General features: G+C 34.1%; 4 protein-coding genes and 1 long non-coding RNA gene across 7 annotated transcripts; 4 read left to right on the top strand and 1 right to left on the bottom strand.

Annotated features, from left to right (window-relative positions):
* Positions 1-8,388: 8,388 nt before the first annotated feature.
* LOC127143918 (uncharacterized) lies at positions 8,389-13,303 on the top strand. Its single transcript, XM_051079219.1, has 5 exons — positions 8,389-8,438; positions 9,677-9,800; positions 10,550-10,700; positions 10,819-11,044; positions 12,707-13,303. The coding sequence occupies exons 1-5, from the start codon at positions 8,389-8,391 to the stop codon at positions 12,747-12,749; spliced, it is 594 nt and encodes a 197-aa protein (XP_050935176.1). The 3' UTR covers positions 12,750-13,303.
* A 6,897-nt stretch (positions 13,304-20,200) lies between these two features.
* On the top strand, positions 20,201-21,822 carry LOC103496029 (F-box protein At3g07870). Its single transcript, XM_008457744.3, has one exon. The coding sequence runs from the start codon at positions 20,295-20,297 to the stop codon at positions 21,486-21,488; it is 1,194 nt and encodes a 397-aa protein (XP_008455966.2). The 5' UTR covers positions 20,201-20,294; the 3' UTR covers positions 21,489-21,822.
* A 2,723-nt stretch (positions 21,823-24,545) lies between these two features.
* LOC103496028 (uncharacterized) lies at positions 24,546-26,186 on the top strand. 2 transcript variants are annotated; one of them, XM_008457742.3, is made up of 4 exons: positions 24,546-24,874; positions 25,051-25,132; positions 25,717-25,875; positions 25,982-26,186. In XM_008457742.3, exons 1-4 carry the CDS (start codon positions 24,677-24,679, stop codon positions 26,050-26,052), a joined length of 510 nt encoding a protein of 169 aa, XP_008455964.2. In that variant the 5' UTR covers positions 24,546-24,676; the 3' UTR covers positions 26,053-26,186. The 2 variants fall into 2 exon arrangements, with proteins under 2 accessions (XP_008455964.2, XP_050935561.1); XM_051079604.1 differs by lacking the exon at positions 25,982-26,186 and having other exon boundaries at positions 24,555-24,874; positions 25,697-25,879.
* Positions 26,187-54,141: 27,955 nt separating this feature from the next.
* Positions 54,142-55,226, bottom strand: LOC103496027 (uncharacterized). Its single transcript, XM_008457741.3, has 2 exons — positions 55,068-55,226; positions 54,142-54,861 (listed from the first exon to the last, which is right to left on the bottom strand). Exons 1-2 carry the CDS (start codon positions 55,080-55,082, stop codon positions 54,409-54,411), a joined length of 468 nt encoding a protein of 155 aa, XP_008455963.1. The 5' UTR covers positions 55,083-55,226; the 3' UTR covers positions 54,142-54,408.
* Positions 55,227-66,931: 11,705 nt separating this feature from the next.
* LOC127144058 (uncharacterized) lies at positions 66,932-71,412 on the top strand. Of its 2 annotated transcripts, none has more exons than XR_007815675.1 (5): positions 66,932-67,263; positions 67,371-67,438; positions 67,533-67,582; positions 68,512-68,596; positions 71,167-71,412. It is a non-coding gene; the product is annotated as an uncharacterized LOC127144058 (long non-coding RNA). The 2 variants fall into 2 exon arrangements; XR_007815674.1 differs by having other exon boundaries at positions 66,932-67,275.
* The last annotated feature ends 677 nt before the right edge of the window (positions 71,413-72,089 follow it).

The following is a 72,089-nucleotide window of genomic DNA, read 5'->3' as shown; positions in this document are numbered from 1 at the left end:
AGCCACCTAAGCCTTCCTTCCTCCGCTCCGGGTCACGGTGAGTCTTCGGTAAGGATTGTTTTCGATGAATTCCTTAATGTTGCTACATCCGATTAGAGTTTGAATATTGGAATAAGATATGGCCCTACTTTTCCCCACTTGAAGGTAGTACAGAGTTGACGTTTGAGTTCTCGGGTCTCGCAGTAGGCTTGTTTGGAGGTAGTTTGCCTTTCCTTGGGTAAGTCAACGGATGTCGCTTCTGACCTTTTTAAAACGACTTCTACTAAAGTCATCAACTAAAACCTTGTGTTTTCGTTTAGGTTGATCTGTTGAGCGTGGATTCGATCGAGGAGCATAACCAAGTTTCAGGTAAGGGTTTTCCTACTACTGGACCCGAGTCCAGGCTGAAAACGTAGTAATCCACAGGGGATTACGCGTTAGTGACTGTACTGAATAACTGTATGCGTGTTGACTGTTAAGTACTGTTATTATATTTGTCTGATGTAAATATACTGTGACTGCGAGTTGTGGATTGAGATTTTATGTTGATGAACCTTGAAGTTACGGTTCAGTATGTAGTAAAACACTGGTCTGGATGTGGTTCATGGAATTTGGACGGGGATGGACAGTGAGTTCGGTTTTGGTTGGTTAGTCGATTGGACCTAGGGTTTTCCCTATTGGTGTGCGAATCGGTAATGCATATAGCAACTGAGGGTGTAGATGTTTAAACCTATACTATCTGACTGACAAAGCCTATGGCGGGACTGTGATATGAATGCCGTTGGGATGTGACTGATGTAGACAGTTTAGTTTGGACTGAGGGGTAACGGTTAGCTTCATCTATGGGGTAGTGTGCCTTACAGATATGTGCGTCCTTCGGGAGCACTAGACTGATATGTGCGTCCTTCGGGAGCACCAGACTGATATGTGCGTCCTTCGGGAGCACTAGACTGATATGTGCGTCCTTCGGGAGCACTAGACTGATATGTGCGTCCTTCGGGAGCACCAGACTGATATGTGCGTCCTTCGGGAGCACTAGACTGATACGTGCATCCTTCGGGAGCACTAGACTGATACGTGCATCCTTCGGGAGCACTAGACTGATACGTGCATCCTTCGGGAGCACTAGACTGATACGTGCATCCTTCGGGAGCACTAGGCTGATATGTGCATCCTTCGGGAGCACTAGACTGTTATGTAGGGTACCCCCGAATAGGAAGTTAACTGTTGTCCCCTAACGGGCCCAGTAGTGGGTCCCTTACTGGGTATGTTTATACTCACCCTTTCTCTTCTTTAACTTTTCAGGTAGGGGTACAGCGAGGGGCAGACCGACGAGAGGCAGGAAGGATGCGTGAAGGCCATATGGACGCGTCTGGTTTTCTTATCGCTTCCGCTATGTATTTTGTCAGAATATTTTGACTTGTGATTTTGAACTGGTGACTTGATATTTTATTTTGTGACTCTACATGTATAACTCTACATGCATTACCTTACCTAAGTTAAAATTCAAATTCAATTACCATTTATGACTAAAAGGAATCGTTGGTGGTTGTTAGGGAAATGCCACCAAGGAGAGGTGCACGTAGGGGTGGCCGAAGAGGCCGAGGAAGGGGAGCAGGACGCGTTCAGCCTGAGGTGCAGCCTGTAGCCCAAGCCCCCGACCCGACTGCGCCAGTTACTCATGCGGACCTGGCCGCTATGGAGCAGAGGTTTAGAGATTTGATTATGCAGATGCGGGAGCAGCAGAAGCCTGCCTCGCCAACTCCGGCGCCAGCGCCAACTCCGGCGCCAGCTCCAGCGCCAGCTCCAGCACCAGTACCTGCTCCAGCTCCGGCTCCGGTACCAGTTGCACCCCAGTTTGTGCCGGATCAGTTGTCAGCAGAGGCTAAGCATCTGAGGGATTTCAGGAAGTATAATCCCACGACGTTCGATGGGTCCTTGGAGGACCCCACCAGGGCTCAGATGTGGTTATCTTCCTTGGAGACCATATTCCGTTACATGAAATGCCCTGAGGATCAGAAGGTTCAGTGTGCTGTTTTTATGTTGACTGACAGAGGTACTGCATGGTGGGAGACTACAGAGAGAATGCAGGTGGTGATGTGAGTCAGATCACGTGGCAGCAGTTCAAGGAGTGTTTCTATGCGAAATTCTTCTCTGCCAGTTTGAGAGATGCAAAGCGGCAGGAGTTCCTGAACTTAGAGCAGGGTAACATGACAGTGGAGCAGTATGATGCGGAGTTTGACATGTTATCCCGCTTCGCTCCCGAGATGATAGCGACCGAGGCGGCCAGAGCTGATAAGTTTGTTAGAGGCCTCCGACTGGACATTCAGGGTTTGGTCCGAGCTTTCAGACCCGCTACTCATGCCGATGCACTGCGCCTGGCAGTGGATCTCAGTTTACAGGAGAGGGCTAACTCGTCTAAGACCGCTGGTAGAGGTTCGACTTCGGGACAGAAGAGGAAGGCTGAGCAGCAGCCTATTCCAGTGCCACAGCGGAATTTCAGACCAGGTGGTGAGTTTCGCAGCTTCCAGCAGAAACCTTTTGAGGCAGGGGAGGCTGCCAGAGTGAAGCCGTTGTGTACCACTTGTGGGAAGCACCATTTGAGCCGTTGCTTATTCGGGACCAGGACCTGCTTTAAATGCAGGCAAGAGGGTCATACAGCTGATAGATGCCCGTTGAGACTCACGGGGATCGCACAGAATCAGGGAGCAGGTGCTCCACACCAGGGTAGAGTCTTTGCAACCAACAAGACTGAGGCTGAGAAGGCAGGCACAGTAGTGGCAGGTACGCTCCCAGTGTTGGGGCATTACGCCCTAGTTTTGTTTGATTCGGGTTCGTCGCATTCTTTTATCTCGTCCGCATTTGTGTCGCATGCCCGCTTAGAGGTAGAACCCTTACACCATCTTCTATCAGTATCTACTCCTTCCGGGGAATGTATGTTGTCGAGGGAAAAGGTGAAAGGTGGGTGAGCAAAGATTGATGGGTCCTGAGTTAGTTCGGTCTACTAACGAAGCGATACAGAAGATTAGATCATGCATGCATACCGCTCAGAGTAGGCAGAAGAGTTATGCAGATGTGAGGCGGAAGGACCTTGAGTTTGAGGTAGGGGATAAGGTGTTCTTAAAGGTAGCACCTATGAGAGGTGTCGTGCGTTTTGAAAAGAGGGGAAAGCTGAGTCCCCGTTTTGTTGGGCCGTTTGAGATTCTGGAGCGGATTGGCCCCGTAGCCTATCGCTTGGCGTTGCCACCATCACTCTCGACAGTTCATGATGTGTTCCATGTTTCTATGTTGAGGAAGTACGTGCCAGATCCATCCCATGTAGTGGATTACGAGCCACTGGAGATTGATGAAAACTTGAGTTATACTGAACGACCTGTTGAGGTGCTTGCTAAAGAGGTGAAAACGTTGAGGAATAAAGAAATTCCTTTGGTTAAAGTCTTATGGCGGAATCACCGGGTGGAAGAGGCTACATGGGAGCGAGAAGACGACATGAGATCCAGTTATCCCGAGCTGTTCGAGGAATAAAACTTTCGAGGACGAAAGTTTCCTAAGGAGGGGAGAATGTAACGCCCCAAATTTTCGAGGTAAACTTTTACCGTATTATGTAATTTTTCGGGAATTTTAAATTTTGGATTTATTTCTGAAATTCTGAAATTAATATTTGTAAATTTATATAATAATAATATAATAGTAATTATATTATTATTATCATTAATGTTATTATAATCTTTATATATAATTTGATATTAATATTTTCTTTTATTATTATTATTATAATTTACTATTGTTATTATTACTATTAATTAATATTATTATTATTGTTATTTAACATTATTATTACATTAGTATTAATTAACATTATTATTTATTATATTATTATTATTATCATTATTATTATTATTATTATTATTATTATTATTATTATTAAATATTATTATTATTATTTATTTAACTTAATATATATATATATATATATTAAAAAAAAGGGAGAAACCCTACTTACCGCGCGCCGCCCGCCCCCCCCCCCCCCCCCCCCGATTTTCTTTCCTTTCTTCTTCTTCTCCTTCCTTTCCGACGCCACCATTCCTTCTCCTTCTTCTTCATCTCTTCTCCATCCGACAACGCCACCACTGTCCTCTTCAACCTTCTCCTTACTCTCCGACAGTGCCAGCACTGCCGCCTTCGTCTCCGTCGTCGAGATCTCACCGTCGCGGCACCCGTCCGTTTCGATCTCCTCTCGGGTTCACAACGCCAGCCACCGGCGTACGCCCTCCGTCAATCGTTCGCCGCGTGGGAGCAAGGCCGGTCGTCGAACGCCTTCCAGCTGCCATTCGTCACGATCGTCGGACGCCGGAGAGCCGTCGTTCGTGTTGCCGTTTTGCGCTGCAAAACCCGACCCGGTTCCAAGCTGACCCGACCCGAGACCCATTTGCAGCCGAGCCACGAGCCACAAGCAAACCCAGCAAAGCGGCGAGCCACCAGCAGATCCAGCCGAGCCACGAACCGCGAGCCGAGCCGCGAGCCGAGCCGCGAGCCGAGTGAGCCGAGCCGCGAGCCGAGTGAGCCGAGCCGCGAGCCGAGTGAGCCGAGCCGCGAGCCGAGTGAGCCGAGCCGCGAGCCGAGTGAGCCGAACCGCGAGCCGAGGCGAGCCGAGGCCAAGCCGAGTCAAGCCGAGCCGAGCCGAGGTCAAGCCGAGCCGAGCCGAGGTGTAGCCGAGCCGAGCCGAGCCGAGCCGAACGCCTTCAAGCCGAGCCGAGCTCTTTGTTTCACCAAGCCACCTAAGCCTTCCTTCCTCCGCTCCGGGTCACGGTGAGTCTTCGGTAAGGATTGTTTTCGATGAATTCCTTAATGTTGCTACATCCGATTAGAGTTTGAATATTGGAATAAGATATGGCCCTACTTTTCCCCACTTGAAGGTAGTACAGAGTTGACGTTTGAGTTCTCGGGTCTCGCAGTAGGCTTGTTTGGAGGTAGTTTGCCTTTCCTTGGGTAAGTCAACGGATGTCGCTTCTGACCTTTTTAAAACGACTTCTACTAAAGTCATCAACTAAAACCTTGTGTTTTCGTTTAGGTTGATCTGTTGAGCGTGGATTCGATCGAGGAGCATAACCAAGTTTCAGGTAAGGGTTTTCCTACTACTGGACCCGAGTCCAGGCTGAAAACGTAGTAATCCACAGGGGATTACGCGTTAGTGACTGTACTGAATAACTGTATGCGTGTTGACTGTTAAGTACTGTTATTATATTTGTCTGATGTAAATATACTGTGACTGCGAGTTGTGGATTGAGATTTTATGTTGATGAACCTTGAAGTTACGGTTCAGTATGTAGTAAAACACTGGTCTGGATGTGGTTCATGGAATTTGGACGGGGATGGACAGTGAGTTCGGTTTTGGTTGGTTAGTCGATTGGACCTAGGGTTTTCCCTATTGGTGTGCGAATCGGTAATGCATATAGCAACTGAGGGTGTAGATGTTTAAACCTATACTATCTGACTGACAAAGCCTATGGCGGGACTGTGATATGAATGCCGTTGGGATGTGACTGATGTAGACAGTTTAGTTTGGACTGAGGGGTAACGGTTAGCTTCATCTATGGGGTAGTGTGCCTTACAGATATGTGCGTCCTTCGGGAGCACTAAACTGATATGTGCGTCCTTCGGGAGCACCAGACTGATATGTGCATCCTTCGGGAGCACTAGACTGATATGTGCGTCCTTCGGGAGCACCAGACTGATAGGTGCGTCCTTCGGGAGCACTAGACTGATACGTGCATCCTTCGGGAGCACTAGACTGATACGTGCATCCTTCGGGAGCACTAGACTGATACGTGCATCCTTCGGGAGCACTAGACTGATACGTGCATCCTTCGGGAGCACTAGGCTGATATGTGCATCCTTCGGGAGCACTAGACTGTTATGTAGGGTACCCTCGAATAGGAAGTTAACTGTTGTCCCCTAACGGGCCCAGTAGTGGGTCCCTTACTGGGTATGTTTATACTCACCCTTTCTCTTCTTTAACTTTTCAGGTAGGGGTACAGCGAGGGGCAGACCGACGAGAGGCAGGAAGGATGCGTGAAGGCCATATGGACGCGTCTGGTTTTCTTATCGCTTCCGCTATGTATTTTGTCAGAATATTTTGACTTGTGATTTTGAACTGGTGACTTGATATTTTATTTTGTGACTTTTTGATTATTTAAAATAGGGCCCGAAACTGTCTTTTGTAAGATTTTTAATGTTTTAATGAATCGTAACTGGTCCGTTTTAAACTTTATGTTGAATGGTCGAGTTTTGGAGTTTGGTAGTGACCTCAGCTTAGTCCGGAAAGTTGAGTCGTTACACATTGTGATGTGAAATTTGAGAATCCAATGTATCACTAATATTGATTACGAATTAGTTAAGAGGCATAGGGTGAAAACAAAGAAGACACCAGAGAACATATGTCCTAATGTTAGTTTCATGAGTGTGGAGTTTATTGATGTTTATAGTTTATGGTGTTGGGTTATTTTAATTTGGAGTCAATAGCGGGAAACGTTATTAGTGCCCTAAATTGAGGATCAAGTTTTTTTTTTCTGTTAATTACCTATATGAGGTAGAAGTTTACAATCACTAGTAATTTCAATATTAATATAAAGAAGGCATTTGTTGCGATAAAGGACTATAACGTAAGAAAGGTGTTGTTAAGGATACATTAGTTTAAAGTTTGTTTTGGCGATCAAATGCTTTCTCAAATTGCAACTATAAAAGAAGTTGTATGTTTTCCTGATAAAAATGAAGATTGCACCAAAGATATATTGGATCTTTATAGATATCAAATACTATAGTTAAGTGACTTATTGGTTGACATGATCATCACAATTTTTGCTTGAGGTGTGCATTGTGTTTGGTGCATTATTGTTAAGAAATGTTGTTAGAAACTCTTTGCACAAATTGATCTAAAATAAACTATTGAAAATAGAGTTTTTCATAAAATGAAATTGTTAAGGTTACGGTTTACCTACAGTGTTGAAAGATCATAGAGCAACTAAGTGACTTAATAATGAACTTGGGAAAAATAATTCAAAATTAAAGCTAGTTTTGTAGAGTTGTGAATAAGCAACCTTTCGAGGACACAAGTTTTTAAGGTGGGGAGATTATAACACACAAATATAATTATTTTCATCTGTTGATGTTTTATTTTAGGCTTGTTACCATACACGAATTATGAGTTGTAAAGTATCCTCAATTTAGGCTAGATTTATTATTTCCTTATTTGTTTTAATATTTATGTATATTTACCCTTGTCATACATTAATGAATCTTTGACTTGGACATGCTTCTACAATTGTCATCCATCTCTTTTGTAACCCAGGTTTGTGTAAAGGGCAATTATAGAAGATTTGGTGTTTGTAACATCTACAGAATGGACAAATCATGGATGATGAAAAATAGGATGTCTAGAGAATATGATGTAGGAGTTAAAAGTTTTATTTAATTTGGTTTATCTCATGCCAAAGGTTCTAATTCGATAAGATGTCCATGTCTGAAATGTGGGAATCGTTTACTTAAGGATGTCTCAACAGTTCGGTATCATTTGTATGCCAATGGAATTGATAAAAGTTACAAGATATGGTTCTGGCATGGTGAAGATTTGAACTCAGATGCCGTTACCACTAAAATGGAAAATACAATCGATGAAAAATATGAACACGACGATTTGTTTAATACAATAAACATGTTTCAATCCGCTCATGACGAATCTTGTAATACATCCAACACATTTGATACTATGTTTGATGATGCAAAGAAACCCTTATATCCAGGATGTAAGAAATTCACGAAGTTGTCAGCCCTCGTGAGACTATACAACTTAAAGGTTGATATGGTTGGAGTAACACTAGCTTCTCTGAATTGTTGTCCATAATAAGTGATCTCCTACCTGACAACAACGAAATACCAATTTCTTTATACGAAGCGAAGAAAACACTAGGTGTTTTAGGACTGAGTTACCAAAAAATTGATGCATGTCGTAATAATTGTTGTTTATATAGAAAAGAGTATGCAAACTCGACAAAGTGTCCTAAGTGTGGTTTATCAAGGTGGAAGATCAATAAAAACTCAACAAAGGAAAACAGTGGAGTGACTGCCAAGCAGATGTTTTCCAATAGTTCCAATATTTATAAGAATGTTTAAGAACTTAAGGAATGCTAAGAACTTGCATTGGCATGCGATGGATAGAAAAGTCGATGGTATTATGAGACATCTGGCTGACACTCCATCATGGAGGTTGATAGATCACATGTGGCTAACATTTGGGTCAAAACCAAGAAATCTTCATTTAGGTTTATCGACTGATGGAATTAACCCATTTGGAGATTTATCGTTGAACTATAGTTGTTGGCCAGTTATTACTACAATATACAATCTTCCACCATGGTTGTGTATGAGAAGGAAATATTTGATGTTGACAATGTTAATATCAGGTTCGAAGCAACCGGGATATGATATCAACACTTATTTAGCACCCTTAATTGATGATCTCAAAATTTTATGGGAAGAAGGGGTTCGGTGTTTTGATGCGTATAAATAAGAATATTTCACTTTGCGAGCCGTCTTATTGTGGACTATCAATGATTTCCCTGCATACGATAATTTATGTGGGTGTAGTGTCAAAGGTTTTAAGGCTTGTCCAATATGTGGAGAAGAGACTAATTCAATCAGTCTACAACATGGAAAAAAATGTATACATGGGACAGAAAATATTTGTCAAGACATCATCCTTATAGATTACAGAAAAAGAATTTTGATGGTAAGCAATAGCATGGAAATCCTCCACAACCCTTGTCAGAAGAGGCCATCTACTTTAAACTCAAAGAAATGATATTTTCTTATGGGAAGAAGTGTGGCAAGAATAATAACGAAGGTGGCAATGACTATTGGAAAAGAAGATCCACTAGAAGAAATATGGCCTTTAATGTCAGTTGGAAAAAATGAATATGGAGGTTTAATGTCGGTTTTAAAAACACGGATGTTTAATGTCGGTTTAAAACCGACATTAATCCTTTCTCTTTGATGTCGGTTTAAAACCGACATTAAAGCTAACCTTTATTTTTTTTTATTTTTATAAATTAATATTTTCCTTTTAGTTTAGGGTTTGCGTTGCTTTTGTTTTAGCAGCCGCCTTCGTCGCCCTTCCCTCTATATCTCTCATCTCGCATCTTCTCTTCCTTAATAATCAATCTTTAGTCTCCTCTTCTTCCATCTTTACGATCTTCTCCGCTGCGTCAATCGGCCGCTCGTCTTCTTCTTCCACCTTTTCTTCCATCTTTCATCTTCTCTTCTTTCATCTCCATTTTTCTTTCGATTTTTATTTATGTATGGAGAGATGAACATCTGAATCATCCTAATTCTCATAATAATGGCTTTGCGCCACAACGAAAGAAAAAGGGGTACAGCGGACGATCGATCCAAGGATTTCAGTGTGACTACTACCACATCATCTTCGAATTCAGAAAGAAGAAAAAGAAGGACTGCTGGACCCCGCTTGGGCTTGTCCCGAGACCTCTGACTAAAGACGGCAAACTTCCTGTCTTCTGTCTGACCAGCGCTTTGACCGCGTAGAAGGAACCTCTTTTGGCTGATTATTCGACGAAGGTTCATTCCTTGAATTTCCGGTTTTCGGTTTGCATTTCAAAATACGGAGATGTGATTTATGGACTAGAATATTACGAAAAATAATAGAGGGCTCACTTCTCATAAAGGGATTTGAATCAGGTGGATGGAAGTGGGAACCTCTTTTCAGCCATTCAACGAAGCTTGAGCCAATTGAAGAAGTCACCATAAAGGTAAGATTTATGTATATCTTCAAATAGGATTGATATAATTTGGCTTAACACATACTGCAAAGAAGAAAAGGGTTAACTATCAACAATAATATGATGTACCTAAAAAATTGAATTGTATCCTTGGTTGGTAACTCTGTTATTTTTTAAAAAATTAGAAATTACATTTGTTTGTTTTCATTTTTTTTCTTTTTTTGTGAAAAACACATCCTCTTGATGGTTATGATCTTTGCATTCCGTCACACTGATCAACTTTTTTCATCTGCTATTTATCAAGGGCTTAATTGGTTGTAGAAGTGTGTTTAGCAGTGATACACGTGGAACTGGTTTTATGCATCTGACATTCTTAAGTATGTATTTTCAGCTAGAATTTCTTTTACTTTTCTGTTATTGCGGGGACTATGCTTATGAGCTTTCGTTGATGTTTTATGCTTATGAGCTTTCGTTGATATTTTAGGTTCTTTTAGCAGTGATGTTGGAATGTATTCGTTAAGCTATGGCGGGGACTATATAACCCATGGTAGCAATACACGCCATGGTTTTTCATTCTCTTTTGGTTGTGTTGTGAATGTTTTCATTTTTTTTCAAATTGATAATGAAGTTCCTTGTTTTCGATAGGACATGTTAGTCTATAAATATCGATAGGACATGTTCCTTGTTTTCAACTTAAAATTGATAGGCCTAATTCTTCTATTTGATCTTTAGCCTATATTATTGACTTATTAGCTACAAACTGTTCTTTATGTTTGCAGTGTGATTTGTTGGACATGCCTGCTGTAGGGCAACTGGAGAAGGATGCCAAATATTCATTGGTTTATCAGCTTCTGAAGATTTTTTTGACCCAGAGATTGGATGCTTACATGGAATTTCAAGCTGCAAATTCTTCTTTATTGAAAAGCTATGGTAAAATTCTCCACTTTAGTAATAACTTTAATAATTTCTAATTAGAGCTAAATTCTCCACTTTAGTAATAACTTTAATAATTTCTATTGAAAAGCTGCAAATTCCTGGATCTGTGTAGGTCTCGTCCATGAAGATTGCATTGCAAAGATGAGGTTATTATCATTGGTAGATCTTGGCTCAAATGAATCTGCCCGTATTCCATATGCTCTCATCAAGGGTGTTACTTGTGTGTTACTTGTGCTTCAGATCAATGATGATGAGGTCGAACTGTGGGTCGTGAAGGCCATTACGTCCAAATTGATTGACTGCAAAATGGACCAGATGAACGAAGTTGTGATTGTGAGGTTTGTGCTATTCTCCATCTAGACCGCCACATTACACTTCTTTGGTTAGGCATAGCTTATTCTGTACTAATATAATAACTCTTTTGATGTTCATGTGCAGCCGGTACTGACCGTGTTTTTGGGCAGCATCAGTGGGAAACACTTAGGACAAAGCTAACTACATGGAGGGTAAATTATCTATTTTGTTTCTCATAATACAAAGCTAATATATCATTAGTTGTTAAGCTTCCTCTGCATGTTTAACATTTCCTGTTTAGTAGGCTACTACAAAATTCAGTCATTAATCCCAAGATTGGATATCAATTATCATAATACAAAGCTAATATTGCGAATGTCATTGGCACGATTCGAGCAAACAAAATAGTTGAGGATGGATCACAGGCTATGCAAGGTTTGGCAATTCGTTGAAGAGTGGATTTTTGTTTATCTGAAAGTTAAAAAGCCTACCTACCTTTCTGGATAAATTATAGGATGTCTCATTTTTCTACTCAATCCTCTAAATTTGTTCAAATTTTGACTTGGGGAAACTACATTCGAATTGGAGTAGTTGGTTTTATATTAATGGATTGTTGTGTCATCGTCTATACTCCTAGACCTCTCAATCGGCTCTCTGATCTTAATTTCTTTGAGTAGTGCTATTCTTTTTTAATCCCCCTTTGGATTCAATTCGTTCCCTAGATTTAACATCTTTGTTAATAACTATAAATATCGTGGTTTCGTTTTCCTTTACTTTTGTGTTTATTTTATTTGTGATTAAAAACCATTAAAAAGTCTATCAAGCTCGCATCAAAGAAATTGTTGCCTCTGCAGTTCGTGGATTCAATGATGATGTTTTGGATTCATTCATGTGCTAGTAATATTTGGCTTAGTGCTTGAAAGTCGCTCTTTTATGCTTTACTTTTGAAAAACTTTTATGTTTTGGATATCTGCCAAGTTTGAAGAAGATGGTGGTGTTGATCTGATAGTAGTGTACAATTCGGGGCGGTTTCGCATGGCTGGAAGGGGTTCTTTAGTAGGTTTGCTGCCTTTTGCCGATGCTAATGCCATAGTGCTTGAAATGGCCAATGAAGTATTGCCTGTAAGTTCTATCTTCTATGTACCTGCTGATTCACAAAGTTAATTCTAGGAATTGTATCTACAAATTTTGGATCGACGCTTTGCAAGCATACAATTTTGAAGAATAAATTATATAAATATAGTTCTGTATGTATAAATATTGGAAGTAAATAAATTGTATAAATATAGTTCTGTATGTATAAATAATATTTGGAAGTCTAGTTTGTACATTTGAAGTGTACTTTTATGAAGAGAATTATTTTATTTTAAGTAGCTTCATGATAAGATCTGTAAGTTCACTGCCAAATAGGATTTATACAGGATTTATACATGCTTCATAATGCATGTTGACTTGTTGAATTGTTTTATGTATTATTGAAAAGATAAATATATTTTTTGTGAAAGAAATAAGTTTGTTGTTTTCTAAATCATTTCAACTCGAACATGTTACCTGTACTCTCTCAAAAAATATTTTCTGTCTTATCAGTGAATGAAAAAAAAACCATGAGGGTCAGTAATCCCATCCTATCCCCCCAATTGGAGATAACTTGATCATTAACAGGTTTCTTTATTTTCTATCTTAATTTTTTATGGTTGTTCGCATAGGGAGTCTTGGACATCACCACCACAGAGGTCGCAGACTACTTAATTGGAGGTGTCATGACTTGAAGTGGATATTTTTATGGTTCTCTTCCCTTGAACAATATTTTAAATCTCTATGTTTCTCTCATCTCACAGGGTTCTCCTTTTTGCAAACTTGTTCGTGAAGTGCTTGTAGAGTTGGAGTTACCACATTTAGTACGTTGGTAAAGTCTCTTATACCGTTCATTTTTCAAGGCACACTATTATTAATTACATACACTCACTTATTAATATCGTCTAGGATCTTTGCATATAAATCTTTGTCAATATGGCAATGGCCTTTTAGGTGGTGTAAGCGGTAGAAGGAAAAAAGATTACTGAGTGTGAATATTGAGTATTAGTAAGAAAATATAGGCCTATACGAAAATGTTGCCATTTATATCTTATAGATGTACATTATCACTTCTTATTTTTTCTTAGTTCACTCTTAAGGCAATCGGACCACATATTCTCAACAGTTTGAGGAATTGTATTAAGTTTTTTTGGGATTTTTGAAGTTTGAGGAATTTTCTTAGTTTTTTTGAGGAATTTTCTTAGTTTTTTTGAAGTTTAGCATTTGAATTCGCAGGCTTTAAAAGGAATTGTATTAAGTTTTCTACGAGATTCATTTCCACTCTGTTTGGGATTTTTGGATGCTGTCGATTGGGTTTGCGGGATTGTTAGCTACTGGCTTTGCAGATTTGGAGGAATATATATTGGATGGGAGAAGAAGCATTTTCGAGACCTTTAAAATGTCGTGATCTTTGAATTTATATAATTCTGTTTGGTTGCAGTTAATTTTACAAGCGTGTTTTCATTGTTGGTGGAATCAGACTTGAATAATATGGGATTTATGTGCTTTAAGATATGAATGGGATTTATTGTTGCTTTAAGATATGAATGGGATTTATGTGCAAGTGCTAATAGCATTTTCATTGTTGGTGGAATCAGACTTGAATAATATGGTTTCCTACGTAATGTGACTTGTAGTTTCAAGTTTGTAGTTAATTTCACTTGTTGGATTCAATGTTGGTTTATAAAAAATTGACAATAATACAACAATTAAATAAATATAAATTTCTAAAAATGGACAAAAACAAGCCTTTGATGTCGGTTTTAAACTGACATTATTGGCCTCTTTAATGTCGGTTTTAAAACGACATCATAGCCCAATCGACATTAAAGGGCTTCAATAACACTATCAAAGATGTCGGTTTAAAACCGACATTAAAGCCAAACCGACATTAAAGGGCTTCAATAACACTATCAAAGATGTCGGTTGAAAACCGACATTAAAGGCCTTTAATGTCGCTTTTAAACCGACATTAAAGAGGCCTTTAATGTCGTTTTTAAACCGACATTAAAGTCCAACCGACATTAAAGGCCTTTAATAACGCTCGCAAAGATGTCGGTTGTCAAGTGACATTAAAGCCCTTTAATGTCGGTTTTAAACCGACATTAAAGGTCAAATTTCTTGTAGTGATCAGACTTCTTCGAACTACCGTATTGGAAGAACTTGTATGTACGACATTGTCTAGACGTAATGCATATTGAGAAGAATGTATGCATGAATATAGTAGGAACATTTCTTGATATACCAGGCAAAAGTAGAGATGGAATGAATAGTAGACTTGATCTAGTGGAGATGAATATAAAACCAGAATTGGCACCAATGGTTACAGGTAATAGAACTTACATACCTGCAGCATGTTATACATTGTTAAGAGAAGAGAAGTATCGGTTTTGTAAGAATTTATCTGAAAATAAAGTTCCAGAAGAATATTCATCAAATATTAGAAGTTTTGTCTCTTTGGATGACTTAAAACTTAATGGCCTTAAATCGCATGATTGTCACGTTTTAATGCAACAATTGCTTCCAATTACAATACGTTCAATCCTACCGCAGAATGTGAGATACATTATAAGTAGACTGTGTTTTTTCTTCAATGCGATTTGTGCTAAAAGTTTCTCTATATTAGAGCTTGATGCATTGCAAGAAGATATAGTTATGACTTTATGTAATCTTGAAAAGTATTTTCCACCCTCTTTTTTCACAATTATGGTTCATCTCGTTGTTCATCTAGTGAGAGAAGTAAAACTTTGTGGTCCTCTATATTTGCGGTGGATGTACCCATTTGAAAGATACATGAAAGTGTTGAAAAGTTTTGTTCGTAATAGAAATCGACCTGAAGGATGCATTGCAGAAGCACAAGTATGTGAAGAGGTTGTTCAATTTTGTTTGGACTTCCTTTTTGGATTAGATCCAATTGGTCTTGGATCATTAAATTCAAAGGAAGACAAACAAATCGATAGGCCGCTGTCAGCGGGAACCTATGTCCGCCCTGATATGCAACAATTGAAGCAAGCACATCTTCACATTTTACAGAACACTGAAAAAGTACATCCTTATATAGAGTATGATTTCTTATCATTATACACTAACACCATTAAATTACCCTTCACAACACATAATTTATATTTATTACCTATTTTGTAGAGAACATATGAACCATCTCAAAATTGAAAACCCAAGAAGAGCAAAAAATGAACAGTGGCTACAAGTTGAACATAATCGATCATTCGGTGCATGGATACGAGATAAGGTGAATGAATACTTCAAATCATCCATGTTGCTTTATTATTATTGTTTTATTATTTTTTTTTGTTTTACTTTAAATCAAATTATCTCCATTGATTTAGTATCTGTAACTTGAATACACTTTTTGCTAAGATGAGACACTGTTTTACTTACCATATGCTAAAAGTTGTTCTCAGCCTTCTACTTCAAATCCCAGCACTTCATAATCCATTTTCATTCAATAGGTTGGTTTTCTCTCCTTTTGTATTTTGTGCTAGTGCATCGTTCGATCAATTTTCTTACTTTTAGCCATTGATGTGTGCTGTTGATCTTGAAGTGTGTATGTAATTTAACTAAGTATGTGCTCTATGTTGTTGAAGTGTGTTGTTGATGTGTGTTGTTGATCATGAAGTGTTGTTGAAGTGTATTGTTGATAAAAAAGTGTTGTTGAAGTGTGTTGTTGATAAAAAAGTGTTGTTGAAGTGTGTTGTTGATAAAAAAGTGTTGTTGAAGTGTGTTGTTCATCATGAAGTGTTGTTGATCATGAAGTGTTCTTCAAGTGTGTACGTAATTTACCTAAGTTTGTGGGCTTAATTTAGCTAAGCTTAGAAGTTATTATTCTTGAAGTGTGTATGTAATTTAGCTAAGTATGTGCTCTATGTTGTTGAAGAGTGTTGTTGATGTGTGTTGTTGATCATGAAGTGTTGTTGAAGTGTGTTGTTGATAAAAAAGTGTTGTTGAAGTGTGTTGTTGATGTGTGTTGTTGATCTTGAAGTGTGTATGTAATTTAGCTAAGTATGTGCTCTATGTTGTTGAAGTGTGTTGTTGATCATGAAGTGTTGTTGAAGTGTGTTCTTGATAAAAAAGTGTTGTTGAAGTGTGTTGTTGATCTTGAAGTGTGTATCTAATTTAGCTAAGTATGTGCTCTATGTTGTTGAAGTGTGTTGTTGATGTGTGCTGTTGATCATGAAGTGTTGTTGATAAAATAGTGTTGTTGAAGTGTGTTGTTGATAAAAAAAGTGTTGTTGAAGTGTGTTGTTGATTATGAAGTGTTGTTAAAGTGTTTTGTTGATCATGAAGTGTTGTTGAAGTGTGTATGTAATTTATCTTAGTTTGTGGGATGAATTTAAGCTTAGAAGTTATTATTCTTGAAGTGTATATGTGCTCTATGTTGTTGAAGTGTGTTGTTCGTCATGAAGTGAATGCGATGTGTTTATTTGGGTGAATGTGTTGTCTTATTGAATCATTTTTTTTTCCTTCTCTTATCTTATTAGGTTTTGCCATAATCCATTGGAGCAATGAAGTCATATTTACGCCAATTCATTGATGTATAGGCTTTTTTGTAGGTTTGGTAGGAAATTGTTTTTGTTTAAATGTAGTTATTTAAATAGTTTGTTCGTACCAAAACACATTTGTACCAACAATTAAAGCAATATTACAAAGTGTGTTGGGCCTATAAAAGCGTTCGCCGTTTTTTCATATGTGATTGTATTGGTCTGTAATAGTATGTGTAATGGCAGGGCGACAAGAAATACAGAATTCAAAAAGAAAGAGGGCTGTTGAGAACAGTGACTAAAAACATAAATATGACATTTAAATTGAAAAATAAAACTGTCATCGAAAAAGTTTTATTGATCGAAAAAGTTCTATTGACATTTAATTAAAGTCATGGTAAATAAAATGATAAAAAGTGTCATAAATGATAAATAATGACATCTCATAGAATCTTAACAATAACAGTTATCCTCCGTCATAAAATGTCAACTGTGACAGTTATAAGCTATCATAAAAAATAAACAATGATAGTTATTAACTGTCATAAAAAATGAATAATGACAGTTACACTATGTCATAGAATTTAAACTGTGATAGTTATAAACTGAAATCGAAACTAAATAACGACAGTTATAATCTGTCATAAAATGTTTCATTCGTGACATTTATTATATGTCATGAAAACCACATTTCGTGACAGTTTTTTACAACTGTCATAAAATACTTTCCATGACTACCGCATCAATGGCTCCAAAAAACTATCACGAAAACCTTTAATGACAGCATTTATCTGTCATTATAGACCATTTTTCTACTAGTGGATCCACCTTCATTGTATTCTTACATAATTGATACACATGTTTGGCAAGAGTTTGTCAGGTCAAGACTGTCTCCAGAATTTCAGGTATTAACCTTTTTTCTTGTAGTAAAATCAATTATAATACAAACCATGTTTGTTATTTTAATCTTTTTACATAAAATTTGGGTAGAAAGTGAGAAGGGAACAAAAGGATTGAAGAAAAGATGACCAAATATAGTCATAATATGTTAAAAAGAGGTTATGTGAATCTTGCCGAGGCTATGGTAATTAAGAATGTTATAGTATTTTATAGATATTCTTAAATTTAACTATGATGTGCTTAATGATATGAAGAAAAAGGATCCTTCCAACGAACAGGATTTTGGATGAGCTAATATGTGGAAAAAAGTTCGAACAAAAAAAATGGAGGATACATGAACGAAGATGTACAAAAAGTTGCAAAGATTCTCAATCTTACATTTGCATCAAATCACATGAATATACTTTTTACATATTACTCATCATATTTAACTCCTTTTAGAATGAGATTTCAAATAACAATGCATATCCACTATCAAGAAAGATGAATCACCTAATGATGCATTGACTCAAGCTTTGGGTATTCGAGAATATGATGGCCGAGTACGTGGTATGGGTGGTTTCATTACACCTATTGTTTATTTTTCACAAAGCAAAACCAAGAAAGTCAAAAAAAGGTGGATACAATCCAAAAAAATCATTAATGAAAATGAAGCACTCTGTAAACACATTCAGGAATTGGAAGAGAAAGTTCAAAACATGCCAACATCCGAGCGTGGTAGATGCTCCAAGAATAAAGTCCAATAAAAGGTACAATGTTTGTTTATAAAGTAAAATTACAATATTAATTGTTTATCAAAGTGAAGTTATCATTTAGTTGTGCTTTGAAAATTTGGAAGGTTTTAGAAGAAAGTTTTAAAGAAGATGGCTAGTGATACAAATTTAGAAAACATGGTAAAGAAGAAGAAAGGGATTACTACTAGTGTACCACTGATATCACTTACGTAAAAAAAGAAGGTGGTAGAAGAGAAGTAAGTGATTGCTACTAGGCCACCGATATCAAAGAATGAGGTAAATTTGAAGGTGGATTACGTATATGAGCTCTTAGATTGTTACTTAATTGTGTTAGGTCAAAGCTTCAACTCTGATGACAAAGGAGATGGAAGTTACTAGTGAACCATCCAATCTACCAATATAATTGAAGTATATTCTTAGGTATGCTGAAAGGGTAATGGTTGATGGGTTTAGTTTTTTCTTTCAACTACCTCCTGAGCTATTTGGTATACCTCAAAAGAGTTGCGTCTTGCGAGAAGATTTCATTGATTTTAGCAACATGAAAAAAGTGAAGACTTTATCAACGGTGGCTTATATCACGTAAGTAAATGTTACTTCTTTATGATATATATATTCACACCTTTTAATCAGTATTAAGTTGATGTGTGCAATTGATTTATTGTAGGTACTTATGCTCACTCATTATTGAGTTGAAGAAGGTTTCGAAGTACGCTTTTGTAGATCCATCTTTGATTTCAATTGGCCATATAGTACTCGAGAGATTGGAGCTTGATACATTTGTAGTAGATGAATGACTTCCGAACAAGATCAATTGGTTATTGCTCCTTATATCGAATGGTTTATTTTGCTAGTATCTCGTAATGCAATCATGTAGATTGACTTTCGCGATGGCCCGTTAAAGTTGCTTTTTTGAAAAATATCAAGTGAAAGGTAAGAATTGAAATAAAAAGTAATTGGTGATTTAATAAATAGTGAATTTGTGAGATCAAACCTTAGACTTAGAACGTGGTACTGTTAATATGTTAACGTGGTAAGTGAGAATTTAAAAGGTAGATTTAATATATATATATATACTTATTTTGAAGTGGTTTTTTCTCGAAAATATAACAAAGCGACAAAATATTTACACTGTATAGAACAATTCTGAAAATGAAAAAAGCTCACAAGCCAACAATGGAAAATAACAAACATGCTCTGTCAACAACGCGCGTAATATATTTGGCCTAATATATTTGGTACACGATCGTTTAAATTTGGCTATTGTTTGGTACACGATCATTTAGATTTGGTCGTTTAGATTCGGATACATGATCGTTTAGATTCGGCTACTCCAAATCTAAACGATTTATTTTTTCAATTCTATCATTTAATTTGGCTACACGATCGTTTATATTCCGCTACCTCAAATCTAAACAATTTTTTTTTCAAAATTTGGTACACGATCATTTGGATTTGGCGAAACAAATTTTTTCAAGATTCTTTTGGTGCATGATCGTTTATTTTTTCAAGATTCTTTGGTACACTATCGCTTTGTTTTGGCTAAACGATTTTTTTTAATTCTTTTGGTATACGATCGTTTATTTTTTCTACACGATCGTTTAGATGTGACTATTTCAATCTAACGATCTTTTAAATTTAGTTACCTTAATCTAAACGACCTAAAAACGAAGAGAAAAAGAAGAAAGAAGATGGAAAGAAATCCAAATGAAAAAAAAAAGAAGAGAAAAAGAAGAAAAACTATAGAAAAAATTATAGCGAAGAGGAGAGGAAAGACAAGAGAGTCCTAAACATTTAAAAAATGAAAAATGGGTTTGAGAAGTTATATTTATGTAAATTTTATAATTTTGAATTACATGTATGAAACGGTGATTAAAGGGAATAATATTATGATATATGATGAAAATTATTCAACAAAAGAGTGGATCCCACAACCCACAACCCACAACAAACACTCCTTCCTTGTAATTTCCGTCTTCATTTTATTATTATTGTTTTAATCGCACCAAAGTCCACTTTCTTCATCCATCCATCCTATCTTTTCACCTCACCCTCTGTTTTTCCTTTTCTCCTTTATCATTTCCATCATCATGCCTTCAAACTCCGTATTTCTCCTTCACAACAAGAAACCTAATCTCTCCCAAAATTCTCACCAAATGGATAATCTTCCTCACGACGTTCTTTTCCAAATCCTTTCTCGTCTACCCATTTCATCTCTCATTCAATTTCACTCTGTTTGCAGATCATGGCGTTTTCTCGCTCAATACACTCAACATTTTGACCATAAACACGATAATTTCCGTTGCTTAATCTTCCACTCTGATTTCCCCATCAGAAACCATCTTTATTTCGTCGATTTCCCCTCTCTCACACAACATAAATTCTCTGTCAAAAGAATTTTCACTCCTTTCGCCGCTACAATGCCTGAATACGACGTTGTAGGTTCTTGCAATGGCTTCCTCTGTTTATCTGATTCTCTTTATAACGAAAAGCTCTTTATTTACAACCCCTTTACTCGAGACTACCTAGAATTGCCCAAATCCAAAGAATTTCCAAACCCAGATGTGGTTTATGGAATTGGATTTCACCCACAAACCAAACACTTGAAAATCCTTAAAATTGTTTACTCCAAAGGCTTCCGCCGAATCCAGAGACGGTTTCATCACTCCGAAGTTCAAGTCTTTACTTTAGGAAGTTCTAATTGGAGAAGCATAGGCAGAATTTTCCACCATCTAGCTCAAGGTCAGTCGCCGGCCGCCATCAACGGCAGACTCCACTGGGTTTCTCTGCCTCGCCGCCACTATCTCGGTCGAACCATCGTGTCATTCGACGTAGCCAGTGAGGAATTCATTGACATTCCAAAGCCGGATTATGGGAGCTTGAGTCGTTGCAATTTCCAATTAATGATTCTAAATGATTGTCTGTCAGCAGTTGTGTACTGTAGCTATGGAAAAATGGAGATATGGGTTATGGAGCAGTATGGGGTTAAGGATTCATGGGTGAAAAGCTTCAACATTGGGAGCTATATGCCCAAAGGATTGAAACAAGAAGGAACAGAGATGTGTTTTAAGGTATCGAAGATTGTTGTAAAGGGCAGAATTGTAAGAGTTGTTTGTGTTCTAAAAAGTGGAGAGATTTTGTTGGAGTATAGAAACAGAGCTCTTGTTGTGTTCAATCCAAGTAGTGGGAAATTCAAAGATGTAAGTTTTGAGGGAATGCCTAATTGGTTTCAAACTATTGTTCATTTTGGGAGCTTGAATCGAATCGATGCGCTGTTGGAATAGAAACAGAGTTGATTGCCTGTTTGAATTGAAACTCCAAATGGAGGAATTGTTGAAATGCTTAAGAATGGGATTCTGAATTACATACTCAATTTCATAATCTACATATATATATATATATGTATATAGATGAACTTTATAGAATTAATGATTGTAGTGATTGTGTATGAAGGGTTAGTGTTGCAGGCGTTGTAGTGGGAAGCTTTAATTCTCATGTGAATAAGAAGATTTAATAAACTATATGAGTTTGTTAGTATATGTTAGACTTTTATGGTTATAATGATCTTGTATGTTAACATAAATGGTTTGTGTTATGTATACAGTACAAAATTATTGAGATTTTTCTTTTTAATATTTTTCTTTAAAGCAGTTTATGAATATAAATGGTGAGTTGTTGTGAATAGAAAAGAAAAACGTGTATAATATTTGAGGAGTGTTTATTTAAAGAAAGTGAAAAAAGAAAAAGAAATAAAGAAAATACATGTCTGAGCAATAAATAGGAAAAATAAATAAATCTGGAAACATGGCTCGGCATCAACTAGGCAAGGCAAGCAAAAATTTAACTTTGTTTATTTAATATCTCTCTACTTCTAAACTTAAGAAGTGGAGAGATTTTATGAGGAAAAAAGTAAATGTTACCCTTGAATTTGTTTTCTTGAATCAATTTTCATCATCTACTTTCAAAATGCTACACAAACTTTAACTCAAATTTCAAATGCAGTTAGTAAAATTGATGAAAAGTCATTGAAAACGATTTCATTTACCTTCAACAAATGGGTGGTGCAATATAAATTGAATTGATAGATATTCAAACAAGAACCATATAATATAAATTGAATTGATATATAGAATTTCTTTTTTTAAATAATGTAGTTTATAAAAATATTTTCAAAAATAGGGTCAATCGAAAAGAATTGTCAAAAATGGGGTAGTGAAGTCGTGTACGGGTACACGACTTCACCAAAATCGTGGGTCGCGTACACGATTTGGGTCGGCGTCGTGAACCGGGGCCACGACAAATGACTGGAGTCGTGTACGCGGTACACGACTTCTGACTGGAGTCGTATTCCACATACACGTTTTCCTGACACGTGGCAGTCAACAGTCAGGTTGACTGCCAGTTTGTCGGCTAGCAGGAAAATCGTGTACCACGTACACGATTTCCGTACTGCAGACTGACAAATGGCAGTCAACAGTAACGTTGACTGCCAATTTGTCTGGTAGTGCGGAAGTCGTGTACACCGTACACGACTTCCATCACGTGAACTTCCACGTGTCGTTCATGCAGGAAGTCGTGTCTCACTTACACGACTTCCCCGCCTATAAAACCCCCCCACCCGATTTCATTTCTTCATCCTTCAATCCATTTCTCAACAAATTTCCCTCTCCTCTCTTCCTTTTCTTCACTATTTTCCGAAACTTTGCTCCATTTTCCTCTTCTCCTTTACTCCTCAACTATCTTCTCTACCTTTCTTCTCCATCCAACTCCATGGAGGTAAGTTTTATTATGTTTTATATATTTATTTATTAGTTATATATTATTTTTAGATATTTATATATTTGTATTTATTAGTTATATATTGATTTTAGGTTGTTGTATATTTTTAGAATATTATTGGAATAATTATTATTAATTATGTATTGTTATTAGGTTGTTATATATATATTTTTCTTTATTAGTTGTATATTATTTTTAGGTTGTTATATATTTTAGGAATATTATTGAAATAGTTATGTAATGTTTTTAGTTTGTTATATATTAAATAGTTATTATTATGTTGTTTTTATATTGTTATAATAATAATAATAGTAATATATTAATAATAATAATAATAACAACAATAATTAGAATGATGATGATAATAATAATAATAATAATAATAATAATAATAATAATAATAATAATAATAATAATAATAATAATAATAATAATAATAATAATTACAGTAGTTGTAGTAATAATAATAATATATACTAATAATAATAATACTTTTCAATAATAATAATAATATAAATAATAATAATAATAATAATGTATAATAATAATCATAATAATAATATATATAATTATAATAATAATTATTATTATTATTACGGTAATAGTAATAATAATAATATTAATAAAAATAAATAATAATAATAATAATAATAATAATAATATATAATATATAATAATAAAAATAAATAATAATAATAATATATAATAATAATAATAATGATGATAATGATAATAATAATAATGATAATAATAATAAATATAATAAAAATAATAAAAATAAATAATAATAATAATATATAATAATAATGATAATGATAATAATAATAATAATCATAATTGTAATAATAATAATAAATACAAATCGAAGCAACTTCAATAATAAATACAAATCGAAGCAACTAAAAGATTTGGTGTTTAGGGCAGGTAATCAACACCAAAGGCGCACATTTATAAGAAACATGAATTCTAATAATAATAATAATATTGATAAAAATAATAATAACATAATGATACTATAATAATAATAATAACAATAATAATAATAATAATAATAATAATAATAATAATTACAATAATAATAATAATAATATATACTAATAATGATAATAATAATAATAATAACAACACTAAACATAATAATAGTAATAATAATAATAATAATAACAATAATAATAATAATAATAATAATAAAAATAACAACATAATATTAAATTAAAACAAAGAAGTCGTGTACCCGGTACACGACTTCTTGCCACGTTGGACGGGACTTGGACGGTCAACAAGTCCAAGCTGATGTGGAAGTCGTGTACCCCGTACACGACTTCCATGCAAGTCGTATATGAGGTACACGAATTCATGGTAAATCGTGTACCTCATACACGATTTCCTTCCAAATTTCCAGATTCACTCTATTTTTGACAATATTTTGCTCCATCACCCTATTTTTGCAATTTCTTTTCACCCCACTCTATTTTTGTCAATAATTTCAAAAAAAACCATATTTCTTAAAATAACCCTGTATATTCCTATTTTATGAGAAGAAAATCTCCCACGTGGCTGTTTTTATTTTTTCAACCCAAAGTCTCTCTAATTGGGGCGGACCTGGTGTAGGAGGATTAAGCAAAACTTGTTTGCTGCTTTCATCTCTCTCAATTCTGAGGTCCAAAACGATTTCAATTCTACGTTGCAAAAAATGGCCACTCTCTTCACAAAATCGGCACCGGCAGTGACAAGAAGCGGTGACGGCGTGTATGTGGCGGCCGTGCCATTAAGAGCAACAAAAGGCCCTGCCCAACTGCTTGCTTCTGCAGCTTACTCTTTCAACATCTGGGATTTCCAGCATTTCATGGTTATCATCGCACCACCCTCCTCCCCATCTTCTCACTCTCAGGTTCTTTTCTTTTCCAATTTCGTTCTCCTTTTTCTTTTTTTACCCACCTTTAATTTATGGGGTTCATACAAGGGTTTTTGCCTACACACACCTTGGGGCATGTCCAATTTCTTACCAAATTTACTGCTTAATTGGGTGGATTGATTGCCATTTCTTGTTGTTAGAGATGATTTCAGGCATTAGTTTTTGATTTTCAACCTAAGGATCCGGAAGATATACAAGTGGCACTGGCTGCTCTTTCTGGAAAACCAGTTCCAGGTCCGGCGTACTACTCTTTTAACTTACGCTCATCGGATGGATTTCATTTAAATCTAAATGATGGGTTTTAATTTTCCTTCTTAAATTTGACATATGTTTGTGAAGAGAGTAAGAAATTGACAATTAAAGATAAACAGTTACAAACAACACAAATACTATGAGGCCCGTGTTTGGTCATTAGGAGCGGGAATTCCAACAAGATGTATGAAATAGTACATATTTGCATTTATCTTTTTGGGAAGTTTAAGGTGACGTGCAATCGGGATTACTATTCATTCTCCATTTTATTTTGAAAAGGAAGTGAAATTATTTTAAATAATGAATGCATTGTTAATCGTAAACAGACTAAAAGAAGCTGCCAAACGGTGGCTAATTGGTTAGAGTTTTTACAACATGGCTAAATTATTTCATGAGTCTGAGATTGTGCAAATTAAATCTTCATTCTAACTTTTCTCCAAGCTCTGATACTCTTTTTACTAGTATTACACTACTGATTTATTGAAAGCTCATTTTTTCCATTCTCATGTTTCTGGGACTGAAAACTAATTTCTGCACGTTTAACAGATTTAGTGATTTGGTGTTAGGAGTTGTTCGTGAGAGGAAGTTATCAAGGCTGCCAAGGAACAAATGTTCATATGTCGGACACTCAAATGCGAGTGTAGTAGAAGTAGCACGTAAATTCAACGAAACTTGGGATACTAATTTGAGGATTGGTCATCATGACTGCAGAGACTATACAAATGGTTGGTAACATAGCAGCAGTTCTTTTTGTCAATCTTCATTCATTCTGAATCATCTTGAAATTGAAATTTGAATATTTGTTGTTGCTTTTCTGTGTTGTTTGGGAAGGCTTGGTTGAGGTTCTGCTTGGTGAAGAAAATGTATTGGAGCGGCTAAGGCAGAATTCATTAAACATTTAATTCATGAATCTATGAGTTCAATGTCAGTTGGTGTACTCAGGATTGTTGCTTTTCTGGGACAATATGTAACGTTATCACTCCTCTGAATTTGCAAATTCTTCTAATAGTAAAAATAGTAACAGAATTTTTTTCTCCATTGGTCTACCTATTTGGAAAGGGGAAGAAAAAAGATATAAAACTTGAGTGAATCATGGTCATAGCGGGGTCACTTTTAGGGCTTTTATTTTCCTTCATGTCAAGAAAATGCATTTGAGACCAGTCTTAAATTTTCTAGAGACATCAATTTATATGGTTAAACTTCGACAACTTTCATTTAATTTTTGCTAATGCAGAAAGCTTGACGAGCATACTAATTTTCGTTAATACCAAGTTTTAGCTTGATTAATGCACAAATTAAGCATTACGTAGTTTTATTAAAAACGGTTCAATTTTAGGCGAAAAGAAATCTTATATGGTTCTTGTTTGAATATATATCAGGGTTATTTTAAGAAATATGGTTTTTTTGAAATTATTGACAAAAATAGGGTGAGGTGAAAAGAAATTGCAAAAATAGGGTGATAGGACAAAATATTGTCAAAAATAGAGTGAATCTGGAAATTTGGAAGGAAATCGTGTATGAGGTACACGATTTACCATGAATTCGTGTACCTCATACACGACTTGCATGGAAGTCGTGTACGGGGTACACAACTTCCACATCAGCTTGGACTTGTTGACCGTCCAAGTCCCGTCCAATGTGGCAAGAAGTCGTGTACCGGGTACACGACTTCTTTGTTTTAATTTAATATTATGTTGTTATTTTTATTATTATTATTATTATTATTATTATTATTATTATTATTATTATTATTATTATTATTATGTTTAGTGTTGTTATTATTATTATTATTATCATTATTAGTATATATTATTATTATTATTATTGTAATTATTATTATTATTATTATTATTGTTATTATTATTATTATTAGTATTATTATGTTATTATTATTTTTATCAATATTATTATTATTATTATTAGAATTCATGTTTCTTATAAATTTGTGCCTTTGGTGTTGATTACCTGCCCTAAACACCAAATCTTTTAGTTGCTTCGATTTGTATTTATTATTGAAGTTGCTTCGATTTGTATTTATTATTATTATTATAATTATGATTATTATCATTATTATTATTATTATTATTATTATTATTATCATTATCATTATTATTATTATCATTATCATTATTATTATTATTATATATTATTATTATTATTATTTATTATTATTATTTTTATTATATTTATTATTATTATTATTATAATTATGATTATTATAATAATAATAATAATAATAATAATAATAATAATAATAATTATTATTATTATTATTATCATTATTATTATTATTTATTTTTATTATTATATATTATATATTATTATTATTATTATTATTATTTATTTTTATTAATATTATTATTATTACTATTACCGTAATAATAATAATAATTATTATTATAATTATATATATTATTATTATGATTATTATTATACATTATTATTATTATTATTATTATTATTATTATTATTATTATTATTATTATTTATATTATTATTATTATTAGTATATATTATTATTATTACTACAACTACTGTAATTATTATTATTATTATTATTATTATTATTATTATTATTATGATCATCATCATCATCATTCTAATTATTGTTGTTATTATTATTATTATTAATATATTACTATTATTATTATTATAACAATATAAAAACAACATAATAATAACTATTTAATATATAACAAACTAAAAACATTACATAACTATTTCAATAATATTCCTAAAATATATAACAACCTAAAAATAATATACAACTAATAAAGAAAAATATATATATAACAACCAAATAACAATACATAATTAATAATAATTATTCCAATAATATTCTAAAAATATACAACAACCTAAAATCAATATATAACTAATAAATACAAATATATAAATATCTAAAAATAATATATAACTAATAAATAAATATATAAAACATAATAAAACTTACCTCACACTTTAGTGGAGTTGGATGGAGAAGAAAGGTAGAGAAGATAGTTGAGGAGTAAAGGAGAAGAGGAAAATGGAGCAAAGTTTCGGAAAATAGTGAAGAAAAGGAAGAGAGGAGAGGGAAATTTGTTGAGAAATGGATTGAAGGATGAAGAAATGAAATCGGGTGGGGGGGTTTTATAGGCGGGGAAGTCGTGTAAGTGAGACACGACTTCCTGCATGAACGACACGTGGAAGTTCACGTGATGGAAGTCGTGTACGGTGTACACGACTTCCGCACTACCAGACAAATTGGCAGTCAACGTTACTGTTGACTGCCATTTGTCAGTCTGCAGTACGGAAATCGTGTACGTGGTACACGATTTCCCTGCTAGCCGACAAACTGGCAGTCAACTTGACTGTTGACTGCCACGTGTCAGGAAAACGTGTATGTGGAATACGACTCCAGTCAGAAGTCGTGTACCGCGTACACCACTCCAGTCATTTGTCGTGGCCCCGGTTCACGACGCCGACCCAAATCGTGTACGCGACCCACGATTTTGGTGAAGTCGTGTACCCGGTACACGACTTCACTACCCCATTTTTGACAATTCTTTTCGATTGGCCCTATTTTTGAAAATATTTTTATAAACTACTTTATTTAAAAAAAAATTCGAATATCCAAGTCGTAATTATTGTAGCTTTGAAAGTGAGTTTTAACATAAAATACCGAAAAAGTAATTTTCAAAAAGAAGCATGAGACTTAGGTGCAACCATGTTTTTGCTAGTTGGGGATGGGTTGTAACCATTTTTTTATGATCAAGCTGTTGGGAGAAACTAATTTTAAAATAATATGAAGTGAATGCACACCAGCAAACTGATTATACTTCCATTTGAAACAAATACATTATTTTGATCACTCAAATTTAAGTTAGGTGAAGTAGGCTTAGATGTGAAAACAATCAAAGATTCGAAATAACCGAAAATAACTTTGTATTTTCAAACCATACTTGAGGCACACTTCGAATAAATGTTGTCCTAAACACAATTATTCGCTCTGTACGAGCTTCCAAGCAAACTACAGTGATTGTCTCAATAGGATAGAATGACTAACTATGATAAAACTCCAGTTTTAAACTACACAAAACCAAAGGAAAAAATGGAGAGAACTGTTCAATTTTGAAATGAATGAAACAAATGAAGGAACTGATTGCTATTTATAGGCTAGTAACTTAGTAACTCATCAAAATACAAAATAAAATCAATTAATAAAAAGTTGAAATAATTATCAATTTATACTCAATTTAGTTGTTATTACCAAAATCAAACATAACTCATTCAAATTGGAGAAACAACAAACTTAAATTTCATACATGTTACATTTGTACATGAAACATCCTAATTTGATGATTTCAATCCGTTTTGAAGTTTTTAACAAATGAATTTAATTTACACAATTAAATTCAATTTTTGTATGTTTCAAAATTCACCTAAGTTTTAAGTTTTTTTACTATAAATATCCCACAATCCTCCACAAGAAAGAAAGAGAAAAAATCAAACAAAACTATTGAGAGCAAACAGACAAGTTATGCACCGGAAGAGGTGTCTCCTACACTTGAACCTTCCTTAGTGAATATCCATTGAATACCAAGGAAATAGTGATGAACTATCCTTCTCATTGGTTAATTGAGACAATAGATATCACACACAAACTTATCTTGTATTTTTTAGCTATTAATGGCACGACTGCCATATAAAAGTCGTCACTGCTTCCTGCCATTGTTGGTGTCGATTTTGTGAACAGAATGATCATTTATGTAATAAGAACACTGATAGATTTTGTTATATTTGCAATTTTTTTAATGTTGTTATATGCTTAAATATTATTCCTAAAATTACTACCAATATTATAATTATTTTTTTTCAAAAAAATAGTTGTAATTATTGTATGTTTGAAGGTCAATTTAATAGTTCTAGAAGGACAAGTGCCCAATCTTTAAAATGAAATAAGAAGTTTTAATAGTGTAGTTGCAACTTCTACATACTTTAAAATTAGTTTTTGCAATTTATCAAAAAATTAAAGGGATAACAGTACTAGACAATGGAGAATTTATCAAAACCTTAACTCAAATTTAATTAGGAACTTAAAAATAACATTACATTGGAAAAAGAATACATAAACTAATTTACTATATATGGTTAAGCATGATTTTTTTAAAAAAAATATAGAAATTACAGAGATTGGAACTTACGTACATTGTCAACTCTTTATATGTTAAATGTCAATTGACACTATTGCTTGGAAACCTCCCTATTCTCTAATAATGAGATTTTGGTCTGTAGGAACAAAAATTAGAATGAGAACTTTTTGCAAAGAGAATTGAGAGAAATTCTAGAGTGAAGTTTTTCATAAATTACTCCCTTCTATCTATCCTTTTCTACTTCCCCTTTCTTCATCCTTCAAAATGGGAAATTATTGACAAAAAGGGATACTTGGAAAAGCATCTCACATTCCCTAAATAACTCGCATGTAATTATTCAATTAATTTAAATTAAATTAATAATTAATTAATTAAGAATTAAATCATATTTAATTAATATTTCATTTCAATTGTATTTAAATGAATTTGTCTCACATAACCTACAATTGTAATTTAATTAATTTAATCAAATCGAATTTAATTAAATAAAATTAAATTAAATTATTAATTAATTCTTTAATTAATTAATTGCTAAATTAAATAGCTTATATTTAAGAGAAATTTTCTTAAATATAACAAAACTGATAAAGTTAGCCATTTTTAAATATTCCACGTTTGTCCATCCGTCTTTCTTCTCCTTTTTGTCCGATTTTTTTCTATCGTCTTTCTTTCTTTCCTCTTCTTTTTCTTTTCTACTACGATTTCTTTCCATCGTCTTTCTTCTTTTTCTCTTTTTTTTTACGTCATTTAGATTTGGTTTTTTTTACGTCATTTAGATTTGGTTACCCAAATATGATTTCTTTCTATCATCTTTCTTCTTTTTTATCGTTGCAGTTTCTATCCATCGTCTTTCTTCTTTTCCTCCTCATTTTTTACGTTGTTTAGATTAAGGTAACAAAACCTAAAAGATTGTATATAAAAAATCTTGAAAACAAATCGTTTCGATTGAAGTAGCCAAATATAAATGATCGTGCAAAAAAAAAAAAACGATTTTTACCAAAAAAATTTTTAAAAAAATCGTTTAGCCAAATCTAAACGATCGTGTACCAAAAAATCTTGAAAAAATAAGCGATCGTGTAAACAAATCTAAACAATCGTGTACCAAAAGAATCTTGAAAAAATCGTTTAGCCAAATCTAAACGATCGTGTATAAAAAAATTGTTTAGATTTGGGGTAGCCAAATCTAAACGATCGTGTAACCAAATCTAAATGACTAAATCTAAACGATCCTATAATCAAATCTAAACAATCGTGTAACCAAATTAAACGATAGAATTGAAAAAATAAATCATTTAGATTTGGGTATCCAAATTTAAACGATCAAATTTAAACGATTGTGTATCAAACAATAACAAAACAATCGTGTACCAAATATATTACGCGCGTTGTTGATGGCGTGGTTGACGGGACATTTTTCGTATTTTTCATTGTGAGCTTATGGGCTTTTTTCATTTTCAAAATTGTTTTATATAGTGTAAATATTTTGCCGCTTCATTATATTTTTTAAAAGGCCTATATTCGATTTAAGCACAATTTGAATCATATTCAAATATAAATTTCTCTCATAACCTAGTCTTAATGTGTATCATATACACATTAAATTTTAACTTATAGTTTTAATATGAATCTAATTAACATTAAATTAGTATTTATATTCATTCAAATGTTTCATTCTCTAACAAAGTAATTTTGAATCATATTCAGTTTAATTAAAATATAAACTTTATATTATAATGTATCACCTTATGTTGTTATAATGTATCATCATACATTATATTAATTTCCAAAGTAAATTTGAACATTTCAAATTACAATGAATATATATAAACCTTCATAACCCTTTACGAGTTAGGAAGGGGATCTAATGAATCTACAGATCAGAAGCTACATTGATATGAGAGTAATTAACTAAATTCATTAACCACATTAATCAATATTCGTTAACTGTGCGTACACGTACTTTACTAAAGACTTAGAACTGAACTCTTCTCACTTTAGATATATTTCTATGTCCATAGATACAGATCAATAACAGTAAGTTAGTCCTTCACAAGTGTTCGTGACACCAACTAGGTCAAATTATCATTTTATTCTTGAGTTACTTCTAATGATCCGTAAATACCAATGTGGTTAGTTGATTCAGACTTAAAGTTGTGCACTGTGTGGTGTATCTATAGTTTATTATGTGCAATGAAGCATGGTCATTGCATATCGTACCCTATTCTCTCTATGTCTCGCGTTCTCGCATAGTTACTAAGTTCTTGTTGTGTACAAGTTTTCTTACTACTTGTCCAAGTATAAGTGAGACAATAGGTTTTCTGGGTAATTCAGGCTCGAACACATGGAATTGATATCAAAGCTTAGTTCTAAGACTTACTCTCCATTCAGGCGGAATAAAAGAATTATCTATACAGTATGGTAAATTATAAGTTTAAACTATATTTACTATCTACACTAGAGAATTTGTAAAAGGGGAATAAAAATGGAGGCGGATGGAGGTGCGAACTAACTTGTGTAAGAAAGAGCGAAAGAAAGTCTCCGCGTTATTAGGCTATTAACCCATGTGGCAACCTTGATGCGCTATAGACAAGTTTACAAGATTATGATTAAGGCAAGCACCTCTCAGTGTCTTAAGCACCATACTTTCTCGCCTCTTGGGATGCAAATGACTAAACATGGTTAAGCGAAATATATCTATAAGATTTCACTTACAAGACTTAGGATTCGTTTGAATTAACTTAAGAAAAAAATGTTTTTGAAGAAATTCAGTTTTGTTTAAACTCTTTTTTGTGAAAAGTTTTTTAAATACACCTAAAAAGTATTATGAGTGGTTTCTAAGCACTCTAATTTTTGTCAAAATAACTTATTTGTTGAATTAAAGACTTGAAAATGTAATCCAAACAGCTCTTTATAGAACTTCTCTTTTAAGGTTATCAACCTCTCAGTGCCAGATACTCACACTTGTTTTTCTTTTAGGACACAAATGATGGAAGTGATCTCGTCAAGAGGTGGAGTTTATCTCCAAACTCATCCTTGCGCCTATTAGCCATGTCCTTGCTACTTATTCTCTCGAGTAGTTGGCGATATCATTGGCAAGTGATGACTGAAGCTCCACTAATGCGATAAGCTTTATAAGCTAATTAAACTTCTTATCAAGAACTAACTTATCACAAGACCAAACTATAGATAACACATGGTAGATGAACAATAAAGAAATGATGGATTGAAAAGAGTATGAACATGCAATATATTTAAGAATGTAGGCCTTAGGTCAGTGTACAATATGAACAAATACATTGTAAAGAAATACAAAAATAGAAAGTATAAAAATGAACATTGCAAGTTAGGAGAAATGGAAAATGGAATATTCTCTACTCGGACTCTAAGCTCTCACTTGCTAACTGATTGGAGAAAAAGATTCGTGATTTTTACAGATGGCGGAAAGGCTGCTCTTTCCACTCTTTTCTAGGGTTTTGGCTCATTCGGGGCACACTTTGCTTGGTGTAGAAGGAGGCTTTATATAAGTAACTTTGGGCGAGAAACTTTTATTCTTCTGATCATGTCAGTGTTGGTTGCAGCTTTGTCAAGTCACATCAACTCCAACTACTATTCTTTTCCTCTAGTAAACCTTCCTTACGTGATGACATATATCCTCGCCTAGAAATTGTACTTTCCAGATGATCTCTTCTCGCCTAGCTTTTGTGTGAAGTCCTCTGCAAGTCATTGGTCTATTCTTTTATTCCTATTTTTGCATTAAGACGCTAAAAACACGATCAAACAGGTATGAAGGCTTATGTAAAATGTATTTCCAAATACTTATGAATTAGTAACAGAAGTTACGCATTTTGACACTTTTAGTACTAAATGTTTTGGCTTCATTATTCTATCTAAAAGACCATAATAGCTTGTATTTCTACAAGTTATCACAATGCTCCTCTGAACAATCTGTTTATAGTCCAACCAATAAACAGAAACCCTCTCGTGTTATAGAGAAGGTAGGACTATTTGTTCAAGTCTTGAGACACCATTTAAGGGAACACTCATCTACTTACCCTAAAGTTGGGAAATAGTGAATTCCATCTTTTGTCATTATGTTTCCTAGCTCCCGACTCGATCTTGCCCTCAAAATGATAAACATATTGAGCTAGAAATCTAACCATATTCACCCATACAAATCAAAGGATAATCCCTCACGAATAGGAGTTTATAATACACTCAAGATTAAGACTAAGTTACCTAGGTCATCCTAATAAAATAAAAACCTAACAAGTTAATTGAGTTGCATCTAGTGATTACTATTTCGTAGTCCGATCTTATGCAAATTCATTGCATAGGATACCCTCACTCCATGTCATCTATACGAACGTGTTGGATCATTGCGTTTGTTTCAAATACAAAGTGAGTCGTATCTCAAATATTGATCCATGTATGTCTCTATATACAGTTCAAGACTCATCAAATAGCTTAGGATGTTCGTTTATTGGATTTAAGTTATTAAGACAAAACTAATAATATAATCAATAACATATTATTTAAATAATCACACTCTATTAATAATGGTCAACGGATTACATTTACTATTTATGGGTTTTATGTATAGATAAAAGGAAGCATGAGACTTGGGTGCAACCATGTTTTTACGGCTTGGAAATATGTTGTATCCATTTTTTCACGATCAAGCTTCGTGGTCCGACCAATTAGCTATAGTATGAAGTGAATTAGTTTTTTTTCTTTCTTTCTTTTTTTTTTTTTTTTTGTTGGTAAATTTCAACTTTATGCTTGGACAAGTTAAGGTTTGAACTGATGGTGTGATTTATAATTTATTTTAATAGATTTAGTGGTAATTTGTTTTACCAAACACAATAATGGTTACGGTACGATTTAAATCACTTCTCACCTTTGATCTATTTGTCATGTAAGCTTGAATGTTAGGAAGAGTTGCCACGTCCACACTGCCATGTCGTCCATTGTGGCTGGATCATCATCTAGTCATCAACTGAGGCGTCAAATTCCAGAACCTTCATTCTATTAGAGGAATATTTTACTCAACCAATTGATGTACATCTGTATATTCATGTATTTCCTGTGCATTTTGTTTTTTTATTATTCTTTCCAAAATTATGTGGGATTCTTTGTATATAAATGGCAAGAAGCCATATCATTCGGCATTCATTCTATTATTATATCGTTATTCAAGGAAAAGAGGATATCTCTTGGATATGCAGTTTGAACTTCTTATATTTGAAAAACATCTTGAGCATCTGAACATCAAAACTCCCAACAAAGTATTGGGAATATTGGAGCAAGTGTAGCGGTTAACATTGCTTAAAATAGAAAACCATCAGACTCACGATCATCAAATCAGTACTATCAGAATAACAGTTTCTCTCCCTTAAATGGACAACGTGGTGGACAGAAGTTTAATGGAGAAGGGGTCGTAGACATAGGTGAAGAAACAAACCTACATGCCAGATCTGTGGCAAGTATGGTCACTATACCTAGCATGTTACAATCGTTTTAACAATGAATTCACTGGAAATTCAAACCAAAACCAAAGTGACCAAAGCTCGTGGATGATTCAACCTCTAAAATCATGGATGATTTGACCTAGTATGTTGTAGTGGAGCAACCAATCACGTGATAGCTGAGTATGGAATGTGATTAATTCAGTTAAATATTCAGGTAATGAACAAGTCATTGATGGAAATGGTGATAAATTGCAAATAGTTAGTGTTGAGAATTCATATCTGTCTGTTGGGACCACTGGTTTAAATCTTAAAAATATGTTATATGTGCCTACTATAAAAAAGATAATAATATATACATCGAATTTTACGGTGATCATTGCCTGGTTAAGGACGGGGATACGAGTCAAGTTCTACTGGAAGGAACACTTAATGATGGTCTTTACCATCGTGGGGGAGCTGCACTAAAGAATGTTGATCGTTTTAATCCCAGTAGTCGAAAGAAGGACTAGTTTTTGCACAAAAATAAGAGAGCACATCAGCATTGGTGTTGTTTGGTGGCACAGTAGATATCAATGTTGTTGTCTCCAAACTTGTTCGACATATAAGATTGGAACACCTATCTTCTAAAGTTTTGAATTCCATAGTCTGAAATCTGCAATACGAAAATCAACAGTAATGAAGAAATAGATTTTTGAGCATAGACTTAATTCTTATTTCTGTTTCTCAATCTCTGGCTAATGCAGTATTTTATCTTATTCATACTGATTTGTGGAGCCCAGCTTCGGTTCTTTCTACCAAAGGGTTTTGATATTATATTTTGTTTATGGATGATTATAGTAGACATCTGTGGATGTATCCATTTAAACAAAAGAGTGAAGCTATTGAGGCCTTTAAATATTTCGTTAGATACGTGCAAACTCAATTTCATAGTTACTCAAATAATGGAGGTGAATTTTTCAAAATCCGTACTCTTTAAATCATGGGCACTATATCAAAGTACTCATGTCCATATACTTGGACTCAAGATGGACGTGTGGTCTCATCTTGTCAGCACAAGTAGTAATGCCTTAAAAATTGTGGTGGAATGTCTTCCTCACAGCTGCCATTTTTAATCAATGGATTGCCTACACTAGTGTTGTAAGATAAGTCACCCCTTCAGATATTATTTGGCAATAAAAAGAAGTTTTCTGCTTTAAAAACTTGTTGTTGTTGTTGTTGTTATAAGCGAGTGGACACATCTGAAGCGAGCAGACACCAACCGGTGTTTGTTCGCGAAGCTCTGATTGTCGTCATCGCATCTCCACGAACCCAGCCGCTGTCGTCACGATCTCTCATTCACGTGGAGCTTGTTGCACCATCTATCCTTCTCTGTAGCACGCTGTTGCACCAGGGCGTGCCCCCTATTGAGCCATCCGAGCTGCTTTCTTTGTTATGCGAGCGAGCTGTGTAGGCTATTTTCTTCAAAAGTGAAGAACGAGATGCTAGGGATTGCTTCCAAATTCCAAATAATGAATTGGATGTGAAATGGTGGGTGTATAATTTGTATTAATTATAGGGTATTGTGGATTTTGTTACAAATGTATTTAGAAATCACATTTGTCAATTAGGTAGGGGCATTTAAGACATTGTCTCGTATTTATTATTTAAAAAATTTCTGTTTTGCTATTTTGTCAATTTAAAAATAAAATTGTCATTTATCCAAAATAAATCTCTAATTTTGTTATTCTTCTTGTCAACTCAATTAATAATCTCCCGCCATGTGAAATTCAATGAATCTAAGTTCCCCTATACTCAATTATTTGGCCCACATCTACCATCGTCGAAGCCTCATCACATCAATGAGTTGACTAAGCATATTCCTTCCTTTCTTTCTTTTCTTCCCTAGCCTTTGCTAAGTACTCCAACCCATTTTGATGTTAAGCCCAACCCATCAAACCTGAATACTTTCCTGCCCACTTCTTCCCCTGGCCGGCCCTTGAGTCCTTTATCCGGTTGTCCCTCTCCTCTCTCTTCTATACGGTCCATTGACCTGATCCCTCCCTTAGATGATACGTCGTTACCTTCACCATCGAATGACATCACGCTTATTTCCCCTACATTTGCTACTCTGATTCCCCCCTTCCGAGCAAAATCAAGCTTTTTTTCTCTGATTTTTTCTGCACCTCCTTATGCTCCACCACTTCCATCTCATCCTATGATCTCCCATGGGAAAGTTGGCATAATAAATCCAAAAGCATGGATGATAACCAACTCAACTATGGATTGGGCACTCATTGACCCTACTTCTCTGTTCATGTTACTGTTGCCACTCCTCGATGGACGGAGGTTGTTGTCTATGAAAGTTTAGCTCTTCTGCACATTAATAACACTTGGCGCTTGGTTCTTTCTCCTTCAACTCAAATGCTGTCAGTAATAAGTGGGCTTTTCATCTCAAACAAAATGCCGATCGATCTATACAATGGTACAAAGCTTGATGTGTTGCCAAGGTGTTTCACCAAACTTCTAGCATCAATGTTTTTGAAACATTCAATCCAGTTATCAAAGCCTCTACAGTAAGGTATATTCTGAGCATAGATGCTTCAAAAGGATGGTTCTTATGCCAACTGGATTTTAACAATGCTTTTCTCATTAGCCGCTTACATGAGGATGTCTATATGAGTCAACCTTCAGGATATGTTAGTAAAATTCATTCTGGATAAGGGTGTAAATTGTAGAAGGCCATATATGGCTTGAAACAAGCTTCACGTGAATGGAACGCTACACCAACTAATGAGCTAGTCAATTGAGGATTAATAAATTCCAGGTCTGACTTTGTTCACACGAGGTTTTTGAAGAAAGGTGTTTCATTGAGCTGAATTTGTGTTGATGTTGAGCTTGTGTTGATTTGATGCGATGTGGTGTTCAATCTCTAGTGCTTGATCCTTTGATCCTGTCTTGGTTTAATGCATAAGCTTGATGTATGGAAGCAGAGTGCATGATGTTCTTGAAGTCGTAGTCTTAGAAAAATATTTATATCTTTAAAGAACTAGCTTTAATCATTAATCATGTAATGAAATGTATTCAATTTAATTAATATTAATTCTTTAAATTTGAATATGAATACTTCAAATTTCTCTTTAAATCATATTGATTGTGTTGGGTCTAGTGTCTTATATCTTTTGAGTTCTTGCAATTTGTAATCTTGTACATACCAATTATTTATTCAGTGAAATGATTTTATTTTATTCGTTTGCATTAACTCAATCCAATAAACTTAGTTATGTGTTTATTTATGTAAAAACTTAAACATTTATGTAAACATACAAAATTTAATCATGTTTAAAAAATAACCAAAAAGGAACATAGTATAGGAGTAACGTTCGATGACTTATCCAAGTGACATTATGGATACAACTCGTTTTGTAATTGTTACGATTATTGTAAAATGATACAAATGATCTTTATCTTAATCATTCATGTAAAAGCATGTAAGTAAGAGCATCCTATACAAAGAATTTACACTACAAGTGTATGTCTTTTCTGACGCATAACACGAACGTTGGGATAAAAGACGTTGAGACAAGTCATTTCTCCCGACGCTGGGATAAAAGAAGTTGAGACAAGCCATTTCTCCCGACACCATAGAAGCCACGTCGGGAAAGGGAGGCAATCCCAATGCTAACTCGGCATAAGGTAAATTAATAAAGAAAGTAATTAACTTATGCCGAAGCCAAGCATGTTGACGTTAACATAAGGGTTAGCAACTGCCGACATGATGTTGGTGTATGTAATGTAATAACTCATTTAACTTCTCCTGACGCCATGCATAACGGGGCTGATGCTTGCGTCAGGAATCGTCGACGTAACGTCAGCATACGAAAAATATTAAAATAATTTTTAACTTCTCTCGATGCCATGTATAACAATGTCGGAGTTTGTGCAGGAACTTCCGACGCCTTTCAAGGTGCGTCGAAAGTTTCCCTTTAAAACCCATTTTTACAGATATGAAACACAGCTCAGCTAAAAAACGAGAGAGATGGAGAGATTTCAAAATCCCGTCGTGGTCCACCGTGGTCTTCGTCGTAGCACTCTGTCGTCCGGTTTTTGCCTTTGCTCGCCGCCCTTCGCCACCATTAAGCCTTTGTTCTTCCTTTTTTCTTTTCTTTTCCTTTATTTTGGTTTAGAGATTAGAAATATTATTAAATTTGTGATTGTTTTTGTGATTTGTCAAGAGCCTCTCAGTGTGTTATTCTACTTGCCACCATTGCCAATCCTTTTTTTCACTTGTCGTTGTCGTCAACCCACTGGTATATAATTCTTTTATATCAATAATGTGTAAACTATGTTCATTTTGTTGTGGATCTCGTTGTGGATTTAAAATATTGATTTTTTTAGTTTGTTGTTGACTTTAATTTGTAGTTGATTTTGTAAATTTTATTTTATTGTTGCTTTTATTGTTATTGATTTATTATTATTGTTCTTTATGTTTTTGTTTTTATGATGAGTGATGCTTTGTTAAACGAATTAAGTTTGGAAACGAATTTGGCGAGTTGAATTTGGAAATAGATTTAGAAAATATTAATAGCGAGCATGTTTGAAGATCTTCTTATAAATTTAATATTATTTATGTGATTTTGATTACATATTTGATGAGAATTTGTTTGATGAACTTTTTGTTGTGGAGTGGTGGTTTTTTGTGGAAGTATGTTAAACTTAATTATTGTGAGTTTGAAAATGAATTTTACTATACTACAGTTATGGTAGCCATTAGTTTATACATATGTAGTTCTTATTTTGTTAGTAGTTTTATTTGTTGGAAGTGTTAGCTAGTTCTAAAGATTGAAGTATCTTACAGTTGATTTGTTTTTTTGGCTATCCTGAAATTATGGTAGGCCTTAAATACTTTAAACATAGCCTTAGAGAAAACATTGTGAGATTAGGTACTTATTATGAGGTGTAGTTTGTTCATGGAGTAAGTTCAAGCAAGGAGGGAAGGATAATATAAGACTAAATATTTTGTTGTAGAAGCGAGAGTTTTTGCTAAATATTGTTGAGCATTTTTTGCATAACCACCATCAAAAGTAACCAAAATTAATAGAGATCCAAACTCCATCAAAGTGTTGTTATGTCTTAGAATTTCTTCATTTCCTTGAAAGCCTAATAACTTATGTCTCGTATAATATTTTTGAGATTTCCTCTCAACTCCGTTTTCTCTAACATTCAACAATCAAACCTATTTATGTTTTAGATCTTTAACGATGGACAATGGTTGGATGAAACTTAGGAATAAACTTTTGGTTGAGTATAGAGAGGAAGTGTCACAATTTTTAGAGGTTGCAAAGTTTCACGTTGATGCTTATAGACGAATAAGGTGCCCATGCAAGAGATGTATGATCACAATTTGGGAGTTATTAAAGGGTGTGGAGCGACATCTATTAACAATTGGAATAGTTCTCTCTTATATAGACTGAGTTTACCATGGGGAGCCAGTTGACTTGCATAGAGGTATAGAAAGATTTGATGAAGGAACAAGTAGTAACCACTACAAGAAAATGGAGCATTCTCGACGTAGAAAAGGACGTCGGCATAAAGAACGTCGGGAATAAGGGCTTTCCCAACGCCGTCAACAATGCGTCGGGAAAACAATCTTTCCCGATGCACCACGAAGGCGTCGCCAAGTATACGTCGGGAAAAGGGTAAATTAATTTTAAAAAACGAACTATTCCCGACGCCGTGAACAGAGCGTCGAGAGCGGCGTCGGGAATAGGGGTTTTTCCCGATGCCTCATCAACCGTCGGGAAAAACGTTTAATGAGCATCGAGAATTCCCCTTTTCCCGACGCGTTTTAAGGGATTTCCCGATGCCACATCACTGCGTCGGAAAATCCCCTTTAAAATTGTTTCAGTTCTGTAATTTACAGACCGAAACCGAGAGGGGAAAAGAGAGGAGAAGCCGAGATCGTCGTCGTGATTTTCGTCGCCCTTCCGCCGCTGTTCCGCCGCCGTCCGTCGCCGCCCTCCCTCGCCGCCGTCTGCCACTTTAAGTTAGTGGAAAATGAAATTTTATTTAGTTTAAATTTATGTTTTAGGGTTTTTTTGATGAAAATTAGTTTAGGATTTTCTTTTGGAATAGATTTTTATTTGTTAAATGTATTTTTGTATAGAGTGTGTGTAATTTGTGGTTGAATTGAAATTTGAAGGGTTTAGGGTTTAGGGTTTTTTAGAAAATTGAATTGAGGGGGGATTTTATAGTTAAATGAAAATTGAATGGGGGTTGAATTGGGGGAGGGGGTTTATTGTTAAATTGAAAATTGAATTTGGAGGGAGGTTTATATTTGAATTGAAAATTGAAATTGGAGGGGGGGTTAATAGTTAAATTGAATTTGGGGGGGGGATGTATAGTTAAATTTAAAATTGAATTGGAGGGAGGGGGTTTAAGTTAAATTGAAAATTGAAATGGGGGGGGGGATTTATAGTTGAATTGAAAATTGAAATTGGACGGGGGAGGGGGGGAGTTAATAGTTAAATTGAATTGGGAATGTAATATGTGTGTTAAGATTTGTTTTGGCTATTCTGCAGTTATGGTAGCCTGTTTGTGTTGAATATTTTTATTGTTGATTTGAGATGGCTATCCTGCAGTTATGGTAGCTTTTTTGTTTTGAATTTATTTATGTTTGGGATGGCTATCCTGCAGTTATGGTAGCCTTTTTTGTTTTGAATTTGCTGGTTTCAAGGGGTGGTAGTAAGATAGCTTGAAGTATTTTGTTGTTAATAATTAGGTTGTGTTGGCTATCCTGTAGTTATGGTAGCCTCTGTAGTTTAGAGGGGTTTGTAGGATGTGAAGATATTTTGAAGTATTTTGTTGTTAATAATTAGGTTGTGTTGGCTATCCTGTAGTTATGGTAGCCTCTATAGTTTGAAGTTAGTTATTGAAAAATAGTGAAAATTCAGGGGAGTAAGTTATGGATGTGAGAGAGTGAGAGACATATGTTTCTAATCAAACCTATTTATGTTTTAGGGACTTAAACGATGGATAAGGGTTGGATGAAACTTAGAAATAAGTTATCCCTTGAGTATAGACATGGAGTGACCCAATTTTTAGAATTTGCCAAATTTCACGTTGATGCTTACGGACGATTAAGGTGTCCATGCAAGAGATGTTTGAATTTAAATTGGAGCTCATTAGAGGGTGTGGAACGACATCTGCTGACTATTGGAATATCCCCCTACTACACTGAATAGGTGTATCATGGAGAGTCATTAAGCTATAGAGGTACAGAAAACTTTGAGGAAGGAACTAGTAGTAATCCTTTTAATGAAGGAACTAGTAGTAATCCTTTTAATGAAGGAACTAGTAGTACACAATTTAATGAAGAAGGTGATATCTTTGGTATGCTAAATGATTTACAAGCCCCTATTGAACATGAAGAGGAAATAGAGAAATTTCGTTTGGAAGATGAAATGCCGATGAATGTTAGGGTAAATATAGATGAAGATACAACAAATAATATATTTCAGGACTTATTGAATCAAGCACGTAATGATTGTACCCCGGTTGTTCTGAATTTTTGTCGTTGAATTTTTTGGTTAAGTTGATGCATGTGAAAGTTCTAAATGGTTGGAGTAACAAGTCGTTCGACATGTTGTTAGAACTCTTAAGAGCAACGTTTCCAATGTGTAATAGTACTATTCCTAGTTCATTTTATGAAGCAAAACGAAAACTTCGTGACTTGGGCTTGGGATACGAGACTATTCATGCGTGTAAGTATGACTGTGTATTGTATTGGAAAGAGTTTGTTGATTTGCAACATTGTTCTACATGTGGCGAGACTAGGTACAAGGTTAATCATAATAGAGGGAAAAAAATTTCGCATAAGGTATTGCGCCACTTTCCTTTGGTACCTAGATTAGAACGCTTGTTTGTATCGCAGGAAGGGTCTGCTGACATGAGATGGCATAGGGACAAACGTGTTGAAACAGATGATGTCTTGAGACTCCAGCTGATGCAGAGGGGTGGAAGCACTTTGATTCTGAATTTCCTGATTTTTCTTCTGATCCACGAAACGTGCGTTTGGGCTTGGCTTCAGATGGGTTTAACCCATTTGGTCAAATGAGTACCTCGTACAGTATGTGGTCTGTTGTGTTACTTCCTTACAATTTGCTACCATGGAAATGCATGAAAGAGACAAATTTCTTTATGTCACTGCTCATACCCGGTCCTAATTCTCCTGGTAGGGAAATTGATGTGTATCTCCAACCATTGATTGAGGAATTGAAAGAGTTATGGACTTTTGGGGTGCGTTCGTATGACTTTCTTACAGGTCAGTGGGAAGAAATGTATGGCTATTTAAGTGTCGGTGGTATGACACGGACGTAAACAAAAGTCAAAGAACACACATTGAAGTAGGTTACAAATCTCTCAACACATCCCGTTTTTGGTACATGGAGGAACCTGTAATTCTTGCAACTCAAGCACATCAAGTTTTTTACGTAGATGATCCAAAAAATGGTAGCAATTGGAAAGTTGTGCAAGTCATCCAAAATAAGCGTATTTGGGACGTGCCAGAAGTGAAGAATGTTCAGAATGACCATATTAATATACTAGAAGTTGTTGTAAGCCACCAAGTGGATGACCACATCAAGGATGACACTCTATGCAGAAATGACGTTGATCCCACAATCGTTGAAAGACCAGTTGTGTGTCATGTCACTGACGACTTCATCGACGATGTGGATGAATACTTGTCACATGCAAGCAATGAGGAATTATAGTGACAAATTAAACCACGTATGCACATATTTATATCTAGTTTATATATTTTGATTCTAGCTATGTGTTCGTATTTGGTTATTGAATGTTTGTTTTCTATGTCCATAGTCATTATGTCATATCGACGATCAAATTTTATGGAGACGGACGATATGTTCCTCTAGTTTGAGGATGATTTAGATAACATTGCTGGAGGGTCGTCATCTGTGGGCGACAATACTGGTGAGTCTAAGAATTTTCTTCATTTTAACTTACAAATATTTCATGTAGGGCTTTCTAACTTTATATGTTATTGTCTATTTATTGAGCAGGGTCTTCTTCTCAACAAAAGACTCCGACTCCTAGGAGACGTGCGCAATCTCGACTCTTAGAGTTAGAGCGCCACGTTGCAATAAATGGGCGCATTCCGATGACGATCGCCCCTGGAGCGGAGAAGCCTATTTCTCCATACATCGTTCGCTTCAGCCAGGCGATAGGCGTGTGCGTGCGAAAGACATTTCCCGTCTGCTGTCTTAAGTGGGCGGACGTTGGGAGAGAATACATTGAGGTCGTCAAGGGCGACCTCTAGGTAATTAAATGCACTACACATTTATATATGATTTCATTTGAAACATATCTAACTTTAACCAATCTAATGTGTTATGTTTGTAATGTGTAGCGATTGTTTGTGCTTGATTTCAATGATCAAGCAATGAACAGGTTTGTTGAGCATCAGATACTCACGACCTTTAAAGAGTTCCGGACCGACTGTCATAGACATTTCAAAAAGTACAGCGACCCGGAGGAGGCTCGTGCCAACCCACCAAATGCATTGGTTGGACATGATGAGGATTGACACTTCCTCTGCGACCATTATATCAGTCGTGCATTCCAGGTATTTGTCATGATTAATTATGATAACAAGTTTTAATATGTATAAGAAATAAACAATATAATTGTTTTAATGCAGGATCAATCACGGACGAACAAGGCTGCTAGACAGAACCAGCCTTACAATCATAGTAGCGGGTCCAAGTCGTTTCTACAACGACAGTATGAGCTCGCTGAAAGAAGAGGGCAGCCGGTCGATCGTGTGGAATTGTTTCGGGAAACACACGTTCGAGCTGGGACATTCGTGTCGCAGGCCGCCGAGGATGTGCATGTAAGTTATATCCTTATTAATTATCCACTTTCATTATATATTTTTGCGCGTTACCTAACATAATTTTTAAATTTGTTGCAGAATCAAATGCTGGAATTCCAATCCCAGCCTACCCTAGAGGGTAGTCAGCCACTCTCTGAGGATGAGATATGCGATCAGGTTTTGGGTAGACGACCAGGCTACTCAAAAGACCTTGGTTGGGGACCCAAGCCGAAGGCCCGCAGAACGGCGAGTGCAAGCAGTTCGTCGACATCTTGTTCACAGTCCACAAAAAAAGAGATTGAATTACAAGATAAACTTCATGAAGCTTTCAAACGGATTAAAGTACAAGATAGAAATCACCAAGCATTAGCTTCACAAGTGGAAGCTATGAAAAAGATGATAGAACTAACTCGTGCACAACAGGGACCACCACATGATCCCTAGCTCTACGGTACGTATATGTCTCTATTATTCTTAAGTTTTTGCAATATATGATTATGTATTAAACTTAGTTATTTTTATACTATTTTTAGGACCGAAGGTGTAGAATGACGCACATACGCACCTCGTTGGGAGACTTTTCATTATGTTTATGTTTTTTCTATTTTGAGAACTATATTTTGTTGTAGTAAACTTATTCGTATTATTAATTTTAATTCTATTTTTTAATTTGTGTTTGTATATTTATGAATTTATTTTAATTTATATTTAATTTGTTTTAATTTAATCCAAAACGTCGTGAAAATTTTTTGAGCAATCCGAACATCATTGTGAATGTTTGAGCAAAAGATTATAAGGAAAAAAGTAAAAATAAAATATTTAAAAATATATAAAAAAAAGATTTCCCGACGTAAAGAACGTCGGGAAAAAAACGTCGGAAAAGAGGTTTTCCCGACGCCGAGGTATGCGTCGGGAAAACCTTTCACGACGCATTTCTCCTGACGTTCTTCCTGACGCCGTTTTGTTCGTCGGGATATCCTTTACCGACGAACTTTTCATTTTTGCCGACGTATTTGTGCATCGGGAGTACCCTCGTCTCTTGTAGTGAACCCTTTTGATGAATGAACAAGCGGTGACCCCTTTCCTAAAGAAAATAGAATGTTGGGTATGCTTCATGATTTACAAGTTCAATTGGAGAGGAAGAAGAAACGGAGAAAGGTTTGGAGAATGACATGTCGTTAGGAGTGGTGTAGAACAAGAAACAACGAACATATTTTAGAAGCTATTGAATGAAGCACGTAGTGAGCTATACCTCGGTTGTTCAAAATTTTCCTCCCAGAATTTTTTGGTTAAGTTGATGCAAGGTTCTCAACAGTTGGAGTAACAAGTCCTTCGACATGTTATTACAACTGTTAAAAGCAGCATTTCCAATGTGTAGTACTACTATCCCTAGTTTCATCTACGAAGTGAAACGAAAATTAAGTGATATAGGCCAGGGATAAAAGACTATTCATGCGTGTAAGTACAACTGTGTATTGTATTGAAAGGTGTTTGGTGATTTGCAACATTGTCCAACTTTTGGCAAGTCTCGGTATAAGGTGTTAGTCCTAACAAAGGGAAAATTTTTTGCATAAGGTATTGCGCCACTTTCTATTGAAATAGAGATTACAAAAATTGTTTGTATTGCAAGAATGCTTGTGTGACATGAGATGGCATAAGAATAAACAAGCTGAAACAGAGGATGTGACATCCAGATGATGTAAAGGGATGGAAGCATTTTGACTATGAATTTCCTTATTTCGCATTAGATTCACATCACTTTCGTTTGAGATTAGCTTCAGATGGGTTTAATCCATTTGGGAACCTGAGTACCTCGTACAGTATGTGGCCTATGGTGTTAATTCGTATAATCTGCCACCTTAGAAATGCATGAAAGAGTCTAACTTCTTTATGTCATTGCTCATACCCTGTCCAAGATCTTCTGGTAGGGAAATTAGTGTTTACCTTCAACCATTGATTGAGAATTGAAAGAGTTCTAGACTTTTGATATGTGCACATATGTTTCTCTTATTGGTTAGTTCTTTTAGTTGTATTCAACTTTGTTGTGGACCATTAATGACTTTCCGATGTATGGTGACTTATCCGGGTAAAGTATGAAAGGGTATCAAGCATGTCTCATATATATGGGAGATAGATCGTCATTTAGGATAAGGGAGAAAATATATTTCATGAGACATTGACGCTATCTTCTAAAGAACCATGTTTGGCGTAGAAGTAAGCTAGACGATGGAGGGTAGAGCGTAGGGCTCCTCTAGTAGAAATGAATAGGCATGAAACCTTGGAACAACTAGATTTGTTGGAGATTTTAGTTATGAGTAAATATCCCTTACTAAAAGATATGAAAAGAAAGAGACCTCTCAATTGGACTAAGAGAAGTATTCTTTTCAAACTTTCTTACTGATCTAGATTACTATTACGTCATAAACTTGATGTAATGCATTGTGAAAAAAATGTTTGTGACAACTTGGTTGGTACGTTATTGAATATGGAAGAAAAAATGAAAGATGCCACGAATGCTCAGTTGAACCTACAAAATTTAAAAAGAAGAAAGGATTTACCTCTGATAGAAGTCGGTAATATATTGGTGAAGCCACATGCAAGTTACATGTTGACTAGCAGTGAGCAAGTTGCATTTTGCAAGTACTTGAAATTTGTTAAGTTTCTCGATGAATTTGTTTCTAATATTTCACGATGTGTGAATGACAGAGATGGAAAAATAACAGTTCTTAAAATACACGACTGTCATGTTTTGCTTCATTGACTTCTACCTATTTTTATTTGTTCGTCTTTTTTATTGTTAAAAGAACAATATGAATGAAGATTTCGTTTTTTTGTTTATTTTATTTGTTCTGTTTGAAAAGTTTATGGAATTTAAAATTGGATCGGAACTAAAAAACATACCATATGATTTAAAGAAATTGGTCATAATAATTAAAAAAGAAAGAAAGAAAGAAAAAGGATCCCGACACAATGCGGCGTCGGGTTTTGTCGTGTATTCTCGATGCCTGAAGAGTAGCATTAGGAAAGCGTATCCTGATGCTACGTCGGAGAAGATTCAATCCTGACACATGAAAATGGACATCGGGAATACTCCATTCCCGATGCTGACCAAGCCAACGTTGGGATTAACCTATTCCCGAAGTCGACCCACTTACGCGTCGGAAATACGTCTCACGATGATGTTTTTCCGACGCGCTTTCGAACGTGTAGTACTGCGTCGGGAGAAGCTTTTCTAACATACTTGGTAGCCTTTTCCAACACATTTATGCATCAGAAAATATCAATTTCTTGTAGTGTTGGAGTTTCTATTAGATTATGTTATTATGAAAGTTGGTGTGTTTAAATTGGATAAAAAGAGGAGTTTGATTTAATTTGGACTATTATATCTTGTTATAAATCAAATGAAATATTCACATTAAAAGTAAATAAAATAATATAAAGATAAGGGGTCTTTTCACAAATATAACAAAACAGCAAAATATTTATACTGTATAAAACACTTTTAAAAACGAAAAAAACCTACAGAACAACAATAAAAAATACCAAAAATGTCTCGTCAATCACATTGTCAACAATGCGTGTAATATATTTGGTATACGATCATTTATATTTGGTTACTGTTTGGTACACGATCGTTTAGATTGCATTGTTTAGATTTGGATAGACAAATCTAAACGATTTTTTTCAAAGATTCTTTATACACGATCGTTTAATTTCGTTACACAGTCGTTTAGATTTGGTACATGATCGTTTAGATTTAACCATTTAGATTTGGGTAGTCAAATCTAAACAATTTTTTTTTTTTCAAAATTCTTTGGTACACGATCGTTTAGATTTGGCTACACGATTTTTTTCAAGATTCTTTTGCTACACTATGGTTTAGATTTGGCTAGCCCAAATCTAAACAACTTTTTAAAGATTATTTGGTATAATATCGTTTATATTTGACTATTTTTTTGTACACAATCGTTTAGATTTGGCAACCCAAATATAAATGACTTTTTTTTTCAAGATTTTTGTATGTAGTATACGATTTTGAACAACCAAATAAAAGTTTAAAAAAATAAAAAAAAATAGATCTTTTTATATTGGATAAAAGATCTTGAACCAAATAAAAGTTTGGAAAAAAAAGCAAGAGAAGAAAGACGATAGAAAGAAAAAATAATTGTAGAAAAGGAAGAGAAGAAAGACGATGAAAAGGAAGGGTAAACCTGGAATATTGAAAAAAAAATTAGCAAACGTCATGGGTTTTTTCATTGTGTTACACGAGTCGTAAATATTTTAGCTGTTTGTAATATTTATGAAAATATATTTAAAAAAGGAAATTTTCATATATATAATAAATAGCTAAAATATTTATGGCTCATGTAACAAAATAAAAAAGTCTATGAGGTTTGCTATTTTTTTCAATATTTCAGGTTTACCCTTCCCTTTCATCGTCTTTCTTCTTCTCTTCCTCTGAGATTTTTTTCTTTCCATTGCGTTTCTTCTCTTCCACTTCTTTTTTTTTTTAAACTGTTATTTGGTTTAAGATCGTGTACCAAATATAAAAGATATGTTTTTTTTATATATATTTTTTTCATATTGTTATTTGGTTGTCCAAGATCGTGTATTAAATATAAAAGATCTTAAAAATATGTCTTCTAAATTTGGGTAGCCAAATCTAAATGATTGTGTACTAAAAGTATTCAAATCTAAATGATTGTGTACAAAGAATCCTAAAAAAAATAGTTGATCGTGTACGAAAAGAATCTTGAAAAAAATCGTTTAGCCAAATCTAAACGAGTACCAAAGAATCTTGAAAAAAATCGTTTAGATTTGGCTAACCAAATCTAAACGATCGTGTACCAAATATATTAGGCGCTTTGTTGACGAGACATTTTTTATATTTTTCATTATGGATCTGTGTGTTTTTTCCGTTTTCAGAATTGTTCTATACAGTGTAATATTTTGTCTCCCCCTATTTAAAATTGTTCTTTTTTAGTTTGAAAAACCAATTAAAATAAAATTCTTTTTTTTTTTCAAAACCAATCATGTACACCTTGTTCATTACATTAATTACACTATATGATCGCCTATGGTATTTTTTCGTTAAACTTGCTTCAACTATAAATTCTTCGCTTGATCCTCGATTTGGACTATTCAAATTGTTTTGGATTCCTAGTTTTGAGCACTATACAATGGACACTTAAACAATTAAGATTATTAGTGAATTAATTCAAGTTTGTTATCGTTCAAACATTAATTAATTAATTAATTAAAATTAATAGATTTGGGATTAAAGGCAAAAAAAGGCATCACTTTCATCTTATTACTATAAGATAATTAGCGAATGATTTAGGTTGTTATCTTATTGTCATCTGATTTAATTTGTCACACTCCTTCCCATACCACCTACTCTTAGTCTAAGAGATGGCGTGAAGCCAACATATATCATTCTCCTTCTAACAATACCTATTGAACCTTCTAGAACTGAAACTAAACTAACATAAAAGTTACAAAATAGTTGAAATAGAAATAAACTCCTTTTAAATACGAAGTGTAGCCCAAACTTTAATTTACTAAATAACCAAGACAAGTCTGATATACACATATAAACAACTACATAACAAAGTTTGAACAACTCATAGTCAAACCCTGAACAACCCACATTTAACACTACTGAACCAAACTCATGAGCATATCGGAATACATAACTGAAACAACACATACTAGTATGAAACTTAAAATGCACTAGCAGATAGGCAGATGAAGTCAAGCACCATATCCATGATCTCTACCTGAAAAGTAAGAAAACATTTTTTTCAAATAGTGAGCTAAAACCCAATGAGTTACTAGTTTTAAAAATCAAACATGCTTAATAAATTATTGTGTAGTAAACGACTTAAAAAATTTTTTTAAAGCAAAGCGAAGTAAATACATAGTTTTCAAACTCAAACACTCGTCTCATACATTTATCTTTCAATTGTTGTACCCTGAATACTTGTACCATTTGTAGTGCTCTATCTTACGATAGCTACTATGAGATGAAAAATCTAGACATTTATAGAGGTCCTCATCTTTACCTTGTCACAATGATGGAAAGTCTAGGCATCTACTGAGTACCCTGATCATAGAACCTCAAACTCCCTCGTAGGGTTGCAACAAATATCTGGAAAACTCTCGGGTATAGACTAAAATATACTTAATTAAATCACTACCCCAAACTTAAACATCATATTATAAATATATCTTGCATTCAACAACTCCTAAATCTCTAAAACAAACTTTGATTTAAACAACATTTAACTTAAATACTTTCAGAAACACAACATTCACATTTTTACTCATATATCAGTATATAAAGAAACATTGTCGGTAAACTTATTAGTCAAACTCATGCATTTCAAACTTTTCTAAACTCGAAACCCATCCTTTGGAAATCAACTATATAAATCAGGTACATTTCGTAAATAAATTTACTCAAAGCATGCTTTAAAATTAAACTTAGTTATCATGTTTAGAAATCACATTTAAATTCCTTTGTCACTCACATATAGTAGCTAATTTCTCAACATATAGATTTGCCTAATCTCCTCTTGCCCTATAAGAAAATTTAAACTTATTTTAAACCTTTTAAATTAGAAAACATCAAAACCTAGCTAAAAATCTCAAGAACATGAAAACTATATAAAACTAGTGTCATGGCATGGCTAGTCACTCGACATGGGCAGTAGGCGACACGCGCACAGGCCCTCATAAAGCCCTTATCCGTGTGACATAGCTTTGCCCCTCTTGTCGCATGCGCATCTAAATCACGCACATGGTCTGTTGCATGGCCTTGGCCAGTACCCTACACTACTTGGTTATGCGTTCGCCATGCCGCACACCTACTTTAAGCCAGAAAACCTCTTACCTTCGAACGTGCACACACCCTTAGCCTCGTGACTTGATGCTTCGATCACCTTCAACCTTGGCTAGAAAATTGCAAAATTTCTACAAACTTCCTTCAACTTCAAGCATTCAGTAATTTTAATCTTGCCATCAAAATAAAAAAACTTCCTTCTTCAAACCTGCTTAGAATTGTCTTAACTAGCTTACCTCAAAATTCAGCTTTAAATTTGAAGGGATGTGATATTTAACCTTCGAAGAATCCACACTGCTCAAAATCCTTCGAATTCTGACCTTCCCTTCTTCCTTGAACTTAATCAACACCTTCCTCAAATCTCCTTCATCCGACAGCCTCATCTTACTAAATAGATTATTCTCTTAGTAAACTGTTGCAACCAATTTTAGGGAAAACACACGAGAGAATGGTGAGCACTCGTCAACTAAATTGACCTTGTCAAGTGAGAAATCCCAAAGGTCAAGTCATTACTGAATTCCAGAATTTGAAGACTTTGTAGTCACCCAGTGACATCTCTAGAGCCGATACTAGATCACCACAAGCGATTTGCGAACATCAACATAGGGTTCGAAGCTAGCAACCTTGTCACCTCCTACTTACCGCAACATCAAACATTTTGCATGTTGTGGACACTTGTCCTTCACTCAATCGTCTTCCTGTAATGCCTAAGAGTCTTCCAAAATGCCTAACAACATAGCTTCTCTCTTAAAGCATCCTAACAAGACCATATCGCTTATCTAACCTCGTAAGTCTTGGCTACAAAGTGCTCCTCTCATGCTCTTGGTTTCGTGAACCACCAGATGCACATGCTCCTCTTGGCTTGTCTCACGTTTAGTTGCCTTGTCCTCGATGTCTGGTCTTCTCGCCTAGGTTTTCTTTGGCCGCTTAGGACATGCCTTGTGATTCTCACGCACAACATGTACCACGCCTTGCCTTGGCGCCTAGCAATATCCAGAACGCCTAGTCCTTCAACACTTAGCTTTAAATCATTAGTCTAGCTTTCTCAACTTCACTTGGCTACCAACCCTCAACTCCTCAACACTTAGACTTTCCCTCAACCCTAGCAAGGTAACCTAAACAATAAAACAACAATCCAACACTAAACTTTGGCTTTCTTTAAAACTTATATTAATTCTTAAGAAAGGTTAGATTTAGGGCTAATTACATGACTATTTATTTGAAACTGATTCTTAATTTTATTGGATACAATTTGCTGATAACAATTACTATTTTATTGCTACTTGATACTAATTTTTATCTAACTAGTATCTTATCTTTATTGCTAAAGATACTTATTTTTATATATAATTGCGGGATTATTTAATTGTTATTTGATATTAATAGCAGATATATTGCTTCTTGTACACAAATCTCTTACTTCAAATATTTACTAAATGATGTTTGAACGATACACTCGTTTCTATTTGATAATAAGTAATAAATAGCTATATTTGCATTATTGGAAACCTCAAACATACATTTAAAAAGTATCCAAGTTATTTTATTGCATTATATGTCAGGAGAAGAGAATAAACAAAACCACAATATTGAAATAATAATGTGTTTTTTTAAAAAAAAAAAAAAAAAAAAGAAACACACACACACACACACACACATATATATATATATATATATATTATAACTTGTAAGTTGTTATAACAAACAAACTAGCAAAAACAAATTGCAACTGTGAAACAGACATCCAAGATACAGAAATACAAAGTTCCCTAATCCCTATACTCCTTTTATAGCTTTATTACACTTCCATCCCAATCCCCATTCAATCAACCACTTTTCACATTACACAAAATCAAACTCTCTACAATTTAAAGACACCAAATTTCTCAAACTACCCTCCATTCACTTTTTTCATCACTCAATAATATGTAATCCTGTTTTAATTACTCAGCCTTTTCTGCTTCAACCTCTTCTTCTGGCTTCTCTTCTGTTTCTTCTACAGGCTTCTCTTCCACCACTTCCACGGCCTTCTCCTCCTCCTCCTCCTCCACCGGTGTCTCGGCCTCCGATGCCTTTGTCTCCTCCAAAACCGCACCCTCAGCTGCTTCTTCTGTTTTCTTCTCTTCCTTTTCTTCTTCTTCCACTACTTCTTCTTCATTCTTCTCTTCCTTCGACTCTTCTTCTACAACTACTTCCTTGGTTTCAAATTCAACCGGTGTTTCTGTCTCTTCCAGCGCTGGTGGATCCGTGACGTCTTCTTCTTTTGCCACCTCCTCCGCTGGAGGATCTGCTTCCACCGGAGGCGGAGCTTCTTCTTCTTCAACCTTGGGCGCTGGTACCTCCACCTCCACCACCTCTGTAGCTTCCTCTGGGACAGCTGTGTCCGGTGTTACAACCTGGAAAGAACAATGACTCAGTTCCAAATTTGTTCAAAATATTTCAAAAGAATTTCACATATCCATATATAAAAGAAATTCAAATGTATCGAGAAAGATAGTTATATGATTCTGAATTATGATTATTTAAAAGAGAGAGAGAGAGAGAGAGAGAGAGAGAGAGAGAGAAAGAAAGTTTAAGCTTGATTGTCGGAAGCCAAATTTACCTCAGCAGTAGCCATGCTAAAATCCTTGTGGAAAGGAGAAGGAATTGAAGAAGAGAAAGAAAGGATGGGATGGAAGAATGATGAAGCAGAGTGGATTTTATAGGACAGAGAAGAGAGAATGGAGTGGCAGTGTGTAAAAGATGATTTGAGATTTGTAATTAGTTTTTTTTTTCTTTTTTTTTTTTTTATGTGGGGTCCAAATAAATAATAATATAAATTGAAAATCTTGAGATTTGACAATTTACTTTCACAAAAATGAACAATTTGCAATGTCTTGATTTACTTAAATTTGCTGAACAACTTCAGCATCAAGTGAAAGAGAGATTGAATAAATCAATCTCCTCAATTAGCTCTTGACAGGCCTTAATCATCTACACTTAACTAATAATTTGGTTTCTTTCATTTATCATGTCTTGAGTACTTTCTACTCCCATTTAATAGGTATTAATATTCATTTATATTTTAAGATGTGTGAATTGTTAGAGTAGATTTGTACTAAAAACAATTTGTATTAAATTTTTCTAATATTGTTTAAGCTTAATATAATAATAATAAAAAAAAAAAAGATTCAAGATTCAAATACTTACTTTAAAGCTTAAATAGATCATTCTTGCACTCTAGGTAAGAGATCGACGGTGGTTAATTTGGTTCAAGAATATGCAATTTACACATTGAAGATCCAAAACCAATGATTAAGGAAAGGTTACAAAGGCTTAAAATTGGGAGAGGTTTAAAAAACGCCTTAAATCAGCTAGTATTTATAATACATCATCATAATTCTAGAAGAGTAATTAAGTTACTTCTCTCATTTCTAAAACTCTTATAACCAAAAGTCTTTGATTGACTTAAGCATGAAAAGATTGTGGCGAAGGACCATCATTTGGAGTTCATATGTTTTTTAATGCTAAACTCAATGTTTAGGACATGTAGATGAATATTCTTTATTTCTAATTTACGCACAACATGAATCATAATTTATGTGAAATCAAATAATTAAGTTGAGCTTATAGATACCCAACAATCCTTGGATCCAAAGGATAAAATTTGAATTAATAATACATTATTTTTTCCTCCTTAAAAAATATCAAAATTCACTCCATTTTTTCTAAGTAATTAGATTTAATGATTTATAATCCAAGTGTGTATATATAAATTTGGTTCAATGAATCTTTTAAAATATAGTAAAATAAATTAAAATATTCATAAAATAGGATAAAATTTTGGATTCTATCGGTAATAGACACTAATAAACTTCTATTGTTATCTATCAATATCATTTATAAATATCAATGTCTCTAATAAAAACATATGAGTGTCTATCATTCATACAATAAAAATTTTTGCTATATTTAGACAAATATGTCATTTTTTACCCTTCTCCAAATTAAAACTTATAATTTTGAAGGTAAAAGTTTTAGTTATAAAAGCTCATAAATAATGTATACAGTTTTGATAAAATTTTGGTAAATAGTTCGTACTCTAACTATTTATAAGCGTTTTATTAGACTAATTTTTATCCTTTTTATTCTTTTTCAAATCATACAAAATCTTCAATAATTTAATACCAAAAGTAATGAGCCAATCAATAAAATAAATAAACAAATATAGAATAACGGGATCTTTTCAAAAATATAAAAAAGTGGCAAAATATTTACAATTTCAAAAACGAAAAAAGCCTAGAGGTCCATTGTGTAAAATATCAAATATGCCCCGTCAATCACGCCGTCAATAGCGCGTAATATATTTGTGACCGTTTAGAAATTACTACAATTTATATGCGATCGTTTAGATATTGCTACAATTTATATGTGATCGTTTAGATATGATTACAATCTATATGTGATCGTTGAGATATGGCTACAATTTATATACGATCATTTAGATAGGACTACAATTTATACGCGATCAATTAGATAAGGCTACAATTTATCTTTTCAATTTCATTGTTTTATTTCGTTACATGATCGTTTAATTTGGTTACATTTAAATTTGGTTAGACGGACCCAAATCTAAATGATTTTTTTTTTCAAAATTTGGTACACGATCGTTTAGATTTCTTTACTAATCGTTTACTTATTTTTTTACACGATCGTTTACATTTGGTTACTCTAACCCAAATGATTTTTTTCCAAGATTTTTAATACACGATATTTTATTTTCTTTACACGTTCGTTTACTTTTCTTTTAAACAATCGTTTATTGGCTACTCCAATCTAAATGATTTTTTTTTCAAGATTTTTTATACACAATATTTTTTACACGATCGTTTACATTTGACTACTCCAATCTAAATGATGTTTTTTTAATTCTTCATACAAGATCTTTTATTTTTTTTACACGATTGTCTTTTTTACACGATAGTTTACATTTACTACTCCAATCTAAATGATTTTTTTCGAGATTCTTTATTCATGATCTTTTAGATTTTATACTTTTTGTATACGACGTAAAAAAAGAAAAGAAAAGAAGAAAGACGATAGAAATAAATTGCAGGAAAAAAAAAAGGAAAAGTAGAAAGACGATGGAAAAGCGAAAAAAAGAAGAGGAAAAGAAAAAAATGATGAAAAGATTAAACCACATAAATAAAAGATTGAAAAATAAGAAAGATAATGAAAAAAAATTGCAGAAAAAAATAGGAAAGAAGAAAGACAAAATCGTAGAGAAAGATGAAATAGCAAGAGAAAGACGAATCGCAAAAAAAAAAATGAAAAGACAAACCTAAAAAATTTTAAAAATAATTAATTGTACGTATCGTAAATAGTTTGATATTTTGTTACATTTAAAGTTTTCGTACGTAAGTTTCCGTAAAATAATAAAGTAGCAGGCATATATTTTTGTGATTATTTATGTATTTATGTTAACGAAAGGCATCGTGAGGTGTGAATTTCTGTGCTATGTGCAGTCGGGAGTGTGCAAGCCGACAAACGCTACCATTCATTTCTACCAACGCTTTCTGTTTCTTACATTTTTAACCATTCATTTTTACCAAGTCTATGAAAATCAAGGCCTCAAGGGAAACTATTAACTCAAACAAATCTTCGTTTATGACGATATTAATAAGACTTATAAATTTTAAGCTCTCTCATTTTGGGGTTTACATCTTGCTCAACATCTCGTAACAAATGTAAAATCTTAGATAGAGTGAGAGTTGGAGTTTGACAAATGTTTAAGTTGAAACCTCAATTTCTTCTCTCATAGTGGAAAAGAGATCCTTACTAAAGTCATTGATCAATCCATTCCTAACTAACTATGAACATTTTAGGTTCTCTTCAAGGAATCTGCAGAACATTGATCGTTGTGCTTGTGCACAGTTTTGATGAAAATCTTGTAATGAAAAAAAAAAAAAAAAAAACAAAGAAAGGAACCTTTTATTTTCACTACGCACTTCCTACATTTTACACTATTGATGAATTACCTTTCACATGGGGACCCTAATGAGTTTTAACCTCAACCCTTTCATTACTTAACCTTCAACACAAATGTTTTGATGATCATATAGTTTGAAAAAACCGTAGTAGTCTACAACTAAAATAAGAATATCAAAATAATAAAAAATTCAGTACAATAAGATAGGACACAATTTTACATACTACTTTAATAAAAAGTTTTGAAAGTTAAAAATACTTACGATATCTTTCCGGTTGTTAAAAAAAAAAAAAAAGAAAAAAAACCATTAATGATAAATGTCTATATATCACCAATTTAAATTTATTAATTCATTAGAGAAGGTATCTATTAATAATGATTATAAATAATAAACATGCAAAATTGATATAACAATGATAAATTTATTATCAAATTATTTATTAGTAATAGGTGTGTCCAAAAGGATAGTGATATAAAATTTTTAAATAGTATATCAACCAATAATAAAAGATAAATAATAAAAGATAAAAGAACTCTAACAAAAAAAATATCTTAATAGGCATGCCAAAATAAAATTGTTACATATTATAATTGTCCTAACAAATACGCCTCAAATTTTTGGTTGGCTTCATCCCTTTTCAATTCCATTATTTATTTATTTGTTCATTAAAATATTTTATTTGAAATAACTGAGAAAGACGATGTGGAATAACGAGAAAACTATTAGAACAAAATGAAAGTATAATATTCACACTATCATATATATATATATATATATATATATATATATATTAATCTTTAAAAATATTATTTCTAATAGTAGTGAACTCTTCTCTGTTTCTAAAAGCGAATATGTTGATAGAATGGAATTAATAAGTTGGGTATGAAGAATTCGTGAAACACAGAAAATGTACTTCCGTCGAAAAAACGTATAATATAGTGATGTGGCACATTAAATAATGGTTGTTTGAAAATTATCATTGATCAAATAAGGGACCCACCTAGTGAATGTGATTCCTTATGAACGATGGAAGATGAAGAGATTATGAAAAGGAGGGATCCACTTGGCCGCCACATGGCAAAAAGTCTATGAAGGGCTAGGTATGATTGGTTGAGGTGGAGGCCACCTAAGCAGCCATCCCTTTTCTACGTAACTTAAGGTTGTCGACTTTCTAACCATTACTCTAATATCGCCCAAAACTTTCAACACTTGTGCATTTTATTCTTTTTCCTTTTCCTTTTCTTTTTTATATAAAGTTTATTTTATATCAACTATCTCAATTATCTACCATAAGCATGTTTAGCATGATTATTATAAGGACTAGCTTCACACCAAATTGTAGCAAAAAGGAGTGACATGGTAAACTAAAAAAATCAATTAACAAGTTCAAAAACAAAAAGAAAAACACATGAAATTTTGTCAAACTTTTTAAAAATATTTATTTTTTAATATTAATCGTGATATTTCATAAACATTTCAAAACTATTCTTAGAGTAAAAATCAATTAATGATTATTTTTAGAGAAAAATTAAGATCTAAATATGACTTTAAATGAAAATAACTACTGTAGCCACCTAATTTTATCCTACATTTTTTTATTATTCTTTAAATTATTAATTGCGGCAATGGTTAAGATATTTCCTTAATTTATTTTGTTAAAAAAAAGAAAAAGGTAAAATCTTTTTGTAATAATATGAAATCTTATGTTTTTCTTATCTTTTTATTAAAATGGAAAATAAAGTTATTAATGAGAATATCTATTATTTAAAAAAAAATTCAAATCATTTTTTTTGACTTATCACTTTAGAAAAAAAAAATAAATTAATTTATTTATACAAAATCTCTTTTGATTTATCATATTAGGAAAAGCAGGATAATTTATTTTATACAAAAAACTTTAATACGATATTTGAGTTATCTTTATCACTTTAGGAAAAAAGAAAAAAAATTATTTTGGACAAAATCTTTCAATATCATATTTTTACTAATTTAGAAAAAAGAAAATTAATAAAATTACATAATATCTAATTTGATTTTATACTTATTAAATTTTCCTAATTTGTTGCACACCCCGGGTCCTTTGTAATTTGAAAAATGGGAGAAGAAATTGTTTTAGAGAAATTCTTGAAGAAAAAATTGCTTTAGAGAGAATCTCTAAAAAAAAATTGTTTTAGAGAAATTCTATACAGAGAATTCGTGTGAAAGTTTTGAAGAAACATATTTCTCCACAAAAGGGTGGAGGCAACCTTGCCACCCGCCACTCTCGGTTCTTTTTTTTTCTTTTTTTTTTAATTTATTCATTTATTTAATTAAGTTTAGTTTTTTAAAATTTTAAATTTTATGTATAATTTTTAAAATTATTATTATTATTATTATTATTATTATTATTATTATTATATATATATATATATATATATATATATATATATATATATATATATATATATATATCTTTTCTTTTTCTTTTAGGTGGCGGCAACTGCCGCCACTCTTCTGTTTCTTTTTTTTTTTTTTTATAATTTATTTATTGTTTAATTTGGTTTATAATTTTATTAGTATTATTATAAATATTATTTTTAGAATAACCTTTGTTTTTTATTATATATATAATTTTTATTTATTTTTTTATATTTGTGATTTTCTTTAATTTTTTGTTATTTTTATTTTTATTATCATTATTATTATTTCATTTCATAATTTTTTTATTTTTTCAATTTACTATCATCCCTATGTCCTCTTCTCTTCACTTATTTATTTAATTTTTTTTACATATTTCTTTTTCTGATTTAGTTCTCTTTTCATTTTTTTCCCTTATTTTATTTATCGTTATTATGTATCTTTTCTTTTCCTTTTCTTTTAACTTATTTTTATTACTATCGTTATATTTAGCATATGCATGCATTAATATAATAAATTATTTGCCTAATTTGTTGTGTGATATATTTGTTATTTTTATTTGACATTCATTAAAAATTCTTAAAAATTTTAAAATACTTTTAACCATATTTGTATGCAATTTTGAAATCTTTTTTTAAAATTTTCTCTTTAAACCATTTATATTTTTTTTTCTTTTTGCTTTAAAATTATTTCTTTTAAACTCAAAATTAAATATATATTTCATAAGGTTTCCTAATCTACTTTTTTTTTTTTTTTTATAATATCTCATGTCGATTTCGCTAAAAAAATCCTACGATGGAATCTAGAAATTTCTGAGAATCCGTTATTTTTAGATTCTTAAGGTGAGGGATTAATATCTTTGGGAGTCCGAGATTTGATCCCAAGAGAAAATATATTTAATCAATGTTTTAAAAAAACATTATTCGAAGACTAGCCTAGGATAGAATTTGAGAAATTGTAATAATTTCTCATTCTCTTAAGGTGAGGAATTTTTCCTCAATATAGTCTAATTAATGGGTGTATCCCACTTATTTTATGGGATCATTGTTCCAAATATTAGAGTAGTGAGCAATGAAATAAGACATAGTTCTTAAAAAAAATGAATTTTATTCAAGACATTAAATTTGGCCACCGTTTTCTAAACGGGTGTTACGGGGTGCTAACACCTTCCCCGTACACAAATGACTCCCGAACTCAACTCAAATTTTTTCGTAGACCAGTTTTTATTTTATTTAAAACGATTCACTTTATTTCGGTGTCCAATCACACCGTAAAAAAGATTGGTGACGACTCCTCTTTTTTCGTTTTTAAAATTAAACCCTTTTTAAGGACGTCAGCCGCTCCGCGTCGTCTCGGGTACGTGGCGACAACTACTACACCATCTACAATCACTACATACATCTTCTGAAGTTTCAATTTCAATCCAACATCTTAAGAGATATCTATTCAAAAATAGGTTTGAAGGGGCGTAATGTAAAATGCTAAGAGAATGTGACTTCTTTTCTAAATATATATAATTTTTGAAAGTTAGAGAGGCAGGCAGGCATGATGAGTGACTATGGTTAGGGGGTGGGGGCAAAGTGCCAGAAAGTGTTGTCAAAAGTATGCAAAATGCTATCTCTCTTTTGGAATGGGCGGTGACCTGGCCCACCAAAATGGATCCCTCCACACATGGACCTTACACCAAATCATTTCCTGACACGTGGCACACAATATCTGTGCTGACTGTGCTCTTCTTTGCTTCGATCTGTGATTGGATGAGTTCGATTCCAATCACCTTGCCTTGCCTTGCCCCCTCCCCTACCCTTACAATGAGCCAATTATTGACTACTTTAAACTAGTGGGGCAACTAAAAGAGAAACATCAACTACTTTTTTAAGGATTTACGTCAATATTCAATACTATAAGCTATGCAACATACTTTAGTCTTAATTGTTTGTATACATTTCTTTCTTGGTCTCACTTCATGTGCAAAAGAATTGTATTCCCACTTTGTATTGAATGTTATATTGGCTAATGAATAAAATTTTTTTATAATCAATAAAAGAAGTTGTATTTGTGATAAGCTCTGTACTTAATAGATTTTACTATGTGTGTAATTCTTTAGAGATATTATTATACACTTAATTAATTAATGATTTTATTCGTTTCAATTGTCCTATTTCAATAGGTTGAAATGTAAAGTAATATAAGAAAACTTTGGTTTACGAATGTAATGAAAGACTAAGAATGATTCATAAATCTAAGTTATTTAGAGTAAAAGACTATTTAAAAAATGTGTAGTAATAATCTTAATTTGTGGATGTTAGGTAGTTTATACTTTATATTAATTGTTAGTTGAACTTTCTAAACAAGTTTGAAAAATGTTTTATTTTCTTTAACTTCTTTTAGAGAAGCCGAACTAACAATATGTTCACCTAAATAAAATTGTCACAATATATAAATCAAAGGTTAATTCGACATTTATATAGGAATGTAGTTTAATTTGGAGCATCATAACTTAACAATTGCTTCTAATAAATTAAGTTTAAGTAACAATCACTTTTAGGGAATGTTTGGGGTGGAAAAGAAAAAAAAGGAAAGGAAAGGACTAAAATAATACTTTCTACATTTGGGCAAGGAATAAAGAGGGAAATGGAAAGAGGGAAAGGAAAAGAGAGAGAGAAATTTAATGAAGAACATTTTTGTTCATTCACACCTAAATTGTCCTAAAACTCTTCTTTTAAAAAGTTATCCCAAAAGTCATTTAACCCTTTTTTTTAACCTATTTTTGGCAATTTCCCATAATCCTTCAATTTCTTACTCTCAATCCTTCTCTTTCTTCCTCTTAATCCCTCTCTTTCTTCCTCCTTGTTTCTCCTTAATAATCCTTCAATTTCTTACTCTCAATCCCTCTCTTTCTTCCTCCGTGTGTCATTATTATTATTTTTTTAAATTAACAGTTTATTATTATTATTATTATTGTTATTACTATTATTTTTATTATTTTAATATCATATATCAAAATAGAGTTGTCCGATGAAATGAAGCTTGCTTACCACAGGATCATTCTGCGCAATAACTCGTGATTGTCTGTGCGATTGAACCACATGACTTGTTTTTGTTTTGGTTTTCATTATTTTTTGTTATTTTGCATTATCCTAATGTAATCGACATTCACCATTTAACTGCATTCGAAAAAAAATATTTTTTCCTGTATTTCATTTCGTTTCAATACTATTATGTTGGTCGTGTTTTTTTCAATTGATTGTTAATGATACAGAATTTTTTGATATTACACTTACAACATCAAATTAAATAAAATAGACGTAATTTCTTTCGCACATAAACATCAATTAATTTGTTGACAAGGAAAGCTTGCGTACAAAATGTTCGAAATTAAATGAAACATGTTTTTCGATAAAAATTTCAAATTTCGGTAAATAAAATATGAATATTTATGTATTGGATTTACAATATGAATTAAAAAGAAAAGTATATTTGTAGAAATTTTAAAAAAATAATAATAAATTTTTTTAAATCGATTGTTAACGATACACAATTTCTTGATATTGCACTTACAATATCAATTAAAAGAAAACAGGTGTAATTTCTTTCATACGTAATGCATCAATTAATTTTTTGGCACAGAAAGCTTGCGTACAAAACGTTCAAAATTGACATCGTATTTACGAAAGCTAATGAAACATGTTTTTCGATAAAAAATTTAAGTTTTGATAAATAACATACAAATATTTGTGTATTAGATTTCTAGTATGAATTAAAAAAAAATATACGTACGTACGAATTTTAAAAAATAATAATAATTTTTTTAAAGTGATTGTAACGATACGTAAATTTCTTGATATTACACTTAAGACATCAATTTTAAAAAAATAAATATAATTTTTTTCGCACGTAACACATCAATTAGTTTTTTGGTACTTTAAGATTGCGTACAAAACGTTTAAAATTGACATCGTATTTATGAAAGCTAATGAAACATGTTTTTTGATAAAAAATTCAAATTCAAAATTTTGGGAATTAAAATACGAATATTTGTGTATTAAATTTACAATACGAATTAAAAACAATACATTTGTACGAATTTAAAATAATAATAATAATTTTTTTTTGCCATAATCCTTCTCATGTATTCCTTCCCTTAAATAAGGATTATCACATAATCCCCATAATCCTTTTCCGAACAAAGTTTATCATAATTATTTTCTTTTCATATATAATCCATTTTCATAATCTTTCCCTCCTTATTCTTATTCTTTTTCTTCCCTCAAAGGATGCATTAAAGAAAGTTGCTTTTTCAGAAACGAGGCGTTAAAAGAAAGTTGTTTTTGGAAAAGAAAGAATGGAGATGAGAATTAAAATTGTAACCATGCTGTTGCTATAAAAAGGGATATATAACAAGACATCCAATTTATTTCTCCACATAAAAGTTAGCCCTCGACAGCAATGAGCACAAATCAACCAGAGCATAATTCTTTTCTCTTTCATTCATTTTTTTTTTCTTAAAATTTGACATATATCTCACATTTATTTGAAAAATAATAAAGCCATCAAGTTGCATCCAATTGCCATCCTTGCTAAATGGGAAATAAAGAAAGTAGGAGCAAAGTTCTAATTGATTTCATATTTTTGGATTATTTTAAAAACAAGGTTTTGATGATGCTTTTGTATTGTGTCCAAAGTTGAGTTATTATATAGTTTTTTTCTTTTAATTTTTTTTATTTTGATGGCGACATCTTATTTAAACTATAGTAAATGATAAGATGGAGAAAGTTCGAGAATAATATTTTTCTTTAAAACTATTGTAAAAAATAGGGTACGTAGAAAAGATATGAAAATAAATAAGGGTGAAGATGAAACTATTGTCAATAATCGGGTGATTTTTGTGGCAAATGAAGTCATATACTCCGGTACATAACTTCCTTTAATCCAGTCACACCTTACGTGGTTGAAGATTGGGACAAATGGTGTAGCTGGATTAAATGAAGTTATGTATCCTGATACATGACTTCCTTTAAAAAAAATTATTAATACACAAATTAACTTATTATTTGAAGTATAAAGAAAAGTTATTCGAATTTTTAACTCTTCGACAAGTATTCCCACCTATCACAAAATTTTGTATTTTTGATGCAACACATTTGGTTGTACATTTTAAGCTATTTCAGTTGAACAAATTTTGAAAAAACAAAATTGTACATCTTTAAGTGACTTTTTTCTTTAAGCTTTCAAGTGTTATTTTTTCCCTTAAGTTTCTAATATAACCATAATTTTGGTGCAAATAAGGTTGCAAATTTTGAGTTCATATGAATTAAAATTTACAATTATGAACTAAGCATGATCCTGATCTCCCTCTACAACATTCACGCCCTATCATCATCGTCTCCATCGAATACATCTTCGATCCGTGTCTGCGATATTGAGTTGTGTTATCTGCCGAATAATATGTTCTACATTTACCAAAGTTTAATCACACATGAACTCAAATCTTATAAATCACGTACATCGAGTAATTGAGTACGTCTTGAACAAAGTTACTCTAAATGATTGCAAATAATGTAATTAAATAATGTGCATGCTATAAAATTAGAAAATAAATCATATTAAAGTGATGGAAAGCGAGAGACATGCCCAGCAGAAATACAGATCTATTTAACCCTAATTGCATCTAAACAATTTTAAAATTAACATGCAACACTATACCCAAATTAAACAAATTAAAATTAGAGTTAAAAGAAGATCGTACCTTTAAAGCTTTTCTTTAACGCCTCGAAATTTTGAGGTATGTTCCCAACATAACTACTTTAAGTTATTGAGAATTTAAACTTTTAGGTGTTGAGTTATTTAGGTTAAGAAAAGAAAAGAAAAATGAGGAAAATAAGTTTTATAATAATATAATATAATATAATATAATATAAAATAATATACATTATATTATTATTATTATTGTTATTATTGTTATTGTTGTTGTTATTATTATTATTATTATTATTATTATTATTATTATTATTATTATTATTATATTTAAAAAACCTAAAAATTTCTTCTTCTTCCTCACTCCAGCCGCAGCCCCCCCCCCCCCCCCCCCCCCCGAATTTCAGCTTCTTCTCTTACCCCTGTGAAGGGGTCGTCATACGTCTCTCTATCCGCATGAAACTTGCTTCACCTCCTCCTCAACCCGCCTTCTTCTTTGTTCCAGCACCGCTGCACGCTACCTCCAATCTTTTCTCCTCCTTCGTCGTTCGTGCAAGCCGCCACCATCACGCCTGTAGACCGTCGGCCATCTCAATCCCACTTCCTTCTCTCTTCGCGCCGTGCACCAGACCCGAGCCGACCCGAGCCATCTCCTCTTTCTAGTCGAGCCTCACTTGTTTCTCCCTTGTTCACCGTCGTTCGAATCACTTGGTGTTCTGCCGCTTTTTCCTCGTTGTAAGTTTTGTGGTAAGGATAAATATTATGAGTTTTGTGGCTATTCTTATGGCTATTTAATTGTGAATGTCAGATTAATTGGTTAAACTACAATTAAATCTTTGAAGGTGTTAGCGCTCGAATTTCTAGGATTTCCGACAAGCTTGATTTGGAGTCCGTTTTGCCATTTACTTGGGTAAGCTTGTGAGCGTGCATTTATGTGCTTTAGATGAAAGGATTGGTTTAGGGGAGAATTTGATTTATTCCTTGGATCCGCTATGTTATGTTAGGTTGGTTCGTTGGATCTTGATACTGGTTAAGGAGCACAACTAAATCAAAGGTAAGTGTTCCTACTACTGGACTCAAAAACGAAATTTAAACATAGTAAATGATATGAAAGCATGTTTTAGAGGCTATATTGGGTTAATGGTTATGTGTTCATGTAAAAAGTAGTAATGATATACTCTTAACGGGTTTTGGATGACATGACTGCTAAGCGTAGTTCTTTTTCTTCATTGATGGGTTGTGCTGTTGACTGAAGATAGATGTTGAGGATGTGACTGCTATATGTAACTTAGATCAATCGTTGGGTTGTGCTGTGAATGGGGTAGTGATATCTGAATGTTCTAGGTAGTCTATGCATGTGGTTGAGTTGTACTATTGATGGGTTAAGTATTCAGGACCATCATGTGTAGGTTGTAAATTTACTGATGGATTGTATTGTAGACTGAATTAGACGTTTTGCATAGTGTAGATCACTTGTATTTTGTATTATTGTTTAAGCTGAGGCGATGTGATTGTCAGGTGTAACTACTTAATGATGAAGTGATTTAATGACTGAACCTAGACTGTCTGACCGATTATGCTTAGAGTCGAGATTGTTAATTGCGCTATATTGTGATGTGACTGTTGTAGACTGTTGAGATTGAATTTAGGGAATAATTGTTCACCTTATCTATAGGGTAGCGTACTCTGTAGGCACGGTGTCCTACAGTATCACCTCATGTTGTGTATCCTTCAGGAGCACTAGACTGATATGTGTATCCTTCGGGAGCACTAGACTGATACATGAATCAAACGGGATCACTAGACTAATATGTGGATTCGACGGGGCCACTAGACTGATATGTGTACTCCACGGGATCACGAGATTGTTATGTTGTAGGGTACCCCTTAATAGGAAGCTAACCGTTGTTTTCCTTAGTAGGACCAGTAGTGAGTCTTTTACTGGGTATATTTTTATACTCACCCTTTTGCTTAACTTTTCAGGTAAGGGCATCGTACGAGGCAGACCGGCGAGGGGCAAGAAGGATACGTGAAGGCCATATGGGAATGTCAAGTTTTATTGCTTCTGGTAAATGTCGTTGTTATTTTCGTTTTGAGGATTTTAAATTTAAGTTTTGGTTAGAACATTCATTTATTTGTTTCATTTGAAATTATGTAGACTATGTTTTAAAACTCTTGAAATTGATTTGAAATAAGGCTCAAAGACGATTTTTATTATATCTTGAGTTTTAATGAATTTTGAACAGGGTCTTTCTTGAGTTTTTATGTAACGCTCCGAAAATTTAAGGTAAAAATTTTCTCGTTTTATGTAAATTATTCAGAATTCTAAAATGTTGGTAAGTTGATATAATAATAATATAATATTAATTATATTATTATTATTAATATTTATTTTATTTGTTATAATATTAATATTAGAATTATTATTATTATTTAATATTATAGTAATGTTATTAAACAATAACATTATTACTACATAATATTAAAATTATTATTTATTTAATATTAATATTATTAATATATTATTATTATTATTACTTTATTATTATTATTATTTTTATTTAATATATATATTATTATTTATTTTAAATTATTTAATATTAATAATTTAATATTTATTAATACTTATTTCGTTTATATATATATATATATATTTTAAAAAAAAAAAAAAAAAAAAGGAAAAGAGAAACCCTAAAACGCGCGCGCGAGCCCCCCCCCCCTCCATTTTCGTTTTCTCTCCCTCGCGCCGCCGCCGCTCCTCCTCTTCCTTCTTCTTCTTCCGCCATCGCAGCCCCATCATTTTCTTTCTTTTCTCTTTTCCCTTCCGTTCGCGCACATATCCGTCTCCGTCTCCGTCCGTGTGGTGGTCGTCTGCCTTCGTCTCCGCCTCTGTCCACGAACGTCGAAGCGGATTCCGCCGCGGCCTCCATCTATTTCCGATGCTCTCTCTCTCTCCCTCTTCATCTTGTGCACTCGAACAAACCGTCCTTCCATTTTCGTCGTGTTTTTCCCTTCCGGCCGTCGTCGAGTGAGAACAGAGGGAGAACCGCCATCGCCGTGTTGATTTTGTCCGTCGTCGCGCGCAGCCAAGGTGATCGTGAAGCCGTACCCGAGTCGTGAAGCCGTACCCGAGCCGCGAGCCGTACCCGAGCCGCGAGCCGTACCCGAGCCGCCATCCTTTTCCGAGCCGAGCTCCAAGCCGAGCGAGCCGCGAGCCGAGCCGCGAGCCGAGTGAACCGAGCCGCGAGTCGAGCCGCGAGCCGAGCCGCGAGCCGAGCAAGCCGAGCCGAGCCGAGAACCAAGCCGAGCCGAGCCGAGCCGAGCCGAGCCAAACCGAGCCGAGCCGAGCCGAGCCGAGCCGAGCCGAGCCAAGCCGAGCCGAACCGAGCCGAGCCGAGAACCAAGCCGAGTCAAGCCGAGCCGAGCCAAGCCGAGCCGAGCCGAGCCGAGCCGAGCCGAGCCGAGTTCAAGCCGAGCCGAGCCGAGCCACCTAAGCCTTCCTTCCTCCACTTCGGTTCACGGTGAGTCTTCGGTAAGGGTTGTTTTGATGAATTCCCTAATGTTACCTCGTCCGATTCGAGTTTGAATGTTGGATTAAGATGTGGCCCTACTTTTCTCCCTTGAAGGTAGTACAGAGTTGACGCTTAAGTCCTCGGGTTCCGCGGCAGCCCTGGTTGGAGAAAGCTTCCTTTCCTTGAGTAAGTCAACGGATAACCTTTTTAAAACAACTGCTACTAACGTCATCAACTAAAACCGTTGTGTTTTCGTTTAGGTTGATCTGTTGAGCGTGGATTCAATCGAGAGGCATAACCGAGTATCAGGTAAGGGTTTTCCTACTACTGGACCCCGAGTCCAGGCTGAAAACGTAGTAATTCACAGGGAATTACACGTTAGTGACTGTACTGAATAACTGTATGCGTGTTGGCTGTTAAATACTGATATTATATGCTGTCTGATGTGAATATACTGTGACTGAAAATTTTGGATTGAGATTTTATGTTGATGGACCTTGAAGTTATGGTTCAGTATGTAGTAAACACCGGTCTGGATATGGTTCATGGAATTTGGACGGGGATGGACCGTGAGTCCGGTTTTGGTTGGTTAGTCGATTGGTCCTAGGGTTTTCCCTATTGGTGTGTGAATCGGTAATGCATATAACAACTGAGGGTGTAGATGTTTAAACTTATACTATCTGACTGATAAAGCCTATGGCGGGACTGTGATATGAATGCCGTTGGGATGTGATTGATGTAGACAGTTTAGTTTGGACTGAGGGGTAACGGTTAGCTTCATCTATGGGGTAGTGTGCCTTACTGATATGTGCATCCTTCGGGAGCACTAGACTGATATGTGCGTCCTTCGGGAGCACTAGACTGATATGTGCGTCCTTCGGGAGCACTAGACTGATATGTGCGTCCTTCGGGAGCGCTAGACTGATATGTGCATCCTTCGGGAGCACTAGACTGATATGTGCATCCTTCGGGAGCACTAGACTGATATGTGCATCCTTCGGGAGCACTAGACTGATATGTAGGGTACCCCCGAATAGGAAGTTAACTGTTGTCCCCTAACGGGCCCAGTAGTGGGTCCCTTACTGGGTATGTTAATACTCACCCTTTCTCTTCTTTAACTTTTCAGGTAGGGGTACAGCGAGGGGCAGACCGACGAGAGGCAGGAAGGATGCGTGAAGGCCATATGGACGCGTCTGGTTTTCTTAATCGCTTCCGCTATGTATTTTGTCTGAATATTTTGACTTGTGATTTTGAACTGGTGCCTTGATATTTTTATTTTGTGACTTTCTTGATTTATTCGAAATAGGGCCCGAAACTGTTTTTTTTGTAAGGTTTCTAATGTTTTAATGAATCGTAACTGGTCTGTTTTAAATTTTATGTTGAATGGTCGAGTTTCGATATTTGGTAGTGACCTCAGCTTAGTCCGGAAAAGTTGGGTCGTTACAGTTGGTATCAGAGCCTAAGTTTTAGGTTCTGTAGACTGACTTATAATGTGAGTCTGTGTTTGGTGTCCTTATGGCTGAAACGATCCTTGTCGCTCGTCAGGTACGCTCTCATGAAAGTATATGTATAACTCTACATGCATTACCTTACCTAAGTTAAACTGCAAATTCAATTACCATTTATGACTAAAGGGAATCGTTTGGTGGTTGTTAGGAAAATGCCACCAAGGAGGGGTGCACGTAGGGGTGGCCGAGGAGGCCGAGGAAGGGGAGCAGGACGCGTTCAGCCTGAGGTGCACCCTGTAGCCCAAGCCCCTGACCCGGCTGCGCCAGTTACTCATGCGGACCTAGCCGCCATGGAGCAGAGGTTTAGAGATATGATTATGCAGATGCGGGAGCAGCAGAAGCCTGCCTCGCCAACTCCGGCGCCAGCTCCAGCACGAGTTCCTGCTCCAGCTCCGGCTCCAGTACCAGTTGCGCCCCAGTTGGTGCCGGATCAGTTGTCGGCAGAGGCTAAGCATCTGAGGGATTTCAGGAAGTATAATCCCACGACGTTCGATGGGTCTTTGGAGGACCCCACCAGGGCTCAGATGTGGTTATCGTCCTT

Source organism: Cucumis melo, chromosome 11 (genome assembly GCF_025177605.1).
Source record: "Cucumis melo cultivar AY chromosome 11, USDA_Cmelo_AY_1.0, whole genome shotgun sequence".
NCBI lineage: Eukaryota > Viridiplantae > Streptophyta > Magnoliopsida > Cucurbitales > Cucurbitaceae > Cucumis > Cucumis melo.
Note: the sequence above shows the minus strand (reverse complement) of the source record. Positions and strands in the feature narration are given on the sequence as shown.

What these genes read in the sequence shown, in the direction of transcription:
- LOC103496028 (XM_008457742.3), top strand. Translation starts at nt 24,677, where the DNA reads ATGGCCACTCTCTTCACAAAATCGGCACCGGCAGTGACAAGAAGCGGT. An exon ending in CCCCATCTTCTCACTCTCAG is followed by an intron (nt 24,875 to 25,050) that starts GTTCTTTTCTTT and finishes AGATGATTTCAG; the next exon opens with GCATTAGTTTTTGATTTTCA. An exon ending in CTGCAGAGACTATACAAATG is followed by an intron (nt 25,876 to 25,981) that starts GTTGGTAACATA and finishes TTGTTTGGGAAG; the next exon opens with GCTTGGTTGAGGTTCTGCTT.
- LOC127143918 (XM_051079219.1), top strand. Translation starts at nt 8,389, where the DNA reads ATGGTTGTGTATGAGAAGGAAATATTTGATGTTGACAATGTTAATATC. An exon ending in TTGAAGAAGTCACCATAAAG is followed by an intron (nt 9,801 to 10,549) that starts GTAAGATTTATG and finishes TTATGTTTGCAG; the next exon opens with TGTGATTTGTTGGACATGCC. An exon ending in TTCTTTATTGAAAAGCTATG is followed by an intron (nt 10,701 to 10,818) that starts GTAAAATTCTCC and finishes GGATCTGTGTAG; the next exon opens with GTCTCGTCCATGAAGATTGC.
- LOC103496029 (XM_008457744.3), top strand. Translation starts at nt 20,295, where the DNA reads ATGCCTTCAAACTCCGTATTTCTCCTTCACAACAAGAAACCTAATCTC.